Consider the following 60,948-nt stretch of genomic DNA (forward strand, 5'->3'; position numbering starts at 1 on the left):
AGGGCGACCCCGGGGTTCCAGGCGTTCCAGGATTCCCAGGTATTTCACGGGGTATTCCCAGGCATTTAACCAGCATTTCAAGTGAAAACCTCCAGACACAGTAACAGCCTGTTTAGGCCATTCCTGCAGCAGATTTTGTAAAACAGCATGTTCTTTCACTGAGTGACTGTGTGAATTTGATGTTTCAGGTATGAAGGGTCCCACTGGACCTGCAGGACCCGCTGGCCTCACGGGCAGCCAGGGACTGCCCGGCCCACCAGGTAGGAGTCCTGGGTAGTGACACTGTCACTTTTGCTCCCCATCAGTGGAATTTGTTACAGGGATGTAGGACTGAGTTGGTCTCAGCCAGAAGTCAAAGTAAAGTGAGCAAGCTCTTCAACACAATTCCAAGCTGTACTTTTTAGCCCCTACAAGTAATTTTAATATATTTTATACTATGTAGCTAGTCTACATAGATTAATTCCTGTGAAAGGGGTCCTTAGAGGGGGTCACCAAGAGCACTTTTTTGTCCTGTATATACATTTATTTTTTTGCAGTGATGGAGCTCTTGGCTTCTAATTTTGAAATAAAGAAACTGTTTCTAATGCTGTGTCCCACCTTGGTTTATCTAATACTAATCCTCTTTCTCTCAGGTCCACCAGGTTTACCAGGTACCATTGGACGAAGCATTGTTGTCAAAGGTGATCCTGGTCCCCCGGGTCCTCCAGGACAGCCTGGGTCCAAAGGGCCACCTGGATTGCCAGGGCCACAGGGATTGCCAGGTATGCTCCAAGGTGGCTGCAGAAGAAATGACCAGAAGTGTATCTGAGTGCAGGTGGCAGTGCCAGTGACATGGCACTGGCTGCAAAGATGAGTTACTGAGCTCAGCAAGAGGCAAGAGAGAAATTCAGGTTAATAGATAAATGCAGGCTTAATAGATAATAGAAAAGCACTGGATTCTACCATGTACATCTGGTTTAGTGGGCTGTTCTTGTCTCATGTATCAGAAAGAAGCAACAGCTGAGTCACTGACTACTTAAAGATTTCTGTAGTGAGATTTCAAGAGCTTTTATTTCAGTTACGCTATTCTGTGTTCTAGGTCCAATTGGTCTCCCTGGTGACCCAGGGAGAGATGGACTTCCTGGTTTTGATGGTCCAGCAGGACGTAAAGGAGAGAGAGGCCTTCCAGGCCAACCAGGTATGGTGTTTATCCTATGAGGATTCACTGGAAAAAGAGACTCCCATTTCTGTATGGAGGCTAATACTGGGAAGTAAGATCTTTGTTTCATGGGAATAATGATAAAATCATAATTTTAGGATTTTCTTAATGCAAAAATATTACAAACAGCTGAACATACTTTGATTTGGAACATTCTCAGCATCAACACATTGCTGGTCATTGCTGAATAACATCGTTAAGTGCTTTCTCTCAAGCTCAATGGCATCCTCTTTGCAGCACAGATGATGCAGAGGAGATAACGAAGATTGTAGGAAACCGAAGAGAGATTAGTAAAATAATTCCTATTTTGCATGGAAATTACGAATGGGGAAAAACAGACTTCATAAAAGAGTTTCACCAAAGTCAGAGATTGGGCTACCACGTAGCTATTGCTTAGAACCGCTGAACTAGGATTTGAGAAATCAGACTGGGCACTGGGACAGTTTTCTAAAGGTGATAGATATTAAGTAGCTCTCTAGTGCAACTTGTGAGAAAAAGTATTAGAATTTAAACAGTTCAAAAGAAACAAAAATCCACAACACCTCTTTTTCTTTTTTTCTCTGAGCAGCTCTATGAAATGTTAGCATTATCTTAGTGAAAAAATGTAAATAATTACTGCAGAGTAATACAGTCTAAATATCTGTAGTTATATTTCCTGATATTGCTGTTCAAGAACAGCCTTTTCTGATACATTTCTCAGTCATTTGACTCATTTTTGCTCACATTCAAGGCTGTTCTAGCTTATTTCCCCTTTTAGTAACCTATTCCAAAACTGGCAGCAACTTTTCTATTCATTTTGATGGGCTTTGGCTCAGGAGTTACCACAGCATGCCCTGGAGTGAGAATTGTCCCTGTTTCTGGCTCTGCCATTTATTTTGTGATCTTGAGCAAGATGTTTCAACATTATCTTAAGCTGCACATGCAGATATGTTTTGGAAGTGGAAAGCTGACTGAAGTCATTCCAGTGGCTGTCATGTCCTCTGCAGTTATCATAGTGCCTGACAGCTCTGAGAGTATTTAACTTCACAATACCCCTACAACACAGAGAAGTGCCACTGTTACAACCACCTAGGACAATCTCCCTGATTCAACCAAGCTTAAATGAAAAAAAAAAATTCAGGAAGACAGTGTTAGCAAATATCAGGTGCCCTAACTCACAAGCACTCCATCACAAGACCAACATGTTGGTCCTAAAAGAGGAAGCAATGGTGTTAATCAATACTGTTTGTTGTGTTTCTCTCATGTGAACAGGTTCACGAGGAATACAAGGACCTCCTGGTCCTGATGGCTTACAAGGCCCACCTGGTCCTCCTGGAACAGCTTCTGTTGCTCACGGATTCCTTATAACTCGGCACAGCCAGACCACGGATACACCCCTATGTCCACAGGGAACATCAAGAATATATGATGGATTCTCTCTTCTGTATGTGCAAGGAAATGAGAGAGCACATGGCCAGGATTTGGGTGAGATAGTCTGTGTGCTCTGTCTTTGAGAGGAAACATGTTGTAGCTGCTTCTTCAATGCTTGGGTTCTATGAAGACACAACAGTCTTGGAGATTTCTTAGATGAGGATGGGGATGGCATACTAAGATCTGCTGTCTCCAGAGGATGCACATTGTAATTCAGGATGAAAGAATGTAAACCAAAATAAAGAAGTGACATTTTTCCCCCCATGTGACAATCTGATATCACTTGCTGTGCACTCACAGGAGGAGAGGAAGGATCCAAAAGTACTGTTCTCAAAGAACTGCTATAAAAAGCAATGAAGTGAAAACTTTGATGTCTTGTATGTCTTACTCTGTAGGTACTGCTGGGAGCTGTCTTAGACGTTTCAGCACCATGCCCTTCATGTTCTGCAACATCAACAATGTTTGTAACTTTGCATCAAGGAATGACTATTCCTACTGGCTGTCGACACCGGAGCCGATGCCAATGAGCATGGAGCCACTGACTGGGCAAAGCATCCAGCCATTCATCAGCCGGTGAGGCACAGCAGGCTGTCAGGTCTCTTAATATCTGGATAAATAGCACAGCTTATCCATGTGTTTCCAACATGCAGGTTGGGTATTAAATGATGAATCTGTCATGTTTTATTCTGGGAGAGACTAGAAAAATAGCTTGTTTTAAAGTATTCAAAATAGCTTGTTTTAAAGTATTCATTGTCTTCAGAGGTTTGTCTCCCTGCAGCAGTGATAACAAGAGGCTGAAACGCTGTGCGAGCTGTCCTCAACCAAGCAAGCTCTGTAGTCACCATGGACAGGAAAAAGAACATGGGAGCCATGGCTTTAGGATTAAGGCGCTCACTTGGGGACTTTAAGCTTCCAGTTTTTGTTTCAGGAACTGCTTCAGTATTTTACCCAATGTAATAAAAATACAGAGAGATTTTGAGTTCCAAAATACTCTTACTGCAGTTACAAAATATGTGAGAAGTCTAGATTAATAGGAGAGCCTCTCACAGGCGAGTTTTGTTCCCTTTCTCAGTGTAAGAATTATTAAGAAAACATACTGCTATTGTATTTTAACATCACATGTTTCTCTGGTACTTCCCCTGTGTCCAGATGTGTTGTGTGTGAAGCTCCTGCTATGGTGATAGCTGTGCACAGTCAGACCATTCAGATCCCTTCATGTCCTGCAGGCTGGGACTCCCTCTGGATTGGTTACTCTTTCATGATGGTAAGAACTCCCTCCTAATCCAGAAGCAGGTACTGCCCACCTGTGTCCTCAGCTGCTTTAGGACACTGATAAGAACTGCAAGGGTTGTCATTTAAAAGCTTTTTACCTTCAGTCACTAGCCAAGGTAGCCAAGATTGACAGGGTTTTCCAGTACACAGATCCCAGTGTCACTGACATTTCTGGAGGTGTCTGACACCACACTATCTCTGCCAAGAATGAACTCTTCAGTAGTTGACTACTGTGCTATTCAATTTTTAACACCTAAGATCCGTGTTTGTGTCTTTCTTTCCTCCACTAGCACACCAGTGCTGGAGCAGAGGGCTCTGGACAGGCCTTGGCATCACCTGGATCCTGTCTGGAAGAATTCCGCTCAGCACCATTCATCGAATGCCATGGTCGGGGCACCTGTAATTATTATGCCAATTCATACAGTTTCTGGCTGGCAACTGTAGAGGTGTCAGAAATGTTCAGGTAAGAAAACCTGTTTCTTGTCTATTGCTTTATTCCAGAATGAACTCTTTGGCAACTGAATTTATTCCAAAGATCAAAAGAGATTTGTTTACAGGGGTATAGGGAAATAGTTTAGCTTGTTTCCCCCCTCGCAACCAGTTTTTCAAGTGTTTCTTTGGTAAGCCTTTAATATTATGTAAAAACTTGCTAGGGCACATTCTGTTTTGCAAGGAGTCAGATTCTTTCTGTGTCAATTTTATTCACATTTTGTTGTAGTACCTCCTCTGAAAGTAGTCCTACTGTGTTTACTATATTCGGAGCACAAAAGAACAATTTTGGGTTTTTTCTTGCCAAACCTTTCAATAAACTCAAATATGTGGAAAGGTAATTCACAGATATACAAGGGATAGGAGTGAAGGGCATGTGAAGGGCAAGATCAACTCTACTTAAACCTTTTAAGGCAGAGGTTCATATAACTTGTTTTTTAAAATCTTGTATGAAGAAGGTTTCCCACCCTCCATGGCCAGCATTTTTTTCCACACTTTGCAGAAGGAAACAGGATGACATTTTGGCTGCAAGGAAGCCAGTGGCTATTCTGTCCTCAGCTTCTCTGCAGTCAGCATTTCAGCTGGAGTCTCTTAACTCCTCCAACTTTTTCCCTTTCAAGTTGAGTACCAAAATAATTTCTTTTTTGAAAAATCATCTCCTTTCATAGAATAAATAGCTACTGCCCTGTTTGTGTGCTGATAAAAAACTTAGTATTCCCACTGCCACTTAATTGAAAAGTGTAGCTTTGTGGCACAGGGCTGGCACTATGCTCTGAGCAGTGTGGCCCCTAAGCTGTTTTTGTGCAACACCTACAATCAGGGTACTTGATGTGATAATTCGTCCCTCTTCAGTTTTCTGGGCAGTTGATTATTGGTAATTCACCTGTGAAAACTTCCTATTAGTAACTGCCATGTACCCTTGAGATTTGTCTCTACCATTTTCTCCCTCCCATAAAAATAACTTCCTTCTTCATTCTATTTTTTTAAAGAAACTTTTAAGCATTTGACTTGAGTACACACATATTACACTAATTATATTAATCTCCCATCTTGTTACCCTTTCAAAATAAAAAAGCTACCACTTAAATACAGCTCTGACTGTAGCAGTACTTTTTATGTGTTCTTAAAGTACTCTTCAACCAAGCAACCCAAAAGCCAGAAACAGACCCCAGAAATAGTCTCAAATGTACAAAATTCACCTTCCTCTGTTTGTGTTTGTGCTCCATCACCTGCCAGCCTGAAGCAGGTGCTTAGCATACCTTGGGGACACTGAGACACTGACACAACTGAACATCTGTCACCTGGGGACAGACAGAACCATCACTCTTAAGAAAAACCTCTCCAATTCAGGATTCATTCCCTGCTCACATACTTAAGTGTTACATGAAACTGTGAATTAAGTAGAAGTTGAAATGAACTGTAAACAAAGAAAAAGCTAATCCAACCTTTCCTTTGTGTCCTCCTTTCCAACCAGCAAACCTCAGTCAGAGACACTGAAAGCTGGAGACTTGAGGACGCGTATTAGTCGTTGTCAAGTTTGCATGAAGAAGACGTAACGTCTTGGAGAATGTTTTATAAAACAGTTGAAAATTCCTAAGATGCACTGTCTTCCAGCTGCAACAATGGTGCTACTGTGCAGAAAGAAAAGAAAAAACAAATCCAAACTGTTTTAACCATGCAAATTCAAGTGTACCTCACTCATGTGCCAAACTAAGAGTTGTTCAGTACATATTTGACAACAGGACTAAGATGAAAGAATTGACCTCTTGGAAACGGAAAAGAACACTCGAGGTTCACAAAGGATCGGAAGATGAAAAACTTTCATTTCTCTCCCTGTACCAAAATGGCACCTTTTTGATCAACCAAGAGAATAGAGAAGAACACAACACACTGAGTATGTTTAAAATAACAAGACTGCAGTTTTGAAAAACATTTTTCATGGTGCTACTAACCCTACTGTATCCCAGGTTTTTAATATTAAATTTTAAGCTTATTTCTCTTTGTAAGTAATGAAATGTGTATATTATGTAAACACCTTTTTAATCTAAACTTTCAGTCATTTAGAAACAAACCAGACTGATATAAAAATCCTTATGTCTAAAACTAAAAGATAAGACAGTATTTTATTATGAAACTTGGGGTACAGAGAGAATTTACCCCTTTTATGCCAACTTACTCATTTAATTTTCATTTCATTCCTCAGTTGCCAACCTGATCTATTTGGGGAATGCACAGTTATTCTGAAGTAATTTTGATCAGGGTTTTAAATGTTGTACACCATGCTATCAGTGGTTTTATTTGTGCTTAGAAATCCCAATCCACTTGAAAAGGGGTTTTTTATCTTGTGAAAATATGTGAAATTATTAGCCATATTCTATATCCTTCTTTTAAGAATACAAGTCACATTCACATTTTAGTAATCAGTTTGGTTTAACCAAACCTGTCCTTTGGGAATATCCAGTTACCAAAGCATTTAGGATGATGCTTACGTGAAACTTCAACTCTGAAGTGGTGTCATATGTTTTATCCAAAATAGTATAAATGCTAAGAAACCGGAATAAAATAAAGCATAAGCTGGTGGAAACCTTCCTATTTACAAATTAATCTTTTAATCTTATGTGAATTTATACACATCCACAATGTATTCACAGTATACAGCAACTCTTGTGTATGTATAGTTCACATAAGGCCTTGAAAGATGGTGCATGCAGTCTTTCTGATGTCAGTTTGTAAGAATCCTCCTGTGTATGTCTAAAGAGTGTCACTACTTGTGCAATAGCTGAAAAGTGATCACTTTTGTATGCATGACTGTTCAGCTTCTATGGTCAGAGCGTTTCATTTACCCTCGTGTATAAACAGCTCCCTGACAATGCAGGACTCTGTCAAGTGACAATACTTTAACATTTTTGTTGTATATTGCCACCTCGACTATCAATACAACCTAACTTGTGAATTACCGTACTGCTCTATACAGGTGATGTGTATTTGTTTATTGAATACTGTTAAGTAATTTATCTGCTAATGGCTGTTCGTTCTTACCTTCCAGTTATCCCTGTAAACACGGAGCGTCCGACATCTCCTTGTTTTATGCACATTTGACAAAAGACATAGGACTGGTGACTAAGCAGGTGGCAGAGATATACAATGAGACTGGTGCTGATTTCAAAAGCTTTCAACTAAGTATGAAACTGAAGTTCTTTAGTTTAAAGTGCAAAATATTAATAGCTTTGTCTTTTTTCCATTAGCTGCAGTTATATACGTTGGTAGAGAGTGGGCAATTCAGCAACGTGCATCTTTCAGCTCAGTTTAGTTTGGTTTGCTGATGCATATAGTAATAAACTGAACCTGCTGCTACCTCCAAGTCAGGAACTTGTTACCAAAGCAGAAATAAAATAGTAAGTCTCTTCATGTAAACACAAGCCCTTATCTTATTGCTGGCTCTGCAGAAGTCTAAAATGAACATAGCAGCCAATCCGTAGCCCCAAAAAAGCAGAAGAATGGATGCTAAGGCCAAGGAGCTCTCAAAGGAAAGGGCTCTCCCAGCCTTCCCTACCATGACCCCTTCTTGTGTTTACCAGCACAAAGTGTTCAGACGTGGGGACATGGGATAGATTGGACCATGTTTATTCTAGCATTCTTGTAAGATCTGGGCTTCTCTTGCAGCATGTAAAACCAAGACAAGGGATCCCATTCCAGGCTACAGTAGAGAGCACCCAGACCTGCTGGTCTTGTGGCAGCTTCAGGGCCCAAAGCTGTGAGATGACCACAGAAAAGTAAAGTGGAAAGCAGCTGCGCTTTTGAGAGTTCCATTCTGTTCTGGCCCTGACCTGGACAAGAGTCCTGAACCTTAATCAGCTTCAGGCTCAGAATTCCAAAGGAATTTTACTTAGAGAAAAGTTGTCTGGAGAGGAAGGAACATCTTTTAACTTGAGATCTGCAGCAGAGATTCAGGAGATGTTGGGTTAATTCCCACCACACCTTCTGTGCCTTAGAGCAGGTAAATCACTTGACCTGTGTTGGATCGGAGTTACTGATCTATAAAAGAAAATATGGTTATTATTCTCTCCTGCTTCCTGATGCTTAGACTGTAAGCTCCTTGGGGCAGAGACATTGAGGGGGGCTCAAATGTTGGTTGGGGCCTCTAGGTGCTATCCATCACTATATAAACATTAAACTACAGGTAAAAGTTTGTGTTTGCAGCTTTATTATTAAAAAAGGAAAACACTGTGTCCTGGGGTGATGCTATGAAGCCGCTTTATTCCTTAACCCTCCACTCAGTGCCCGAGGGGCAGTTGAACGGTTCAGCCCAAGGGCTCAGGGGGTCTTGGCAGGGCCCAGGAGGGAGTGTGCCGGGAGCACTGTGCTGCTTTTTGGTTTCCTTTGTGTTCCAGCTAGCTGGGAAAAGGTTCTGTTGGGGTTTTTTTCTTGTTCTTTTTTTCCCTTTCCTTCCCCTTGCCTCACTGCCTCCCTTCCTTTTGGTCCGGGGAGCCTGTGGGGGCAGCCCCAGTGGGCCCACGGGGTGGCCCCCGCTGGTCCGAGCCCACGTGTCTGTTCCCTCTCTGGGAATTTGCTGTACTTTGAGGGGGTTTTTTTAATCCTGTTCTACCCTATTTTGTTCCTGTGTTAATAAACAGTTTGGTTTCTTTTTCCCACTTTCACTCCCTGTGACCCATTTGTCTCATTGACGGAGGAAAAGGGGAGGAACACTCATTCTGGAGTGTTTCCTCCTTGAAGTTTTGTCTCGAAGACCAAGACAAATTCGGCGCCCAATGTGTGGCATGTGAAAGTGGAAAAAAACCAAAACATTTTGGTTTGAATTACTTTTGTATTGAGGTACAGCAGTAAGATCATGCTGTTTGATTTAATAATTCTTCTGTGGAACTTAGCTATGAGTACATGTCCACAGCTATGGGCAGTTAGGTCCCTGGCTTACACTTTTTATAAGTCAGGAATAAGAATCAGGACTGCCATTTTGATATGCCTGGTGTTGGTGATTTCTCAAAGTTTGATGAAGTAATGGAAACCATTGAGAATGTGTATGTCATACTGTTTTTCCATTCTGGCCTTGGTAGTTTCCTTTTGGAATGTATTAGTAATTACACTCAGTTTGTTAGGGGAAAAGCAGGGGATGATAATTCCCAGCCCTTCATCTCCCTCTTCCCCTTCAGATCTGGCATGTTACCTTTTGAAGGTGTCCAGTTTCCCCTGGCTGTCAAAGATGCCACCTTATTATTTTATCTAGCAGGGTTCCTCTATGTAGTCTCTAGCTTGTCTAAAATAAGGGCTGAGATTTCCAGAGGGGTTGCCCAGACACCTGCCCCAGTTGTGGAAAATCCTAAGTGGTGTGGGGTATGGGAGGACATAGGCTAGACCCTGAAGCACTTTTCTGACCCAGTAGCCTGGAACTTTCCCCCTGAACAAATTCAGAATCCAGCTGAGGTGGGGAAGTATCTGAAGGAAAACTGCAATAACAACAGTGATGAAAAGGAAAAGGCTCATTGCCATGTGCTGGGTCCTGGCTAAACGCTTACACCGCATGCTGCGAGATACTGTAGGGCAGCAGATACAGCCAGAGGAGCAGGAGAATAAGCCAGCAGACACCCCAATCACTCCAGCTGCAGCTAAAGCAGATGGGGAGCCTAAGCCACCACCACTTGCCCCTGTCCAGAGAAAGAAACACAAAGCCAAATCCATTTGCCCACTGGATGATGATGGGCAGCCAGGACCTTCACAGCCAGCAGAGGAATTGGAACCTGAAATCATCACCGAGTCCCTGTCCATAGAGAGCCTTCTTGTAATCGCTGAGGAAGGATTACACCCAACAGCCTGATGAAACTATATTGAGTTGGATGGTCTGAATCTGGGATCCTGCCGGTGATGGTACAATTCTGGATGGCACTGAAGCGAGGCATTTGGGGTCTCTGTCACGTGATTTAAGTATCAACCAAGGGATGACAAGGGGGGCCTGAAGCTCTCAGTCTCTGGACACGGCTCTTAAGAACTGTGAAGGAAAGATATCTGTGCCGGGAAGATCTCCAGCTGCAGCTAAACCCCTGGAAAACCATGGAACAAGGGATTCAATGCCTGAGAGAACTGGCAGTGATAGAGATCACATTCTCAGATAAAAGGTACACCAGTGATGTGGCTGAAACTTGCACGACATGCACCACCAGAACACACCCCTGCTTTGGCAATGATGACGTCGAATGACGGGGATGAGACAGTGAGTTCTAGTGGTGAGGAGGCTCCGGGCGTATGCACACACAGTGCATGGCCCAACACAAGCAAGAATTGCAGCTGTGGAAAAGAGTCTGTCAGAGACCATACAGAAGATGGAAGGTAGGATGGACAAGAGTCATCAGAAGCTCAGGAAGGAGCGGAAAGAGGGCCTTCTCCAAATCACATCAGTGCAGACCAGAGGCCCTGTTACCAGAAGCAGATGTCCCACGGCTAGGGAGAGAGGGTACACCCCAAGAGCTGAACTATGGTTCTTCCTGTGTGACAGTGGGGAAGACAAGAGGAGGAGGTGGGATGGAAAACCAACTTCTGTCCCAGCAGCACCGGTGCGTGAATTGAAGGATGGTAAGGCTGAGAGAGGGAGTTCCACCAGAAGGGAAGGAGCAAGAGTTTCGAATGATAACCAGGACTAGAGGGGCCCTGCCTCTAGCCAGGGAGAGACCAGGGAAAATCACGTCTTTTGGACAGTGTGGGCCCGATGGCCTGGCACATCAGAACCACAAAAATACGAAGCCTTGGTTGACCCGGGCACACAGTGCACCTTGATTCCATCAAGACACGTGGGGATAGAACCAGTTTCTATTTCTGGAGCGACAGGGGCATCGGAGCAGTTAACACTGCTTGAAGCCAATGGGAGCCTAACTGGAAAACAGTGGAAAAAACATCCTATTGTGACTGGCCATGGGGCCCCGTGTATTCTGGGCATAGATTTTCCTCAGAGTGGGTATTTCAAAGACCCGAAGGGACTCAGGTGGGCATTTGGGATTGCTGCTGTGGAGACAGAGGGCATTAGGCAATTGAACACCCTACCTGGGCTGACTGAGAATCCTTCTGCAGTTGGGCTTCTGAAGGGAGAAGAGCAACGAGTGCCAATTGCCACCTCGACAGTGCACCGCCGGCAGTATCGGACAAATCGAGATGCTGTGATCCCCATCCACAAGATGATCCGTGAGCTGGAGAGCCAAGGGGTGGTCAGCAAGACCCACTCACCCTTCAACAGCCCCATCTGGCCTGTGTGCAAGTCTGATGGGGAATGGAGATTGACTGTGGACTATCGTGCCTTGAATGAAGTGACTCCACCATTGAGCACTGCTGTGCCGGACATGTTGGAGCTCCAGTACGAGCTGGAGTCCAAAGCAGCGAAGTGGTACGCCACTATTGACATTGCCAATGCATTCTTCTCCATTCCTCTGGCAGCAGAGTGCAGGCCTCAGTTTGCCTTCACCTGGAGGAGCGTGCAGTACACCTGGAACAAACTGCACTGGCAAAGGGTGAGGCTCCAGAACATCTGCAGTACATTGATGACATCATTGTATGGGGGAACACAGCATCGGAGGTATTTGGGAAAGGAGTGAAGATCATCTAGACTCTCCAGGAAGCCTGCTTTGCCATCAAAAAGAACAAAAGTCAAGGGATCTGCCCGAGATCCAATTCCTGGGGGTGAAGTGGCAAGACGGATGACGTCAGATCCCCACCGAGGTCGTCAATAAAATCACCGCAATGTCTCCACAAACCAACAAAAAAGAAACACAAGCTTTCCCAGGTGCCATAGGCTTTTGGAGGATGCACATTCCTGAATATAGCCAAATTGTGAGCCCTCTCTATCTGGTTACCTGTAAGGAGAACAATTTCCACTGGGGCCCTGAACAGCAGCAAGCCTTTGCCCAGATCAAACAGGAAATTGCTCACGCCATAGCCCTTGGCCCAGTCAGGACAGGACCAGAGGTGAAGAACGTGCTCTGCTCTGCAGCCGGGAACAATGGTCTGTCCTGGAGCCTCTGGCAGAAGGTGCCTGGTGAGACTCGGGGCCGACCACTGGGATTCTGGAGCCGAAGCTACAGAGGGTCTGAAGCCAACTACACTCCCACAGAGAAAGAAATCTTGGCCGCCTGTGAAGGAATCGAAGCTGCCTCAGAGGTAATCGGCACAGAGGCACAACTCCTCCTGGCACCCCGACTACCGGTGCTGGGGTGGATGTTCAAAGGAAAGATTCCCTCTACCCACCATGCCACCGATGCCATATGGAGCAAGTGGATTGCCCTCATAACACAATGTGCCCATATTGGAAACCTGAATCACCCTGGGATCTTAGAAATAATCACAAATTGGCCTGAAGGTGAAAGCTTTGGTCTCACTGATGAAGAGGAACAAGAACAAGTGACACGTGCTGAGGAAGCTCCACCGTACAACCAACTGCCAGCAGATGAAACACGCTACGCTCTTCTCACCGATGGTTCTTGTCGCATCGTAGGGATGAACCAGAAGTGGAAAGAAGCTGTATGGAGTCCCACACGATGGGTTGCAGAAGCCACTGAGGGAGAAGGTGGATCAAGCCAACTTGCTGAACTCAAAGCCATCCAGTTGGCTCTTGACATTGCTGAGAGAGAAAAGTGGCCAAAGCTCTACCTTGACACTGGTTCATGGATGGTAGCCAATGCTCTCTGGGGGTGGCTGGAAAGGTGGAAAAAGGCCAGCTGGCAGCATAAGGGACAACCAATATGGGCTGCTGAGGAGTGGAAAGATATTCCCACTCAGGTAGAGAAGCTACCTGTGAAAGTCTGCTGTGTAGATGCCCATGTTGCCAAGAGTTGGGCTGATGAGGAACACCAAAACAATGAACAGGTAGATCAGGCTGCAAAGATAGAGGTGTCAAAGATAGATTTGGATTGGCAGCACAAGAGAGTTGTTCCTAGCTCAATGGGCCCATGATGCCTCAGGCCATCAAGACAGAGATGCCACCTGTAAGTGCCACCGAGGGGTGGATCTAACCATGGACAGTATCTCCCAGGTGATCCATGATTGTGAGACATGCGCTGCAATCAAGCAGGCCAAGCGGGTGAAGCCTCTGTGGTATGGCGGGCGATGGTCCAAATACAAGTATGGGGAGGCCTGGCAGATTGATTACATCACACTGCCTCAAACCCGCCAAGGCAAGCGCTATGTGCTCACAATGGTAGAAGCCACCACTGGATGGCTGGAGACCTACCCTGTGCCTCATGCTACTGCCTGGAACACCATCCTGGGCCTGGAAAAGCAAGTCCTGTGGAGGCATGGCACCCCTGAGAGAATCGAGTCCGACAATGGGACTCATTTCAAGAACAGCCTTATAAACACCTGGGCTAGAGAACATGGCATTGAGTGGGTGTACCACATCCCTTACTATGCACCAGCAGCTGGGAAAGTGGAATGGTGCAATGGCCTGCTCAAAACCACCTTGAAGGCACTGGGTGAACTTTTAAAAACTGGGAGATGTATTTAGCTAAGGCCACATGGCTGGTGAACACTCGAGGCTCCACCAACCGAGCAGGCCCTGCCCAATCCAAACCCCTGCATACAGTAGATGGAGACAAAGTCCCAGCAGTGCATATCTTGCGACTCTTGGGAAAAACCGTCTGGATTAGTTCTGCATCAAGCAAAGACAACCCCATGGATTGTCAACCTCAGTGGCCAGGTTGCACATGGTGGATAATGCAGAAGGATGGAGAAACACATTGTGTACCACAGGGAGATTTGATGTTGGGCGAGAACTGCTTGTAACATTGGAATGCCTATATCTGTTTGTTTAATGTCACTGCCACTGTTTGTATATAGTTATGTATATACGTATAAACGTGTTTAAAGTTGAAATATATTCATTTGGGCATTGAGCAGACGGTATGGAATAAGGAGTGGAATGTCCTGGGGTGATGCTATGAAGCCGCTTTATTCCTTAACCCTCCACTCAATGCCCGAGGGGCAGTTGAACGGTTCAGCCCAAGGGCTCAGGGGGTCTTGGCAGGGCCCAGGAGGGAGTGTGCCGGGAGCACTGTGCTGCTTTTTGGTTTCCTTTGTGTTCCAGCTAGCTGGGAAAAGGTTCTGTTGGGGTTTTTTTCTTGTTCTTTTTTCCCTTTCCTTCCCCTTGCCTCACTGCCTCCCTTCCTTTTGGTCCGGGGAGCCTGTGGGGGCAGCCCCAGTGGGCCCACGGGGTGGCCCCCGCTGGTCCGAGCCTGCGTGTCTGTTCCCTCTCTGGGAATTTGTTGTACTTTGAGGGGGTTTTTTTTATCCTGTTCTACCCTATTTTGTTCCTGTGTTAATAAACAGTTTGGTTTCTTTTTCCCACTTTCACTCCCTGTGACCCATTTGTCTCATTGACAGAGGAAAAGGGGAGGAACACTCATTCTGGAGTGTTTCCTCCTTGAAGTTTTGTCTCAAAAACCCAGACACACTGCTTTGAACATTGGAGCCTTAAAATAGTTTTCAACAACCCCTAAACATGATCCAGCTCTGGTCACCACTTGAGCTCCGGTTAAGGCTCTTCTCCTGATATCTGGTATGTTTTTGCAAAAGCTTTTATTCTCATAACTAATCACATAGAGTTGGGCTATTTTAGTTAATCTCAGCAGGCACCTGGCAGGTCTGAGCTGTTGGGGACATGCTGTAGCCACTCGAGGGCACCGTGTGGCTTTGGCAGGAGCTGTGACAGCAGCATCATCAGGTCTGGCCCTGCCGGGCGCAGGGAGGGCTGCAGGGAAGCTCACCAGGAGGGGGATCCTCACCCTTGCTTGCCCACTAACCAGGCCTAGTTCTTGTAAGTGCAGGTGGGGCACTGTCAATTGCAACCAGAATGATGAGTGAAAAAGTGCAATTTTTCTAAAGGAATACTAGTTTGAATCCTAAAACCAGGATTTAGCAATCTTGTGCCTAGGCTGGATTTACACTGTTCACGTGTTAAAAAAAAAGGTTCTGCTTAAGGCAGACTTTTCAGTATCTTTCTTCCTTCTAGAAATCCTATTACAAAGAGGAAAAAGCTTCCTTCAACATCATATTCACTTCTAAGGTGGGATTTAAACTTCTTAAGCACTTCTGCAGTCCAAGGACAACCTCTAACTGGAATGGGCACACAGGGCAGTGCAGCAGCACTTCTGTACCCTGAACTAGACGTCACACAAAAATGTTGTGCTGCAGAAGCTCCGAAGCCTGCAGCACTTTGTCCTCTGCTGTAAAAGTCAATTCCTCTCTAGTGACCATTTCCAACAGAGGGTGCAGGAAGGATCTATTTTTAAAAGTAGTTCTGGAACTTGAAAAAAACAGTATACTGATTTTGCAAGGAACAAATGCTCAAGTTCTAAAATCTGATGTTCTGCAATTATTTTCTATACCCAGCTGCTGTATTTTTGTAGTCAGTTTGCTGCCTGAACTGTGCTGCTGTGCCATCCTTGGGACATACCTGAGGGAGGGCTGTTGTGCCAGACTCAAGACTGTGCTGCTGGGAGCAGCATTACATATTTTTAACAGGTCCTTCCCAGAAAACTTATGCTTCAGACAACCCAGCACTGTTGGGCACACAATACTTCTGCTGCCACAGCTAGTCCTACTAGAAGCACAAGCTGAAAACTGCACAAGAGACTGGAATAATTTAGCCTTTCCAGGTTAGTCTAGTGACAAAAAGCAGGACACCTGCTAATGGGAAGACGGGGGCAGTGATGAGCTCAGGGGAGCAGTGAGTGTTCTACATTTAAAATTTAGGGGAAGTTTCTAGAACTCCAAGCTTTGGAAAGAAAGATTATTAACTCTACCCCTTTGCAGCAGACAGGTGAGCACTGCTTGAGGACAGCCTCGGCTGAGGTGGCAGTAACTGGTCAGTACCAGACACCTGCTGTCCCTACAAAGGGCTCTCTGCCTCTGGGTGTAGCATGGGATGAGGGCTGACTGCTCTGCTAACAGCAGCTTCGGTGCCTGCTGAGCTGTTGCCTCACACTCAGTCAGGCTGTAACCATAATACTGCTTTAAGAAGTTGTAAATTAACTCAGAAGGAAAGCAAAGAAACAGACTTGCTGTGTTTCTTTACCAAAAGGGCATGGGGGGGGAGAAGTTTCTACCTTCCAGACATGCACAGCAAGCTCAGAGCTCCTACTCTACCCAAGACGTGCTGCTCCACAGCTCTGCATGGACAAAGGAGGGGAGAAACTTCTTTATCTGTTTGAGGGAACACTAGTACTATACCCAGAAGAGGATACAGGGATAAAAAAAATGCAATACAGATTGCATTGATACCTGGTACCTCTAACAAGGTCTTTCCCTCCCTCCCCAGTATTTGGTTATTTCCAGAACCACAGAGCTCAGGGAGATGCACAGGCCATGAGAATTAGTCAGTGCATTTCCAAAGACTTTTAAGATGTATTCTAGTGCCTGTCTTCAGATTCAGTCAGGAAGTCTAACTTGCCTTCTGGCTTTAACTGCGGGGTTTCACCATCCTTCAGATACAAGAGAGCTCTGTCACCCCAAGGGCCTTGAAAAATCCGTGTAAAATTGTGCCCCCCCGCACAAAAAACCCACAACCCTCCAGCAGTTGGCCCATTTCAGATCCAGTCAGTCAAAGGTATTTTGAAGCACTTACCATGACACTGTCACAACAGTCTGGACAGAGTTTGGATAATTGTCACTGTTTGTACTGCTGGTAGGGCTCTTTCTGCTGTGGCTGATCAGTCCTGTTCTCTTTTCCCTCCCAACACAGGCTACACACTAGCAAAGGGGCCCTCAGAAAGGGGCTGGTTTATTTGAGGAAAACCCTATTCTTACAGCAAATTTGACCTTTCCAGGGAGTAACTTCAATGTACTGTTCTGAGTAACAGGCTAAGAATTAATTCAGGTAATTTTAAAGAAAGGTCTCATCCAACATACTTCACAGTAATCACCCACATTTATGGAGATCGTATATGTTCCCATCTGTGGGTAAAAGCCTCTTTCTATAGAAAATTATTGCTATATCCTTCATGTCAGTAAGAATCTGAAAAGATACTACCTTTTGTTGGTAGTTTCTGACTTCAGTTGTTTTTGCAGGTGGATGCATTACTTGAAATGATGAGATTATCTATTAGTGTTTGGGTTTCACATACTGAGACCTATTTAACATCTCTTTTACAGTGACACTTTAAAACCAAAGTGTCACTGCAAAAGATAAAACAGCAAAACACACTTGTTCCCTCCTACCCTGAAGTCAGGCCCCTATTTGATAATACACTGCTAAAAATTTCTTCCAGGACTAGTACTTTTTGATCATGAGACTTCCTTATCCAGTCATGGACAAAGTTATGAAAAAAAAAATTGCCAGAGTCTTCTACATTTAAAGCAGAAAATGTATTGGGCACTGATCCTTTTTTTCATTCCAAAGCTTAGTTGTTTACCGGCACTATGAATCCGTGGCAAAGAAAACTTCGGGGCTTTTTTCTGTATGTTACCTTCTAAACTAAGTGGAAAGGCAAACAAAACTGGAGAGATGGGGAATCACTGCCCTGAAACACTGCTAAAATTTCTTCAAATCTTCAGGGACACAGGGTGACAAAACCACTTTCAGGAGAAGCAGCTGCAGCAGGAGGAAATGCACTCTGACAGAAAAGCTCAAAAGTTTGTTTAAAAATAAAACCCAGACGCGGAGCTACATGAACACGTATTTACTGCAAGTAGCTCTATGGAAAGCCAAGTCAGATAAATATAAACACTATACAGAGCTTCAAGCCAGTCTCCCAAAACCGCAAACGCGATGTGTTTTACAAAGAAAACAACAGAACAATATTTACAATGGAAGACAAAGCCAGATCAATCAGCTCAACTTTAAAACAGATCTGTGAAGCAGAAATAGCAAATATAATGAACAGTTTCAACCATATATGTTTTAGTTTTTACAGACAATAACTGTCCAATATCAAATTAAATTTACAGGACAAACATTGTTCTATCATTGGTATTTTTGTACTATACAGCAGCATAAACGGGTAGCTGGAAGGTAGTATATATAGTGATATGTTTTACATCATCTGAAAATGTTCTTCCAGCACAATACTGAATAAATTAGTTGCTGTAAACTAAGAGATTCAAAAAGATTGCATATTTATTATGCCGTACCTATTAGTATTTGTACCACTATACTTGAGGTTACCCATTTACTTATTTATTCAGCATATATTAAATCAGTGCTGTATATTGTACAATGGCAGCCTCAGGGATCTAATATGAAATAAGTATGTAACAAATTTCTTCAAAACAACCTTTTCCTTTCACATTAAATGTTTAGAACTATCTTCATCCAAATTTTGATTTCTTAGAAAAGATGTAAAGCTTTATAAAAAGCTGTCTACATATTGCATTATTCATTTATGAGACCAACCAACAGCTATATGGCAAGACAGTATCATGGTCTGTAAGAGTGGTCATGTTTTTAATTCCTGTGTGTTTAGCAGCAAGTAATTGTACCAACTGAAACTTCTCTTCCAGAATCAAAAACAGGTCTGTGCTTTTAAACCCTGTAGCAATAGTTTTTCCTGTCACTAAACACTGCATAAACTGATTGGTACCGTGTTTCCTAAAAAAACCCCAAAACAATCACCTCATATTTTAGTGACATGTACATTTCAATACTACTGAGAAATAGATCCAGGTACACATCACTGAACAATCCAAGCTGACAGTGTCTGATTTGTTACACAAACTGTACCAGCAATCTAAAGGTTGTCTGTTGGAGGTGAGGCAGCCTGGCACATCCGTTGTACAATACACATGTGGAGGATTCCCAGCTGTGTGGTGCAGTACAGCATGAGGATTTGTGTACCACTTTGAAACCTTTTAGCAATTGTCAGTGCCTTTTATAATCCATTGCATGTACCAATGACTAGTGTCATGCTCTTTTAAGTTCATAGCAGTGTTAAAAAGCTAAACTTATTTCAACCAAAAAAAAATTCAGTACAAGAGTGAAGCATTTAAATTGTAGAAAAATCAGGGCTTATCTTAAAAATGTCAAATAGTCATTGTTCACATTTCTGTCAGTGGGATAAAGACAATTGATAAGCCAACATTTTACTTTTTTCCCCCCATTATGCCAGAAAGAACGAACAAAAATAGTCCCAAATTTAAAGCGGGACTTTGGTTGAAAGTAAGATCAATTAGGGTGGTTTCCCTTTAAAAAGCTACAGCTGACAAGTCTAATGCAGAAGTCACAAACATTGGATACGACTCCGCAGTTCTCCATTCGAATCCATGAACAAAAACCTCATTTCACACAATTCATATTTATAAACAAGAACAAAAACAATCTACAAGACAACCAGCCCATTAATCCTACTTTGTACATACCAAAATTCTGAGCAAAATAAATTTCTGTTTAAGCTCTGACAGACACTTGATTTAAAAGCCTCTAGCCTATGCTCAAGAAATACCTCTTGTACCATAAAAGCAAAACTTAAAAAAAAAAAAAGAAAAAAAGGAAAAAAGGCAGAAGAGGTCTCTTTTTCTCAGACCCATCCAGTCCCACAGGTTCACCCCTCAAGCTAATGTGCACCTCTCCCTCCCTCCTTCTGCCCAGTCACCTGGAAAAATCCTGAACTGCCAAAGTATTTCTAAACAATACATGTTTTAAGCTAACCACTTGTTAATGTACCAGAGAAGTAAATCCCACGTTAAACAGACAATCAGAAACCAGCTTTAACTTCTCAGAATATAATTTTTTTTTTTTAAATTAACGAGAGAGGCAGCAAGAAGAAAGGGACATACAGGGATCTCCTATTAGCGTTCACACTGCCTCCCAAACAGATATGACATGAAAGACCAAATTCCATCACCAAAGCACAGCTATGAAAAAATCTCAATTCAAATTAATTCAACTGTAGAGAGCTGATGTCTATGAAAAAAAAAAAATTAAAAGGATGTGTGTCTATGTCCGTGCTGGTGGAAATGAAAGTAGCCGGCTGGAGCTGAGCTTTGCTTCCAAAAGCACCACACAGTTTCTGGAGTTACCAGCAGAAAAGTCTTCTCTTCCAACAATGGTTTCCATGGCAATGCAGTCAGTCTAGAAAGGAGGGGGGGGAAAAAAAAGTCAGTGACATTTCAAGTGCAAGTTATATCGGAAAAAATTCTTTTCTAGGGAGGAGAATACACGGAGCTTATCCACTGCAGGAAAGAGAGCTGCTGAATGCAGAACGTGGGTCCTGGCAGAGGGAGGGGGCACTCCCAGATGCCAACCCTTCAGAGATCATGAGGGAAGGAAGAACGATGGAGTCTGAAGCAAGCACTGAAGAGACGCTGCAGCCAGAGTGACACGTGGACACGGGACAGGAACTGGGGCAGCAGCCAGCCCATCCTGCCAGCCCATGCTGGGGACAGACCAAGGCTCACAGCTGCCCGCTCCACTGTCCCCCACTCCCCTGCCGAGGCTGCGCAGCGCAGGGGACCCGAGCAGCGCCGCTCACCCGGGTGTGACGGAGGCTACGGCCAACACTCCCACTCACAGCAGGGCAGAGCTGCAACACCAACACTCCCCGCACCTCCAGCTCCAAACAAGGAGCAGCAAGTCATGACAGCTGCGTGCCCTGTCCTCAGCTTTTCAGGAAAAAGCTTTATTTAGTTGTAATTAGAAACACCTCGTAGTACACTCGTCCCCTTTTGAAGGAAGTGTCACTGAAAGGCAACACCCAAGTACAAAAGCACATAGCTACAGCCAGCTCCCTTCTTCAGGGGCTTCAAACTGACACGAAAAGGCAGAAGTCAAAGTGCTTGGTAAAATGAGGGGCAAAAAATATAATCTTGTATTGCAGAAGATACAGATGGGTGACAATGCAGAAATGAAAAAACGAGGGAGTCTGCCCTCAAAGCACAACAGCAGCTCTGCAATTAACCACTCACATGCCGAGGTGAGAGCAACTCAGGAGCTTCCTGATGTGGAAAAAAAATTGATGAAGGGCATGCAAATGCTTTCTGCAGTTGTGTGAACACAATTGAGGACCATATAAAAAGTCACTTTTCAGCTCTCTGCAAAATCCCTTCCGCTCCCAGCTGAGCCAACGTGAACACTGCTTTTCAGTCTGGAGGGCTTCTGCCAACCAAACCAGTGAATCGCACTGTCTCCCAGTTGAGACAGACCTTCTTCTACCAGTTTTGTCCTCTCAGTCAAGACTGTCCTCTGCCAGTCAGGTGGCTTTGCTCACCTTCTGTCCAAGATTTGAGGTACATACCTGCAGGATGTTTCCTTGTAGTACAGTGAAGAAGGAAACAGCCAGTTGCTCTCATTGAGAAACAACAAGTGCAAGAGATTTAGTCTTCAGAAAACAACAAATACAGAAACGGCAGCTACTTTTTCCCTCAAAGCCACACAGTGGCTCTCCCCCTGCTTTGGGAGCTGCCTGAGCTGCAGTATGGGAACACTTCATTACACAGCACAGCAATGGCAGACAGGCCCCTGGAACAGAGGAAGAGGTTTCAGAGCTTAATCCTGCCCATGCTCTTATGGTGGGTCACAAGGAAATCGGTTACACCTCACTGCTAAAGAACTCAGATCTTCCTTGCCTCTACCCCAGGGACATGCTAAAGAAAAGATGGCCACATAAAGAACAAGCATTATCTGTAATAATGCAAACCTGTGTATTTACTTACAAACCAATCATGAGGTATGCACAAACTCCACCCTGAGCTAAAGAACTTCTGATTTCTGTCCAGCTAGAAGTAGTGTCCCTTCAAAAGAAACAAGAAAAAAAAAAAAAAACAGAAAAAAGACTAAAGCTCAGCTGAGCAGCCCTGCCCCATCCCAGCACTCAGCAAAGGCTGCCCATGGCTCCAGAGACAGAGAAGCAAAGGCAATGGCAGGGCTGGCAGCAGTGTGGAAGCATAGAGGGGGTCCCATCCACTTCAGGAGAAACTCCCTTTTAACCCTACACAGCCTTCACCAAGGTCCAGGCTGCTGTGTTTCATTTTCCAAATATTTCAGTGATTTCAAAAATACAGTAACTTACTTTTCCTCAATTAAAGAAAGAAATGGCCAAAATACACCCACAACTTGAGAATCTCTATTTGTGTTATTTCACAGACATCATAAGATCACTACAAAAAGCTATTGCTTTGTAGACACAGACCATGATGTGGTCAGCAACGGCTTTGTTTTCACAAAAGCCAACTGAAGCTTTTATTTCTGAAATTATTTTCCTCTTTAGAAAAATATTGTTTTGTTTTAAGACCAAAGGATGAAAATATGCACCACTGCTTGCAATGAATCACACCTCAACAATGCATGGAAGTCAAACATTAAAACAGTTAAAGCTTCTATATTAAACTTATACTCAATAAAAATTAACTTTACCAGCACCCCCCCACCCTTTCCTTGCTGTGGACCTGTAAGCTCACATGAAAGGAACTTCAAAAACTGTCTCTGCTTTTGTCAGGACATTTTTCCTCCACGCCTTACACACAAGGCACACCTGAAAGCTGTTTGACAAGTTATTCTAATCTCTCCAAGCACATCCCCAAAACATTTTGAAGAGCAAAGGCCCAGGTGCTTGAATCAGACAATCCCATATGGCAGAACTCAGTATTTATACCTAAAATGTTTGGAAATTTTCATAAACTAATGCAAGTTACATTTAAGGTATTTGGAGGGGAAGGGGAAGGGCTTAAGAGCAAAAAAACCCCAAGCCTCTTTAAGTCCTAAATTTAATTCTCTGAAGCAGCCTGGTGTACTCAGGCAGCAGCATGGCAACCAATTCTAAAGCAAGAGCACCAGGTAACTGAGCAGAACCCAGAACAGCACAGATATATTTATAAGAAACCAGAAGAAAGCCTGGGACCCCCCTGCATCCCCCCTTCCCAAAACGCTGCCCTTTTTGAACAAGAGCTCATTAATTTGCTGCCCCCATGATTATAAATTACACTTCAACATGTTTCTTCTTCATTTTTCAGGTAAAACAAAATTGTGTGTACTGTAAATAAACATAAGGGAGTTTCACATAAACATTACCTACAAGTTGATGTCAGTCTCATAAAGCCTTGAGTCTTTCATACATGGAGCTATTGGTTGTCACCACTTCTCTAATCCCCTTATTAAAGCTGCAAACTGCAATACTGAAGTTGGAGTAGTACAGCTGGCTGGTGCCCTGAGTCATCAGCTTTTTTTTTTTGTATAAAAATATCAAGTATTTTATATATATATATATGTGGACACATATATCAGTCTCAGAAAGAAAAGGCAAAGATCACTCTCAGATAGAAAAGGCAAACAGCAACTTGTGAAATGTGACCACATAAAAGAAAAAAATTTCATCTGAAATCTAAGAGGAGACCGAAGTATTGCCAGATCCCTCCTGCAAAGTGCTGCAGTCACCAGCACTCCCGAGGGCTGTCCCTGGGAGCCCATTCATGCTGCAGGGCGACCGCAGCCAAAGGCCCGCAGGTCACCCAGCACCAACCTCCAGGCATCACAGAAATCCCATGTCATGACCAGTGGCGTCTGCACCCACGGGCGAGTGGGGTCTGTAGCCCAGCCCGAGGCAGCTGTGCAGTCACAGTCACAAGCCCTGACACAATTCCTGAATCACGGAGCTGCCAGAGCTTCCCCCCACACCCCTGGAGCTGCACTGGATCACACCAACCCCTCACTGAGTCTCACGGGTCAGTGCTGCCACTGCCCACAGGCAGCCAGCAGCACCTCGGGGTCACCTGGGCACCAGGGAGGTTTATCGAGAGGCTCCTACACAAGAGAAGTTGTTCATCAAAAGAGGTGTAAAATGAGTTTAATGTAAGTGAGAACAAGGCCAGTGCGTGTTGTGCTGCTGATACCTGGATTCCCACCTCTGCGGCCCCTACCAGAAGGATCCTTTTGAAGGGATGTGGCCTTATTTTGAGAGGTTGCAAGAGCACCTGCACATTAAGCTCCTTAGTGGCTCTTCTCTCCCTCACCTGATCTACTTCCATTTTTTCATTAACCAATTGGTGAAGGAAACCTAATGAGGCCATGCAATCCTTGAAGAAAAAAGCAGTGCTTCTGTGAAGCTGAATAATCTTATTTCAGTCTCACAATGTAAGATTCCTCACACATCGATTTTTTATGTTAATAGTACAGATATGAGAATTGCTGATCAACAATAAAAACCGGATTAGCACTTCATACCAGATCCCATATGAATGGATTTAACTCAGCACTGACTGAACAGTAAAGGAAGCTGTCAGAAAAAAAGGATGAAGAAACTCTTCTATAAGGTAAACAAATTATGAGATGTGAACTAGCAGAGTCAAGAGGTACAATGCTCACAACAATGCTCACAGAGTAACCCAGCATTCCCCTGAAGTTCTCAAACATAAGTGCTACCAAATAAAACTTAGTGGCCAGGCCAGACAGAACTTTCACTTGCAGTGTAAACACACAGCTGTTCCTGGACTGTCACAAGCTCTTCCAAGAAAATCTACTCAGTCTACAAAAAAAAAAAAAAAAAAAAAAAAAAAAAAAAAAAAAAAAAAAAAAAAAAAAAAAATCTGGTAACTGATCATAACAAACAAGCAGCAGAAAAACCTCTGCAAAAAACTTTTCCACGCAGCCCAGAAATATACTACTCCAAGTAGTTTTCATTGCATTGCACCATACACTGGGCTTTTCTATCCAAATTTCAGCTCTATTAACAGATTTTGCACAAAAGCCTCAGCCTTTATTCAAAATTGAGTTCTACTGCTTCAGGCTAGTGACAACAATACAAATTCATCTTCCTATCAATGTTTAATATGTAAAATGAGTCTACAAAGCATCCAAACATTTTCAAAGTTCATCTTACAAAATATATAAGCAAAGTTTGGAAAATTGAAGCAACACTCTCTTCATTACACAATTCCATTTCAATTCATCAGTTTAAGATGGGATCAGATTATAAAACTACATGCAGTTGTCTGAATTTTGCTGAAGAACAATCAGAGTAAAAAGGTCACAAGGCAGAAGAGAAACTAAGGGACAAATATTTAAAATAGGATGGCAGCATGCCATTGCTCAAAAATGTTTTATTTAAAATTAAGGAACACACTGAGAAAGCACCCTTCAAGTTTTCTATGCAAAAATCACATAGTTTTATAAAAATTAGGGGCAGAGATGTAAATGAGTTGTAATTCATTAGATGCAAACCCAGTGCGTTCCACTTGAAAATGTATCAGATGAGAATATACCTAATTTACACTTTATTTCCTGCATCTGAATTATCAAGGCCATACAAGTCAGGACACTTTGAAACATACTGAGAGGCTTTAAGAATACAGCAGACATACCCTAATACTCTCAAAGAAATCCATCCTATATAATACCTGTTTTCACAGGAAAGGCCTTTACTGACATAATTCTGCAACTGATTCCTAAAAAGCTAAAAGCTTTGCTTACAGAAGATATTAATTGAAGATAATTAAACTATTAAAATCTCCATGTCAAAGACTAAGACAGCTTAATGCTTTCTGGAGAACACTGCCGAAGTTCTCCATTTCCTGAACTTCAGGTTAGGGGGAAATCAGAATTAATCTGATTTACGCAGATCATAAGCAGCAGAGCAGCCTTAGACTTTTTTGTGCACATGGCCACACAATATTCCTGTTGTTCAGGAAAGCACTAAACCCAGCACAACCTCAGGACACAATATGGCATCTAAAGGCATTTTGTTCAGCAGCCGGGCCAGGGCAGGAGCAGGCAGCGAGTTCCACGTGGAGCCCTCCCCACGGCAGACGGGCCAGGGAGGGGTCATTTGCCCAAATACATTCTTCACAAATTAGTGAGAAATCTTTTTTTTGCCCCAAATCTTACCAAATACACAGTTACTATCCCATGTCATTGCCCTATTTCTTGGAGTTCTTATTTTAATGGCATCGCTTTAGACCTTGCTAGAGGCAAGCAGTGTTACTTGAGAAAAGCCAAATTTCTTCTTAATTTGCACCTGGCAGACACCTAGTCTAGAAATACAAATCAAAACCTGACACACTTGCTGCATCCCTCACATGTGCAGTTACAGTGCCTGGGTGACCCAAACAAGGCCCTCATACAGAGACATCCTAATTTGGCAAGGTGTTCAACTACCTGCTGACCACCAAGCACATACTCCATGTACTTTCTTCAGCCATCAACAGACTAATGATCCTCAAAATCAGCTAATTAATGTATGTTGTACCTATAATTTTACTGACTTTCCACAAGCAGAATTTGGTTAAAAAAACACCCTGTTGCATGACCCACTTTTCACTGGATAAACTACTTAAGCACAGCAACTGGTAACAATATTCCAGTGAATTAGACTTCTAAAATTTAGAAGGCAAAGTTACTCTTACAAATAAACTTTATGCACAATTGTTCATTCAAAACATGGTTTTGCTATTACTAGTGCTCAGCAATTTCATGAGCCAAAATCCTCTCCCATGCCTTAAGATAACTTCTATTCACTTTGCAAAAATGCCTTATCTTTTGCAACAATGGCTTTTTTTCCCTGTTTGAATAAACAGCAGGGTTGTTTCTAGGAAGGCCTTATGCGTACTCCCTAATGTCATCTCTTTTACTGATACTATTCCTAGAATTAGTAAACTTGCATGCAGTTTTGGCAGAGGTCTAATACGAAGTCAAATTGCACTGGACAGCTTGACAAGAAGTTGCTGGGGCTTTTTTTGAGTTTGTTTGGAGGTTTTAAACTAAATTTCTATTACAATATAACACAACAACACTAAAAATTAACTCTTCTCCACCTCAAAACATATAGTTCAAAGTTTCAGATTTTCATGTTGCATAAGAATTAAAAAAAAGTTCCGCTTTTGAGAAAGCATTCTCACAGCAAGTGTGTGAGTTACTGCACCTGACCTCCTGAACCACAGAAAATATGGGTAAATTTTAGCAAAAAAACCCCAAAATTGTTTGTGTGGGTTCTGGGAATACCACCTGCTGCAGTTCACTCTGCTCCCCTGACGAAGGTCAGGAGGGAGCCCTCAGTGCCAGTCAGGAGGAATATTTCCTGTCTGTGCTCTTGCTGCAAAGTGGGCATTATGAACTGTTTGGAAACAAATAGGAAAGAAAACAGCCACAGCAAAACACCTCTGCATACACAACCCTGCTTCCTGTATCCAGAAAGGACTTGGAATACTTGGAAAGTTTGAGTAGTGCAGAAAAACTCCTGCAAGGTGTGACGCAGCTTTACAGAGAGGAACAGACTGGTAACAAGAATCCTTCAGCTTGCAGAGAAGTATTGGGACATAACAGGAAATTTTAAGAGCCCAGATTATACCACAGGTCCACACTATGTGTGGTACAACACACTGAACAAGTGTATGGCAGAGGAGGGCACAGCATCTACACAATCCTAAGTGGCCTGGAGAAAAAAGATAAGATTGGTTATCTCTTCCACTACACAAACCAGGGGCTGCCAAACAAAGCTGGTACAGAGCAGGGTCCGAAACAGACAGAGGTCTGCATGCAGCACATCCTGACGGATTGCAGGCTGCTGTGGACACAAGTTTATACAGGATCAAAGAGAGGATGGAAAAGTACTTGGATTAAATATCCATAAAGGATTATAAAACAGACAAACTACATTAGGTTCAAGAAATCCCCCAAGCTGAAAAAAAAAAAAAAAAAGAAAATCAGAGGCTGGGTGTATGTTTGTGGGAAGTATTATACACACCTGCCCTGCTCTTCCTCTGCTGGGTGGTGTCTGCTTGCAGCCACAGGTCTGGGGCTTGAGTGAGCCAAACTATTGTTATAAACACAACCAAGAGAAAGGGCAGTATCACCCATGACTAATGAAATAGCTCCCCACCTTTCAAACCACCCTTCCCAAGACTTCCTTTCTACACGAAGTTTCACGTGTCATAATTCATCCCTTCCCTCTTCTCAACCACTTTAGACATCAACACCTGCAAGCATTCAGCACTACTTTTTTCTTTCACCTCTAGTGCCATAAATGACTGTCAAAGGCAGAATGTTACTACACAGCCACATACCCACATAGTTACACACCTTTTGCTCATGTGTGCTCACACAGAAAAAATAAATATATCTTCACTATCAGCCACTCTGCTATCACACACAGCAGTGGCATGCATCAATTTTTCACATTTCCTAATTATTACATTATTGACTCTCCATTAACATAAGGACACTCCATACCCTGGCTCATACAGGGGAGGAAGAAGAAGGGTTCAGATTGGACTGCATGTGTGAAGCAACAGCTTCTCAAACCACAGGACATGCCCAAGAGCCAAGGATTGCACCTTCAGCTTCTAGGAGCAGTTTGGGAGCTCACAAGGACAGAGTTAAACTGACTCTAAACACAGACAACGTTTAATCAACAGTGTGGAACTCTTGTTTAGTGTCTACCTTGAGGAATATGTCAACGTTAATATTTCAGTCACTCATACCCTCAACAGTGAATCAAGCCTCAATACTGCCACCACTTCCAGCCTTACCCACAATCACTGCAGCGTCTGTTCAACCTGATCTACAGACACAGAAATAAAGTAACTTTCTCCTGTGAAAGTGATTGTGCTGCACTCCAGCTTCCACAGACCTCATTCCTGCAGCTGACAGCACTGCAGCAGCAACGAGCAGGTCTCACACAGACCTCCCCATCTAGAGATGGGCTCCAAATGCTCTGGCGCATTGATTACAAATTCTAAAGGTGACTATCTCCCAAGCCCCACTGTGCCTCCTCTCCAATGCTAGAAGGCTGCCTGAAACTCAAGAGATGCCACCTAAAAACAACCGAGAATGAACCATAGTAACTCCAAGGCAGTTCCACCAGCTTGGCTGCTTCTGGAGCAAAGTCACCAAGAACAGAGGCCCCAGTCCCTGCAACATTAACTGCCATGGGATGCTGCACAGGGTGATCCTGTGCTTTGGTATGCATTCCTGCACACCCGCTCACACCAAATCTACCAGCCACATGTCTGCAGGAAAATTAACTTACAGAAAGGAAAAACAAATAAAACCAGAAAAAAATTATCACATTCCACATCTAAAAGGGAGAAGTAAACACTGGGACATGCTCCTAACTCAGAGATACATGCTGGCCCACATTCCTCTTACCAAGATTAATATCCTGGCCAGTGTTCTGACATTTACCTCAACCTTTTCAAGTCATTTAAACCATTACAGCTGCTGTATTTATAGCTCACTACCTTCCCTTGCTCCCTGCCATGTGCATACTCTTCCAAGTGCCTCCACCAGCTTCCTCTCCTATCTCAGCAGCCTTTTATCTCTTCCAGGCTCTTATCTCGACTCTGCCAATGGCAGCAGCCTTGATCTCTATCTTACTCTCCACCCCAGCGCATTAGGTTTCATCCATCCCTTTAGTTTCATCTTTAAATTGTAAGCTTCTTAGGAGATGGACCAACACATTTACATTTGCGGCACCACACAGGGACCTCCATCCTGTCTACCTGTTCAGGTTCCACAACAAGTAGAGATCATGTCTGGAGAGATCCTGTCTGGAGCTACAAGCTTCATTAACAGACTCTGTCGTAATAACATCTGAATGACCTCAAGATCAAATCTGTTCATTTTTTCATCTCATTTCTAACTGATTTCCTGTTCACCACAATCTGCAAGTTAAAAACATCTTGTTCTAAAAACACTTAAACACCCACCCCCAAAAAAATCACATGGTGAAATATAGACAAAAAAGGCCTCCCAAAGCATCTCACATAACAAAAAGCAAATGTTGTTAAGGAGCAAATGTATTACTAAAAAAGCAAAGAGCTTACAAATTGTTCTAACAGATTAACTTAAGATTCAAAATAATTCCATACAGGAAACAGAAACCCCAGTGCCTGTCAATAGCTTAAACAGGGGTTTCATACAAATGAGGTACCCCATGGCTCACAAGAAAAGCTCTGCTTGGGCTTGTATGCAATCAGTGTATATTTACCAATGATGCATCGGCTTCACTGTCACTAAGACCTTCCCAAACTCCTGCTAGCCTAAGAGATCTGGGTAAGAAGAAGTACTAGTTCCCAAAAAATGATTAAGGCTCAGGCTATCCAGAAGGAAAAAAAGTTACATGGCAAATTCATCTGGTCAGCAAGAACCATAAAGAATAAAGCAAAATGGGTCAGCATGAGTACAGGAACAGAATCACACTATTCCCTGTGGAAGGAAAGTATCCCTCATCAGTGCCTCAATAAATTCAGAAATCAATTTTAATAGGGTTTTTTTTCAGCCCTTTTGATATTATTTCCTATGATTTTCAGATGAAAAAAAAAGCATTTTGATATCCTCAGTCATTCCGCAAAAGTCTGTTCTACTAAAAAGGAAACCTTTCTCCAAGTAGGCAGCATATTTATCAGCCTTTTATACCCTAGCAAAAAGGAAGTACTATTCTTATCTATTTTATGTCCTAAATAATAATTCAGTTTGGTATTTATAGAAGTTCATAACATACATATGCTATGCAATGAATACAACCCCTATTTACTTTTAGTAGTAATTTAAAAGTTTTCAATTTTCCTAAGTCACATTAAGTTGTACCATCACCTTGGGATTACAGCCAAATCCTTACTATAGCAATTTCAGTATAAGCCACCTCTTTCAAAAACCCCCTCTTCTTGGAAGAATAAAAAAAGGTTAGACCTCACACTTAACTCACGAATCACTGGCACACAAAACACACGTATACACACACACAGGTGCAGTCTCAACGGTTGCATCCAACCATAGATCTAAATCAACAGAAAAATAATGTTTGGAAATAAGCAACCTCTGGCCCTGAAGATACAGCTCATGACTTCAAGAGGGCAGAAAATTCTTGCTAGCAGTCTACTAACACTGCTTCTCCTGGGGTAATGCTACTACACATGAAGCAAAATCCCCACAAATCCAAACACTTATATGTTCAAGATCATATAGATAAGATACTCGGTAACACCTCTAAAATGCCTTTGATGAGTTAGGCTTATTTACCTTTGTCTTCCCACTGCCCTCAAGTATGTCAGAAATCCCTTCCTGATCACGGTTCTGCCTCTCAAGTAAATCATAACCCGTCCCTAAGCTGAGTGACCTTCACAGAGTTGCAGGGCTTGATTAAAACTGGAACATACTTCTCTCTCACTTTTTCCCTTATAACTGCCTAAACCTGTAAGACAACAGTGCAACTTGATCACAGGATTGTTGTGAATATGTAGAACCTAAAGTGAAAAAAGTTAAACAGCCAATTTTCAGGGTGGACCATCGGACAGTTCTCCAGTCAAGTCATTACACACCATTTAGGATGTGTCGTAAGATAACAGGCCATTTTTAGGAGAAAACAGCAGTAGTAGTACATCCCCAGGCTCCAGAAAGCTTGGCTCTCTCACACCTGCCTTTCAGTTTTATCACTCCATTTTTCTTTGAGCTGAAGAATGCCACATTTGATCACAACAGTACCTAAAATAAAACTCTAGAGTTTGTTTCCTGCTTCAGCTCAGAAAAACAAACTTGTTAGCGCAATCAACAGAATTCAGCATGGTTTTGGGAGCACCACAGACCCACAAACAGAGCACACACACACCAAGGTACAACACAGTACTATAAGCTCTTTTTAGTACCACCCAAAACCTCAAGGTATAAATCCTCCCCCAAGCAATCAATATGAAGAAAATGTATTAAAGATCCTTTCATAAAAAAAGGACCATATGCAGAGAAAAGCAAACCCAAACTCTACCTACTGCTAACATACCACTGGACATACAAAAACCCCAAAGAAATACCTAGTGACAAACCACCCCAGTAATCACATGCTGGAATACAGCCTCTGGAAAGACCAACCAAGTGCTGCCCACCCTCTGCAACTCCAACCTGCTGCCCCAGCAACAAGGGAACAAGGGGCCCTAAGACATCAAGGGAGGAGGGGAAAATGTGAAGTTGTAGAGGGAAAAGTAAAAGCATAATAATGTATTTAAGATTTCAACAAAAGACTTTAAAATAAAAAACAAAGCAAATCCAAAAACAACCACAAAAAGCACTCTGAACCCATGCTGGATTAATCCCAGACCACCCTGCATCCTGCAGCCAATGCTTTAGCCTACTAGATAGCTACACGCAAAAGGTTTTAGACCTCCAAAAAGACAAATGTCACCATCAGCTGCAACTATGGATTTGAAGTCTGGAAAGCTGATTTCCAGAAGTATTTCAACACTGACTCCAAGTAAGCATTCTCTTTCAATGGCCAGGGAATATGCTTGTCTCAGACTTTCTCACCAAAGTATAAGTAAAACCAAACTGATTCTTGGTCAAATATGTCATAATTAACTCACTCCCACGCCACAAGGCAAAAATCTGTTCTGCCTTCAGCAGCTCATATACTACTTGAGAAAAAATTACCCTGGGTATTTTTAAGCATAGCTGTAAGTTACTCAAGGCTGTTAAAGTGGCATCTGTTACAGCAAGATTAAAACGGTTTGAGTTGTTTGGGTTTTTTTAAGAATTATTATCCCAGCACTACTTCAAAGATGTAGGATACACAGCAGCATTTGGATGTGCTGCAGTAGAGTTCTTCAAATTATTTTTAAATGGGCCCCTGCCTTAAGTATTCTGCCAACATAGAAAAGCCTCAGTTTGAAACAAACTTTAAAACCACTACTTTGAAACCCAAAAGGAGCAGTTATTTGCCTCATATCCCATAAACTGCCATTTACTATATTAGTAATAGCTAAAACTTCCAGCTTCTGAATTTCTCAAAGTGTATATTGTTCCTTATATTCTTCAAGATTTTGCATTTGAAATATGCAAGTTACCAGAAAGAATCTGGACAATTTGGAACATAAATTCTGCTTTACAGCTGTAGTTGTTTTCCTTCCTCTCAGCTTCCCGAAGTGTACACAGCACTCTCACCCAGCCTAGCACAGGAGGAGATTAAAAAGGTGAGGAACACCTAAATTATAATCCTGCACTTTAGAGAACACCTTAAATAATGTCTTAGCATAGTGTTAGAGTATCTGGTAAGTATCAGAGTAGCAGATAAGATTAAAGAGTGGGTGTAAAATAGCTGAGTTGCTATTAAGCTGAACATTACATTTACTCCAAACAGTTTTTTTGAGTCCAGGGTATCTTTGCAGGTATAACATTTCTAATTAAGACTGAAGAAACTTGTATTATACAGGACTCATTATGCATTTTATTACCGCCCATTCTCATTATCCTGCTCAGTTTCTACAAGGTCCAATAACAAGGTATACATTAGCTAAGCCCTGTTTGAAGTAGCTTTAGTGTTCTGTACTCCTAGCACAAAATGTCATGACTCAGATTCATGTAATCAAAACTGCAAACCGCTTGCTTCAATATTGTGTAACAATTTCATGACGAAATTGTTTTGCTAATGATCTCCTTAAACTGCAAGCACTGAAAATCAGGACCTTATATTCTTTTTATCATTATCAACAAAAAACCTGAGCTCAGCTTTGCCTAAACCCCCAAACAAAGTTTAGTAACAAGTCAGGCCTAGTTACCATTCCAAGTTTGTCCTTTCCCATTCCTCCATACACATCATGAATGGAGAAGGAGGAAAAAAAAGTTTGACTCACATCAGTGAACCTGAACCAGAAGTAGTTTGGGAATTACAATGAGGGAGCAGTGATGCATTGGAAATCACTACACCACCCTCGGCAGTTTGGAGAACACAGCTGAGTCACAGAACACAATATTCCATTTAAGCAAACAAAACAAAAAAGGAAACAATCCGAGGCTAGGAAATGTTTTCCTGCCAACAAAACTGTGGTTCAGGGAAAAGAGATAAAGTTCTCTACCTGACAGAATTTAATACAGACGGGATAGCTCCTTTCTAGGAAGTAAAGGGTAAATACATCTGCTAAGTATCTTCCTTCAGAATGGATATAGCCACAGAGCACTTTTTCAGGCAGAGAGACTGAAAAAGTGAGATGTAGTAGGAAAGACAGCACTCTGTTCTGCTAAGTCTCCAAAAGTATTAAAAATATCAATTACCCAAAGGCACACTACACCTCTTCAGGAGACAAGAGGTTTAAGAGTGAAGCTTCATTTTCACTACTTAAAATGGAATGTGAAAATATTTCTCTGGATTACAGAAAACTTTTTAAATATTAAAAAAAAAAAGCTTTATTGCAATAGAAACCAATAAGCTGTTTAAAGAATACAGACTTCTAAAACTGTGCTTGCTATATAGCTTAGAGACATGATTTTGTATGTGAAAGTAAACAGCTATCTTCATAATCAAGAATTTTAAGTCATTGCTGAGAAACAGATATACACCACCAATTTGAATACAGTACTGTATTCAAGTCTGGGAAGTTGCTTTTAGCCTGGACTATTCCAAAACCTGTTCACCCCTTCATGAGCCCCTGCAAGTGACTGGTGTCCACACCTCACCTACCTTCCTACTATACACCAGAAATACTTTACACTGCCTTTATAAAAAACCGTCAGGCCTTGCATAATTCTGTGTTTCTTTTTAGGACTAGAAAGATGCTTAATTTCCTGGCAAAGCCCATGTTTTTTGCACAGAGTTGTTTTTGCCTCCTTTTAATGCATTTCATTTCCAGAAAACTTCCAATTCCCAACAAAAGCGAGCAGCTGTTATGCCTCTCACTTCTCTGCAGCTTGTAATAGACAAGAGAAAAACCCCTAGCACAGGACTGTAGACACTTTGCTGTAGCAATAATAAGCATAAGCAAAATGCTTATGATAAATACAATTTCTAAACACAGTATCTCTTGTAAAGTATTTTTCAATGTAATATTTACAGTACAGCTGAAAGGAAAACATCTTTGTTCTTTTTTCATCTTTATTTTGTAAAAATATTTTTTGTTACTTTATAGCACAGAATTTAGTCATATGAGGGGAATAAGATCAAGTTAAAAATTCTGCTGGTTTTGGAGGTGCTGTAAAAAAAAAAAACACGAAAAAACAAACACAAATCAGCCGCAGCAATCACTGTGCTTCGGACTGCAGATTTAGCAGACAAATCTTTGAAGTGCTGAAAGACTAACTTTGGAAGAAAGCACTTCTTGGACTGGCAACTTTCAATGTCTTCTAAATTTGATTCCAACCAACAAAACAAAGCAGAGGAGAAAAAACCACTGAAGCAAACCACACATTTCTGAGCAGCCCCAAGCAGTGCTGCCAGACTCCGAATGGCATGCAAACTTAGTCAGGCTTGGACCTTCCACTAGTAAAGGCTATACAATTTTAAGCTCCTGCAATACCTTCTACCTTTAGAAACTTAGTTCTAAAGCAAAACTAGAAAAAAAAAAATCATTTCTGTGTTTAGGATTGTAATTAAAGATATTAAAAATATAAAAGTCAGCAGCAACCTGCCCCTTTACTGTTTTATCTGTGGACAGGGTAGACAAGTATCAATGTCCAACCATGATTAAATATTTCCTCTTAGTATCCAACAATTACTGACTACACATACATTTGCAAAGAGAGGAAAACATCATTTCCAATAGAATTGGTTTTCTACCAGGAGGGCGAATTACTATAAGGAGTTCAGTGGGTCACTGGCACCAAAGCAATGATTACTCTTTGAGAGTTCCAGCACAGCACTCACACACTGCTGCTCAGGCGGGGGATATGCACACCACCACTAATTACTGGCTTTGCTCCCACCATGAGAGCTTATCATATGAACAGGAGTGTCCCTCCTCTTTCCCATACTCTTCCTCCCCACCTGCAACACCTTTATTTTTACACATACTTCAAAAACTGTATTACCTGACACCTGGGTCAGACCACTGACAACTTGAAAGGCAGCAGCCTCCCCTCCCAAGTTTCAGACCTGGAAGACACTGCTTAGAGCCTGCTCTTCCTCAAGCACAGGCATTCCTCACCTGCTACACAAAAGGCAGATCCCAGGGAAAGGTTACAGCTCAGCTGAGCCCTAAGTGGTGAATGTGAAGGCCTTGGGCTGCCTCAGCCCCCTTCCCACTGGTCAGCCAGGTCCTCAGGCTTCTCCAGAGCACACAAGGATACTCTGGCGGCCAGAGCTCAAAAGGAGCCACCAAACCTCCAAAGGAAAAAAAACTGAGTTCTGTTTACATAAGATTCAGCTAAATAAATCTGGGCAGATTTGCACATTAAAAAACCCTGTAATAAGAATTTCAACTACATTACTTACAAGAAACATTTAAGCCTCAAATTTTGAGGTCTAAACCAAATTTAGCCATTTTGAGCTTTCAAATTACAAAAATTTCAGTTCAGGAAAAAAAAATGAAGAGTCATCTAGTTCTAAGGGAAGAAGAGGAAAACAGAACTGAAGGCAAGAGCTACCATAACCTCAGGAGAAGAATTCACAACATGAAATACCATTAATGCTTATGCTAGCAAAATTAATAAAAGAAAAAAAAAAAGGCAGATGACAGTTTGATAACCCCTCTGAGTGCCTAGAAGAGGCACATAAATCCTTTAGGCCAAGGACCACATCCCCTCTCGCTGCTGTTCAGTGGTTCAGATGCTGCACTACAACAAAACTGGTTGCACTAGAATAACACAGGAGATTATAAAAAGCATTTACCCCACTCTGAAGACAGCATTAAGCAGACAATCTAATTCCTACGGTTAAGCAAGCATGACAGGGAAGTGCTTTTAAAGTTACAAACCTTTTCTCGCAGCGTTACACTTCAGCCCATCTGATCTGCTGAAATCTATGCTTACGTAAGCTCCACTGTCCAAACCTGAAGTACCATTTTGGAGATGGCAAGCTGGCGCTGTAGTACTCGCCTCACAGCTTAGAGGGTCATTGCGTAAATTCAGAGCAATGTAGTTCAAGCCATTCTGAAATCCAGTTGAGGTGTCCCTGGACATTTTGCTTTCCTGACAATCAGAAATGTTTTCATCCGGTTTCAACCAAACGTTGTCAAATGAGGCAGAGCTGTGTCTTTTGCTACTGTCAGTAAAGAAGGAGGATGAAGTCGTCACAGTCCCAGCAGAAGAGAATGTTTCAGAACTGTGTCTCCTCCTGCCTTGAGGGTCAGCTCGAATCACTTTCGGCCCCATAGGAGGATCAGAGCTAGGGACAGAAAAGCTACTGCTACCAGCATATCGATCAACAATGCAGAGTCTATTAACGATGGAAGAAGGACTATCCATCTTTACACCATTATCAGATTCAGTGGCAAATGGCCTTGGTGGTGTTGCTGCCATGTTGAATGTCATCTCAGTGTAGTCATCAGTCCTGTTACTTGCTGTGCTAACACAAGCAGTACCAAATGAAAGCCTGGCATAGTCAGGGTTTGGTTGATTTCTAGGAATACTGGAACTTGCATAAATTGAAATATCTGTTAGAGAGTTCGACAGTTCCTTCACTGCTTTCGGTGACTGCACATCCAAGTCAACACTCATGTAATCAGAGAGCGGTGACTGTCTGTGGTCACTACTTGAGCCTAGAGATGATGGCGATCCTTCTGCAGATAAGGAATACGGTGTGTTACTCACCTTTTCATTAAAATCAATATTTATGTATTCACCAGGACTCGCTGGCTCAGGTGGAACTGTTCGATCATACATTCTGGGGATGGTATTACTCCCTCTCGTACCTAGGGGCAGTCGTGTGGGCCTGGTAGCCCTGTTCTGCACAAGTCCTTCATCTGAACCTTTCAGTGTCGGCAATTTAGAGATGCCATTAGCCAGAGTCTCACTGCTGACCCCCTTTACATTTTCTGGTCCACCATACAAGAGTTTTCCAGGTGAAGACATTGGAACATATTCACTGTGGTCACCATTTTGTCCTGATAATGCCTTAAAGCTTCGAGGCAAAGAGAAATATGAACTAAAACCTTTGGAAACAGAAGTGGTGTGAATATAATTTGAATCACTGGGGTGCTTTGGAGCTGAATTACCAGGTGACATATCCATATACTCGTTGTTTACGATCTTCTCGTTACTTCCTTTAGAAGCAAATCCAGTTAAAGGACTCCGTACAGGTGAAGAGCTGCCCTTTGGAAACATCATCATATAGCCTCGGGAGTCAACCTGAGATGGTGACCATGAATTGTTAATCTGTTTTGGAACAGACATGCTTTTAGGAGTCATTGGCAAATAATCACTGGTGCTGGATAAAGAAGATGCAACTCCTGGCATCATCGGCATGTACCCATCATCCCTGGCTTTACTCCTACTTTGGTTACACATGGAATCAAGGTTAGTGTCACTGTACTCCAATTCATGGTTATCTTTCAATTTTGGTGTTTCAGAGTAAAGTAATCGTCCGTGATTTCCTGCAGAATCTTCATCCAACAAAGCTGTAGTTTGTGTTGTCTTCTGCTGCACTGCTACAGAAGTTGGTTTTGTTAGAGAGTAAGTTCTTTTCCTGAAACACTTTTCAGCCTCCATATAATCATCTCTTGAGCCATCATCTCCCTGTTGCTTACTCATGGACATGTATTCATTCAGACAGTTCTCCTCTCTGATAGGTGGTGTGTTTCCCAGGGAATCTGGTGTATTACTCCTCACCCGAAAGTACCTGAAATCTCCAGGGCTGGAGCCGTATTCATCAGAAGAGATAAATCCCCCATCACTCGGGGAACCACAAACAGACGAGCTAGAAGGCCGGGTCAGCATGTCCGAAGCAGAACCATGGCCACTGCTGGAAGAAACACTGATGGGACTTGTGGTGGAGGGAAAATGAGAAACAGGCAGCGAAGCAGACCTGGTGTGGTAAGACGAACTGAAAGCAGCTCTCACATACCTTCCACTTCCTTCTTGCCGGCCCAAATTCATCCTTGCAGTATTCAGGTGGATCAGACTCCCAGTCACTGACCTAAAAGGTCTAGTCATGGTTCCTTCTCCTTCACTGGATGTTCTGAAGCGATAGGAGCTGTTGCTTTTGGTGGTAGGAGGAGTCCCTCCAGCAACACTCTCAGTTCTAGATCTTCTCTGCAAGCCTGTCTGGCTGGGGGGTAGGTTGCCCAAGTTCCTTCTGGTGGTGATGAAGGAGATGGGATTGGTACCGCTGCCACCACCAGAAGACTGGCTCTTGCTTCGGGGCCTGAACTCTGCAAAGGTCTTTAGAGCTTTCATGGTATCCAGAAAAGTCTCGTGCATATTTTGGGCAACAACCGAATCATCCACTTGCATCCAGAGTTCTCCAGGCCCAATAGAGGCAGATCTGCCCACTTCGATAAAGAAGAAGTTCTCTGAGTGTCCACAGCGGCGAATGTTCATAAGCTGCAAGTGAACAGAGGGCACCTCTGAGTTCAGCTTGACGAGGTGGATGGCCTTGCTGGAGAGGCACAACCTATACACTCCAGTGAGGTTTTTTGTTTGTCCCAAGCCTTTGGGCTTCACGTTGACCTGCCACACCTCCTTGAACACAGTGCCGGGCCTCAGGGCAGCCCCGTAGTGCTCATCATCTTCGTACACCTGCTGATCGGCATGGTCCTCCTGCTCCAGGAAGCCCCTCTTGCTCTGATTCATGAGCTCGCTGATGGCCTGGTACCAGGCCTCCTGCTCGGCTTCGTTCTCGGCCAGCATGGCGAAGTACTCGTCCTTGGTGTACAGGGCGATGATGTGCTTGTGCTTAGCGTCGGCCCGGCGGCTCACGGTGAAGCACTGGTACAGGGGAATGACCCGCTTGGGCGGGGGGCAGCACAGCGCGGCCGCCCCGCCGGCCCCGCCGCCCGCAGGCTGCTCTTGAACTTCTTCTCACTGTCATAGTACTCCAGACGGGCGGGGGCCAGGTGGCTCTCGGCCCGCAGGACGAAGTAGCGCTTGTGTCCGTGCTTCTGCTTCCGCAGGTACCCACACTTCCTCACGTCCTCGCCGGCGCCGCGGCCCGCCGGGGGGGCTGCCCGCCGCGGCCCGCCGAGGGAACGGCCCGGCCCGGCGCGGGGGCGGCCTCGGGCGCCGGGCACAGCGAGGCGCTGGCGAGCGCCGCAGCAGCAGCAGCAGGTGGGTGCGGCTGAGGGGACGGGGCAGCGCCCGCCCTCGCCCGCCGCCGGCTCCCCCTCGGCCGCCGCCGCGCCGAGCACGCGGGCTCCTGCTGGGGCGCGGCTCCGCCTCCCGTGTGCCGGGCGCCCGGCTCCTCTCGCCGTCGCCGCCACCACCGCGCCGCCGCCCCCGGGCCATTCCATCCCCGCTCGCCATCTTAGGGGTCACGCAGGGTCCGGTGCGGCCGGGAACGGGGCACAGGGCGGGCAGCGGGAATCCGCGCTCACCGGGGAAGCGCCCCCGCGCATGGGAAGCGGGCGGTGCCTCCGGCGCCCCTCGCCGGTCGCGCTCCCGCGGTCGCTCCGGCCACTCGCACTCACGGCGGCGGCGGCGGCACGCGGCGAAAACATCACGTGACTCCGCGGAGGGCGGGGCGCGGCCGGCGGCGGGCGGGGCACCCGGCGCGCGGGGAGAGGGGGCAGCGACGAGCCCGCCGGGCCGCGCCGCCAGAATGGCAGCGGCAGAGCCAATAGGAAACGGCGGTCCTTCGCCAGCGAGCCAATCAGCGGGCGGAACACGGAGGAGGGGGCGGGCTTCGCAGCGCCCTGCCGGGGAGGCGGGCTACGTTGGATGGGCAGCGCGGCGGACCAATGGGAGGCGGCAGCCGCCCCGGGCTGGCCGCGATCTGGAGGGGTGTTTCCTGTGCTGGGGAAAGAGGCGGGGCCGACCATGATTGGCAGGAGTGTTGAGCGGCCGGTGCGACAAGCCAATCCGCGCCTCACACACATAGACGGGGGAGGCAGGGCCGAGGAGCGCTGTGTATTCGGCGGCGAGAGTAAAGGGGAAGGCGGGGCCTTGAGGAGATGGACACGCTCTTTGGCCAATCAGCGCAAAGCCCCGCCTGACGAGCACTACCGGTTGACGTTGCGTTCGCCAGGTTCCTTGTGGGCGGGGCCCACCCCTTGCGCGCGGGGCTGGCGGCGGCTCCCATTGGCCAGCGGGGAGGGCGCGCAGCGGGGGCGGAGCGCCAGCGCGGAGGGGCGGAGCGCGCGCCGCGGAGGAAGTAAACAACCCGGCAGCGCGCGAGCGGCCGCTGGGGTCGGGTGCGGAGGCGTGCGCGCGCGCGCGCGCGGGGGCTGTGGCGGCAGCGGGGCTGCGCGTGACCCCCCCCCACAGGGCGCCATGTCTAACCCCGGGGCTCCTCCTCTCTCGCCGTCACAGACCCCAAACATCTTCTCAGCCTTTAGAGCTCTTAACAGTACCCACAGACTCTTTCATAGCTTCCAGAGCCCCTCAAAGTCCTCACAGCCCCCACAGATTCTGTCATAGCGTCTTCAGAACCCTCACAGCCCCCAGAGACACCTTCACTGCCCCCTCATCCCCCACTTCCTGTGCTGGCAGAGGCAGCGCGATGATGTTGACATGCAGTGGGTTGTTTATTTTCGATACACTGCTGTGTCACTGCACCCTTGTCACGGGTTCGGGATGGCCCGGTGCCAGTCGCAGTGGGGTTTGGTGGGGTGACCGTCCACGTTACTCCTGTGACTGCTGTGCAATCCTTTGCCTGTGGGATCCGAGCAGGCCACTGACACAATTCGTAGGTTTTAGATCAAAATACGATGAGTGAAGAGCAAATTCGTTCTGTTTCACAGTTGATAAGCACTTGTGTGCCATAAAAATCTCCGCTCCATCTAGATTAATTGTATTGATAGACTACAGCGCTGGATGTTACCACATGTACGGCTGCCCCACCATTTCAGAGGCAATGTTGGAGGGCGTGGAGCCACTTTCAGGCCTCTACCCACCTCCCCAACACTTTCTTCCTCTTGTAATTAATTCCTCCTTCTGCCAGCTCACCCATGTCCTCACAGAGGACACTGTCCAAGTTGGTGGTGGCAGCCGAGAACCCAAGGCATGTTCCTGTGCTCCTGTGGGGGTGCTTGAACTGCAGGGCAGGGCAGGGTGTTGGCCACTGATGCTGTTCCTGGTGCCTTCTCATTCTTAATAAAAGTGTCCCTGGCAAAGTTATGTTTTATTTGAGTTAGGAGTTTGTGTGTACCAGTCATGTCAAGTGTAAAAATAATCCTTTTCCCGTAATACAACTGCAAAGATCATTTCCCTAGCCAGTAATTTTGACCACACGTCTCTTTACTTTCTGTCTTGATTTGCTTTCAAGGTCATTCTTGGACTACCTCACCTATGATTCATTATGAGATGACAACTCTCAACAATCCCTGACACCAACTTCCACCACCCACTTGTTTTGGTTTTGGATAAATAGCTCTATGTTTTCTTTCATTCTGCCTCTCAGGTGTGGGAAAAGATATTTTTTGAAGTCTCCAGTAACTCGGCTTGGAAGCTGGCGTGCCAAACCTTGTACTTGCCATGTTGATTGTTAATGTCACTTTTTTTTCATACTTCTCTATTCTCTGTTTGTTCACTGCTTGCTCACAACATGTTTAAGCTGCACTCTTTTTGGTTTATGTTTTTAGAGCATCTAACACAGTATATTCTTGTACATGATTAGAGCTCCTAAGTGTTATGGCAATACAGTAAATAAGTTGTAACTGCAGAAATGTAATTATTCCCAAAACAAGAATCATAAACACTAGAAAACTGAGATTAAATTTAGTTTTTAAAGCCATTCAGACATGTTGGCACAAAAATACACAACTGAAATCCCCATTAGTTAATGATGTCATGAATTAGCTATACAATTATATTGTTGCATTATATTGTTGATAGCCCTTAGTAGAATTAAACTGGTTTCTGAAGATTAATTCCTTTTATTTTTCATTATTTTCTACCTGGTCCATCAGTTGGGTGAGGCTGAGATTTCCATAATTGTTTGGATTTCATTCTATACTCTTACATGAAAATTTAGAGTGGTTTTAAATGTATAGAGCAAGGTGAACTTTGTTCATTGCATGCTTATTCTGGCTGATTGCTGAAGGATATATGTGGGAGGAAGAAAGGAAAACTTTTGAAAGAAAGGGCTTGGATTCTCTTTTTTGTTAATGTTTTTTTTTAGTCATCAACCCCTGGGCTTGCTTGACAGTAACTATGAATAAGCTGTCCCTGTAAGAAGAAATGTATCACAGTTTTCTGGTCTCTTTTAAAGTCCTTTGCTCTTACATTGCACTTACAGTGTTTTTGCTAGGGAGCTGGTGGTGGACACCTGTGATCAGACCAGCAGGGACCTGCAAAAACAAAACTAATAGAACTGGATTTTTCCACTGGGCTCTCTCTGGCTTAAAAGGAGTGCTTATCATTCCTGAAAACTTAATTTGTTCATGTTTTTCTATGTGACTATTAAAAAAATACTTCCCGAAAGTACAAGCTAATCTATAATTTGCATACTCTTTCTCAACTTTCATTAGTAGGAAGAACAACTATTTGTTTTCTCTCTCTTTGAATAAGTATTGTTTAGAGTCTTTTGTGCAGTTGTGGAATCAAAATTACTGATTTCCTGTAGTAATGATTTTTAATTTTTGTAGCTTATATAAAACATTTAAGTATACCTGTTAGTGTATGATACCCTTCATTACTGAAATAATTGTCTGGCTGTGGGGATGGATCTGATTTTACTGTCTTTTTTGTCACAAATGATTATAACTTTCACACACTTTTGTAGGTTTTTGTCTTACCATTTCTCTGGCTACTTGTCTGGCGCATAGCCATAATTTGCTCTGTAAAGTCAGTGCCCCAGTTTTTATATAGAATCAGCTTTATATTCTTCATTTTTACTTACAGAAACCAACATAACCTGTGTATGAAATGTTTCCTTGACTGTGGGTGCATTGTCTTTCAGAAACTAAAGAGAAGTCAAGATCCCCTCCACATGTCTCTTGATCTTCACCAGACTTGAAGAACCTGTAGTTCTTAGAGCTGGAGGTATGTTTGCTTTGTGTTTCATGTATTTGCTCTTTCTGCTCTACCAAGTGTCTGCATGAGGCAGGCACTGTAAAAGGCCAGAAATGTGAACCATTTCTTTCATTATCGTTTCCACAAGTGGCTATAATGTCGGTAATATAAAGCAATTAAGCTATTGGTAATCATATTGTTGAGCCAAATGGAGGGCCAAATATGTCATCTATGGCTGAAGTACTGAGGAACAAGGAATGAGTTCCTGTAAGTATCTCTGAAATTCCACAAGGAGTGATATTGTTAATTTAGTTAAGATATAAGAGGTAAATGGTTTTGGATGTGATGTTGTATGACTTAGTGCTCATTTCTTCTAGTTAGAATAGCCTATATTATGCCCATCCTCAGTTACATCTACAGGAGTAACTACCCAATAAAAACCAGAAAGGAAGTCAGTTTTGTTGAGTAGTAAAACACAATCCTGGCTCAGTCTTACTTGTGACATGTTCATAAAAGAAAAGGAACTGGAGAAATTATGTCTGTAGAAGTTTAGAATAAAAATTTCCCATAAGTATTTAGCAACCAAAGGATGTTAAGTGAAAGGTAAGAATCACAGGTTTTAATTGTATGTGTTACATTTTCACTAATCATATATTTTTATACATTTATTCAAAATAAATTAATGTAATTGTTCAGAATGTGTATTTATGGCCGAAACTCTTCCCTCATTTTAACTTTACATCTCCAAAGTAGCCTGCTCTCATTAACTTTTTAGCAGTTCTGTTTTCATAGTAGGTCTTACTGTGATTTTTACAAGAGGCAAAGTTAGCTCACAAAATCAAATAGAACAGTGGTTTTAAATTAACCAGTTAGACTGGGTTATTCTGCAGATGGGGAAACTTCCCTGTCCATTGTATGTCAGTGGAATAAGAAAATGAAATTTTTGTGACATTTCTTAACCAAGACCCAGAGGACAGTAATACCCTCTGTTTAAGGTACAGATAGGGAATTCTAAGTTGTCACTTCAGTTTGTAGCAGGCTTGCCCTACTTCCTTAGGCAAATCTCTCCCTCTACCTTTTTTTCAATCCCTTGGTCATTTAATGGAAATAAGAATTCTTCCCTTTCTCAAAAGAGTGTTTTTAGAGATAAAATCTGTTAATGACAAGGAACCTCACACATTTTGGTATCGAGGGTTATATAAAATTATTTTAAAGCCAACCTGAGGGCTTCCTTCATCCCTACAGTTGTGTAAAACCCACTGTGTGCCAAGAGTCCTCTACGTGTGCATTTCCAGGCAGGAGCTTCATGGGGCCTTATTTCTCTCATCCAGGCCTTCCTTGCTGTGTTGAAATAAGATGCCAGAACCTTCACAGCAATTGTGATGATGCTCACTTATGAAAATGTTTAGATTTGAAATTAAGATTTTCAGGCACAAAGATTAAAGGCAGACATATTAAAAGAGTTCCCAGTTTAATTAAAAGGGAGCTTCGGGTGCTCAGCACCTCTCTGATAATGAGGATTCGGTTGTTTACTTGTTCCATTATACTCCTTTCACCATCTATCTAATTCTATCACATAATTGTCTACAGAAATACCCAGACGCTTGGTTTCTTTACTGTTTTGTGTAATTGGGGATGGTGTCACCATGCAGTGAAAAGAGCCACAGAATGCTGTTTTTCAAAGGCATACGCTCACATTTGCACAACGTTTTCTCACTGGATCGTGAATGAATAGTAAGATTATTCTGCCTGTTTGTTTTCCTATTGATGCATAGTTGCTGTCTGGGTTATATAGATTTAGGATTATGTGAGATATTATGCAGCTCTGCTAGTGGAAGAAACATAAATGTGCCCTTTTGTGATACACAGTTTTGGCTGTATGCCCAGGTCATTAAGATAGGGAAACTACTAAAGCAACCAGACTCTTATTCACTATTTTCACAGATTGTCTTGGGAGAATGGCAGAGTGGAACAGAAATTGAAGATACCCATTTATGTAACTGGAAATAAAAATGGTATAATTAATATCAGTTTTTAACTATTCATGGTAATGAGCAGACAGGACTGTTTTCATAAATTAAGAACTTTTTTTTTCCAAACTGATTGCAAATGAACGTTTCCTGTTACCTTCTTTGCAGTACATAATATCTACCAAAAGGTGTTTTATATCAATTAGCCTGTATGTGTTTAATTCTTTGATTTTGAAAACTTATTAGTGGAAGTAAATGCCCTCTAGACAGTTTATAAATGAGAACATTCAGCCTTATGCACAGGTTTGATGAATCCTAGAATCCATCCTCACTGCTTGAGTAAGAAAAATCTGGGACTGTGTTCAGAGAAAGATTGGATATGGCTTGGAGAAGTGAGTCTGTGCTAGGTGCTGATTGCCCGGTGGTTGGTTGGTGATGGAGTCAGATTTCCAGGCAATGCCGCTGCAGGTGCCACAGGCAGAGATGAGGGTCACTGCTCTGACTGGAACTGATCCGGTTGTGGCGGTGCGGCACTGTGCCGGTCACTGCTACAAAAGACTGGGCCGACACACTGTGTCAACAGGCTTTATAGTACTTGTAGCAATCTGTAGCAACACCAGGCAGTGGGTTAATTTCGTCTTCCCCCACCAAAAAAAAAAGGCCTTTTTGATGCCCAAACGGGGGACATGAGGAATTTGAGATAAGGACAGAGGAAAAGTTAATGGGCAAAATATGGATGAACAATGCTAGAGAGGGAAAAGCGCAATGATTGTGGAGCATTTTGGTGGTCGTAATTGTGGTGAAGGAATGAGGGAAGTACTGTGGGTAACTTTTGTTGATGTTATTTTGATTTTGGTGCGGGGAATTCTTTTGGTTGGTGTAAGTGAAGTTTGTGATGAATGTGTATTTTAATGATAATTCTTAAATATATGGTACCCAGAGGTGAGGGATGGCATATGTTGGCTTTGGGTGGCAAGGTTTGGGTAGCTGGTTGTCGGGGCTACATGGGTGGCTTCTGTGAGGAGCTTCCAGAAGTTTCCCCCATGTCCAGTATAGCCAATGCCAGCCTACGCGGTGCTAGCCCCTCAGGGATAATGTATTTAAGAAGGAAGGAAAAGCGTGATTATGGGTTTTCTCTGGTGGTCGTCCCTGTTTCCATCTCAGGGAGGGCAAAGCTTGGTTCCATCAGTCTCTTTCTGGAACTCCCTGACGCTCCTTAACCTTTCTCCCTCCGCTCACGGCGCTGCCACCAGTGTGAGCGGATCGTTCTCCTCGGCCGCCGCTCGCTCCGCTGTCCCCGCTCTGCCCCCCGCTCCCTGGGACAGGCTCTGGCACCTGGGCGGCGGCGTGTTCCCATGGCAGCTCTCTCCGAGGGGCCACGCCCGTTCTGGCGAGTGCCGAGGACGTAGCTTTGTGCCCATGCCGTTGGGAGGGCGATGGCGGGAGCGCCTCCGGACCCACGGGGGAACGGACGGACGGACGGACGGACGGCGCGCCCCGCTTGGCTCTCCCGGAGTGAGCTCCAGGGAGTGCCCCTGGCTGTGAGAATGCAGTGAGCTCCAGAGAATCTGCAGTTTCCGCTTCCCAAAGGTGCGGTGAAAAAACCTCTATCGGTCTTAAATGTGTAGCATGACAGTACAGACATCTCGGACAACACACATACGAAATGCTCTGCTTTACTGTTTGACATCATTAGCAGAGTGGTTGCCTTTTTGTTAGTATGTATGAGTCTAGTTTAATTATTGCAAAGGGAATTGGTGCCCAGTGTTTTGGTGCCCCTCACAAAGTCAGTGCTTGCTGACACACCTGAGAACACAGGGTGAGCCAGATCTGTTCCAGGACAGGACAAAATGTGGCCATGCCCATTCAGAGCAGCTCAGTGAGAAGCTGTGACTCAGAGGCAGCCTCTGAATCATATTTCCCCTGAGCTGTAGCATTGCACAAACGGGGAGTGTGCCATCAGACCCTGCCAGATGGAGCACGTTCCTTTCTTCATGTCCAGCCAGCTCCCTGTGCTGACACAAAAGGGAGTAGAATGACGATTATGTTTGCTTCTGACCCAAATTCCCCCCACTTCTCCACTTGTTCATGGAAGGAAATAATGTCTCTTCGAGGCTGGCTCATTAATGTAGTGCCCTTAGCACAGCTTTCAGGAAGGGTGGCGTAGAATGCAGGAATGCTTTACTACTTCCATGCTTCCTCTGCACCCATCAGATGTCTGGAGTATTGTTTCTCTGCTCATGTGTAGGTAGATGAGACATTCTACCCACCTGTCAGCTCTGAAACTAATGCTTGATCCATGGGCACTCACTTTTCATCCTATGGGAAGCAAATCTGTCACAATGAGAGAAGATATCAGCAACACATACGTGACTTGCAAAGGACTGTTCAAGTTTGATTGCAGGCAGACTTGGCGATAATCACCAAACAGAATATGATTAGACAAATCTGAGTTCTTATGCATTTTTTAAAGCAAATGAGTTGCACTCACATGCAAACCAACAAAAATACACTTTCTGTCAGATAAATTTAAGAATTTAGGAGTAGCATAATCAAATAATCAGCCAACCAGCTGCAATGACTTCTAGCAGATTCAGGCAGCAGATTTTGCAGATGAACAGTGATTTACCTGTAAATACAATTGAGATTAAAGTACTCATTTGTTAATATTAGATCAGCTAGCAATGCAAAGGTCCATTGTTCTTGATGTCGAAAGAGGTTAATGATTTTGGTAGCCAACTGGCAATCAAGCACTGAGAATTCCTAATTTGGTAGCAAGAGTAATTCTTTTTGGAGCCTGGCAGTGAATAGCATTTTTTTTCTTTCTTGATTTATGAAGAAGGAGAATCTATAGTAGATAGGATAGTGTGTGTTGAAATAGGTTCAGTGTTAAACATCTATACTTTTATTGTGAAAATTTCAGAGGATTTTACCTGAACCATTTACTTAAAGGCCAAATTATGGCCCTGTCAATACAGGAGGAAATGCACGAGGAAATACCAATTTGCTCAGTTTAGCCTGTAGGACAGCTTGGGTGAGTAGGTGCTCACCAGCACAGATATAGATTGTGCAATCTGATTTTAAGTATGTAACTTGAAATTCCATTCTTGATGATCCTTGCACCTACATTTGTTCTTCAGAAAGAGCTTTCGCAGATTCACAAGTAGTTTTCACAGCAACTAAAGCTTTTTATGAAAGAAACTAATTTATAGTAAAGCCAGGAGAAAAATCATATTACAATAAATTTAAAGGACAGGAGATTATTGCTGACTGTTTGCTGTCTCCTGATACTCAATTGTCATTCTTGCTAATCTTTTATGCTTGGCAAACTTTACTTTCCATCACTTTTTCACAAAATTAAGAATAGATTGATTAATGAGTTATCATAATTGTAAAAATTATAATGTGCCAGTATTTTTTAGGAAGCCAACATTCACTCTATAAGATACACCCTTATGGTGTAGAAGTAAGACTGATGAATCTGATCTCATCTATCCTTATGACTAGCATAGAATGAGACCAGTGAACAAAGGTTTGTCTGCTTCCATGGGATTAATCACAGTTTTGTGGAGCCCTGGGAAAAGACATTATCTATACTGCCTTTCTAAGTAGCTGTGACATCATTTATATTATTTATTTTAGATTATACTTTTTCTAAATATGTCAGTATAGACTAAATCAATGCTTCTTGGTACTCATGCGTCTTGGACAATGGGGTAATTTTCCCCTATAACTGTGGCTCGATGGGAGTGAGTAGGGGAAAGAGTGTGTGTGAATATGTTGTATCAGGGCAGAATCAATCACTTAATGTTTTTCAGGACTTCCCTTACTACTGTGTTTTCAGTAATAGAATGTTCTGTTACTTAGAACTGTTGTCAGTTCAGTGTTATTCCTGTGTATTTGTACAATATGCAACATAATGACCTTAATATTTAGCATATTTAGCATAATACTTAGCATAATTACCAGACATAAAAAATAAATAATAATAATACAGGAACAGTGAGTCTCTAAATTATATTTCATAGTAGATTAGAACAGGCTTACATCTCTATTTTTCATTTGATAGGACATTTGATACATTTTGAAATAAAGTACCTTTTCATTAATTTTAATAAAAATCTTTCCAAAACTATCTTAAGACTCCTGAAGATAAAATGTGCAGGGTATGCACTTGTATCACTTCATTTCATAGCAATGCGTTCTCATCTGCAGGCAGTGTATAAAGGAACAGTGTGCAGAACATTTCAAAATCCTTACTAACATCCTACTAGTGCTTTCTTAATTATATTCTAAAGTGTTCATGTTCCAAACCTCAATTATTTTTGAATCTTGCAAAGAGGACATGACATTGGATGCTAATCCCTTCAATAGAAAAGCATGGTATGATATAATCAAGCTGTCTTTCATACTGTTTAACAAACAAATTACATTCCAAAACAGTTTATAGAATTCATTACTATTTGTATGAGTACTTACAGAACAAAATCAAGGGTATATATGTAAATGACATAAATAACTTTAAAGAATGAATGAGTGCAACAGATAATACTCGTATGTTTATTCTTATTTGCATATTTAAATACCTATTGTTAGTTTAATAATAAGTAGATGGCAGGTTTTAAATAAGTCAGACTCAAAGCAGGTGGTGAGTAAGTGTGCAGGAAAAGTTGTATTTGATGGGATTCCTCCATACAGTGATTGCTCATTTGAGGAGCACTGGCCATAGTACTTTCTCTAGAAAATAAATGAAATAAAAGTAAATAACACAACATTTCTCCTGAAAATCTTTTAGTGACATTATTATTTTAGTTTGAATCAAGATGGGAGCATTTGCTTGTTCTTTACTGCACAATGAATAGAAGGTGTGCTAGGGCCTTCTGAATGCCAAGTAAAAGAGCAGCATGAGTCAAATGGTTTGAAGAAAAGAAAAACTAGTAAGGACAGCCTTTATGGGAAGGTAACTATGCTGTCAGGAGAGGGGAACAAATGCAGGCCTCATACAGGTGGAGATAACTCAAAATGTCCTTAATGCAACACTAATTTGTCATAACTGACAAGTAGATTGGGTCATCCTCCTTCTCAAAAAGTTCACCACTCCTAGCCTTCACATTATTTTTACATCCTTCTCTTCGGACCCATGTGAAAACATTAATAGAGTTGAGTGGTTCAGAGAAATATTACAGTTTCTTCTATGATGTCTCTTGTGGGTTTTTTCTCCAAAAAGCATCAGGATTGTATTCCTGTCTAGGGAGACACTTTGGGTTAGTGTATTTATTAAGTTTATAGTTTACATTTATAGATTAAGACCAAAAAAAGTAAACCTTTTGATGTCTAGATTTTTAATCTCTGACATATTTAATGAATTAAGAGCACAGCTCAACTGATTGTTTCGTATACTCGGAGTTTAGTAAACTCAGCCTGCTAACCCTGAAATTTCTCCTTGGCTAAGGGAAAAAATGTAAATCAATATTCTCACAGTTCTAATTTCTTTCATTGTAAAACCCAGTTCTATATTGGAGAAGGTAGACCTAGTCAATCATTTGCTCAGGTACAGAGAGACTGCTTTTCTTTCAGGAATTTGCACTGAAGTTAACTGTACCATTTGAAGTTGTACCCAGGTACTCGATGTGCAACAATTTACAGCTGACTCAGAGCAGCTCAGTGCAAAAAAACAAAGTGACTAATCTCTTTGTAGAACTGAGACTTTGCAGCTTTGCTCTGAGTCATCATGACAGCTCAAAGTGCCTTGACTTAGTGCACAAATAAACAGATTTAAACAGAGCACTCAGTTTCAAAACAAACATTACTTCTGGTCCTGTCAAAATGACCTTGTTAACCCTACTTAGCAGCAAAGTGTCACTGATACACAGGGTAGTTTAAAATCTCTGGAAGACTATCAAAGTGGAACCTGAGAAGTTAAGGGAAAATAAGGATGAAAGAAGGAAGGCAAAAATATTTTCTTACCAATTAAGAGTGCCACACAAAGAGAGTGGGAGCAGTCAGTCATTTGCCTAGTAGAAAGAATGGAACTGAAAGAATTAAATGGGAATTGGTGGCATTAGAATGTGTAGGGAAGAGGTAAGGGAGATCTTTAGTAGTTTGCCTGTTCCAAACATATTTTAGCCACCATTAATTATTCCTTCGCATTCTAAGATCAAATAAATAAATAACTAAACTAAACAGTAACATTAATCCTATGTTATTTGACAATTCTCTTTGTGTTACAAATTGATGGTCCTCTTATCTTTATGCTGCTATCTTAAGGGTAAGTATTAGTACAAGTGGAGCCAGAATCTCTTCTGAAATGGATGAGTGGTTTGTGACTTTGTTTTCCAGAGCTGCTTTACCTCAGTCTAACAGGAGTTCAGCTCTGCCGGTGGGTCTGTGTAGTAATGCCCAATATCCATGCACAAGGCACCTTCACTAGAGAGCGAGTATTTCAGAATGCAAAAGAGCATTCATATACAACTTATAAACATAAATTATGGATATCTAAATTAATAGATTTAGTCATTAGATAATCAGTGGTAGCATTGAGTATATTATAGGGCTTGAGGTAATAATTTGGTTTCTTACGCGTATACTACTACATCTCTGTAATTAATATACATATAGGTATTGAAAAAGATTCGTATAGTAGTAGTCTCATTTAGTGTCTCATTTCATACCAGCTGCAATTGCTGCAACGGTGGAAAAAGTACACAAATCTAACAAAACTTCAGAAATGAGCAATGTCTTGTTCTTTGAATCACAAAATTAGCAAGAGGTAACATGTTCAACACTTTAATATTAAGAAAGGATGTTAGTTTAAATGCTTTTTTTGCTTGAGGAAGGATCATGTAATATCTCAGAGACTGAGCAGAGTTGGGCCTAGTCTGTACTTGAATGGAAGATGTGTAACAAAAATTCATCTTATTATGAGAAAGGATGTCCGTGGTTGGGTAGGTTTGATGATTATCGCTGAGTCAGTCCTGCAGTCGTGCCTGCTCTGGTGTTAAGGAAACATTTTGCTGTTGGAATTGGATCCTAGATTCACTTGGTGGTTAGGTTAAATTTGGATCTATGGTCTGTGGCTTTTCATTTAGGAAAGCTTTTTGTCTTGAATTTTTGTCTGTCTTCCCATAACAACAATAGGAAATGTGCAAAGTTTGACAGTGGGATACAGTATTAAAGTAATGTAAATATACCTTAGGTTTTATTAATGGCTTGATACCTTTCCTTTCATCTTCAGCATAAGTCAGTAGGAGAATATGGTCATCATCACAGTTTCCCTGTCTGCTGATCTCTTTGTTGCTCATAGACTTTTTTACTTGTAAAAAAAACATTTAGAGGAAAATTTATAAAATTTTTTTTAAATAAGTAAACGTTCACTGTATCACATCTACAATGCAAATATAAACCCCCAAAATTATGCTTCAAATGAGCTGCAAATAAGGAATTATAGAAAACTGAGATGGGAAGATAAGGATAAAAAGACAGTAATGGCAGTGTTGACAAAAATTTGATAGCACTTGTACAAAATCAATCAAAAAATTATTTAAAGTCTGTTAGTCCATTAGTCAATACTAATACAAGAAAGACAGACCTTTACAAGGAGAGTATAATCACTGCACTTATGAAATTGCATATTTCTGAATTAAAATTTCTTCCAAATCTGACAACTAGGGTGTGATGTAAAATTCACCTTTGTTGATGCACACTTTAAGAACCACATTGTAGTCCCAAAATTATAATTGCTTTTATTAGATTGAATTTGATTTTTCTTGTTTTTCCAAAGCTTCTTTGGAATCCACAAGATTTCATTTCTGTTGATGGTTCACTCTGTCATTGATGTAGCTATCAACGTAATCTTTCACACCCAAAAAAACAGAGAGATTAATTTAACATTGACATTGCTGAAGATAAAAGGGAAAGTTAATTTCTGAAACTTGGGAAAATAAAAATTGCATGGAAATTTTCGATACAAAATCTTTTCCTCCATTCCTGTTTGTTTTGCTGTTATTAAATCAAAACCCTTTTATCTTCATCCAGAAATCCTACTCAGCTGAGAAACACATCCTCTGCCGTTTCATTGCATTTCTCTGTCTTAAAAACACCTTTTCAGTCGTTGTCGAGTAAATGCCGTTTTATTGGGTCCACAAGACTTTCGGCCATGCCAGTGTGTCTAGGTCAGAAAAGCACTCACTTGGGAGGAATTTGTCTTTTAGTTACACGAGACTCCAAATGCTGTGAAAGCATCCAGAAAGCTGCTGTCTCTGGAAATTACCCCATTTATGAACCAGTGATGCGCTTCTTTTTAGATTAGGAGCCAAAAGAGACTGTAATGGATAGTTACAAGGTCTGCAAAGTAGTTTGCCTGTTTGTGGCAATAAGATTTTAAATGTCATTAATGAGGTTCACATGATTATCATAAATCTGAAGATTTAAAAAACAGATCAGTGTTTCATAATATCTTTGGGGAATAGTATGACAAATATATTTGCAATTACAGATCACTTCCTGATGGCTTTGGTGTTTTCTGGAATGGTCGTGTAATATAATGTTGATAATGAGTGGCTGGATTCTATTCATGCTTAAATCACTTAAACTATCTTTGCCTCTTGTGTGGAAAAAGAAATAAGGTATTTTTAGAGAGGTTTTAAAGTGGTCCCAAATTTTTGGAGTGAAGCAACTTGCTATATAGTAGAAGAAATGTTACTTTGGGTGGGGTTTATTCATAGAAAGTCTTATTTCTTCTATTTCATGGGAGAGCTGACAGAGATTCATTTTCAATGAATACCAGATAATATTCTGCAACAACATCATGTCATTGTGATATTTTTAAAATAATTACATGTTGGAGTAATGAATAAGTACAGAAAACAAAGACAACTGCTGAAGGCTGCTCATATTTGCATGGGCAAGCTAAAATATGTGTTTAATTGTATTCATTCTCAAAGTTCTTGTAAACAACTATTACATTTCTTAGGTAAACATGCTTGATTTTTTAAAATCCAATTATAAATATAAATATTTTTGCTACTCACAGAGTTATTAAAGTTCTCTGCTTGTGTCTACAGTCCTCCACTAGAGCTGCTGGGAGTGAACTGCTGCATGGCAAACAAGCACTGCTGTTTTGGGAGTGGGTACAGTCTGAACTGGAGGCTAGGGTGGAGTCATGTCCTTCTGCATGCTCATTTTCTGTCTGCAAGGATTGGAAAGAGAATTCTGTCTTACACTTTTAGAGCAAAAAGGGAGGGAAAGTTGTGCTTTCATTGCAAAGAATTTACTTCTAGTATGAATAACTTCCTTCTGACACTCATTCTTAGCTGCATAATAAATCTAGAGCAGCTTTGTGGAAAGTAAGATCACTTAATAGAAACAGGAAATACTTTGCAATTTATATTGCATTAAAAGTTTTGTATCTTGAAACTGGGTGTTTCTGTCAGTTTGTCACCTGCCTTATCTCTGAACTTTGGTGCCTTCACTCAAATATGATAGTGTGTGCTTTTTGTAGGATCGTATTTGTGAAATGATTTCTTGATTAATGTTACAGGAAATATTTCTAAAAGTTTGACAAGCTCCAACTGGTTAGGATATCAAAGCACTGAAAGCTGGTGATGTCTAAAGCTGCTTTGCTGAAAGTCAGATATCAATTTATTCCAAAACTGAAGAATAGGTGACAAAGACTAACTTTTTGATTCCAATATAGTAGGAAAACCTACCCTGTTAAATCTCTGATAAGAACTGTATGTTTCACAAGCATCTTCTAAAACTTTTTACACCCATGGATGTTTGCTTATATGAAGTCTGAACTTGCTTGTCTAAAGTCTTATGCAAAAGTTGGTGCACTTTATTTCCATAGCAGTTGGTACATTTTGGGGTTTGCTGTTGAATCTATAGAATGCTAAAACAATTAGTTATGATCTGTCTGTACAAATTGGAATGTTTGTGCATATGTAACGATCATGAAAAGATTAAGATGAAATGACGCTTAGATATTAGACTTAGATATTTAGAATTGTAAAAAGGAAAGGTACATGTTTTGGTAAGTGGCTTTCATTTATGTGTGATCCCATGCATTTAGGATTTCATTTGAAGGGGATAAAGGGTGTTAGAGCCTGCCTGTGCAAGCAGAAGCAAGTAAGAGTGCCGAAGATTTATGTGTTTCTCTAAATTTTTAAGCATCTAACAGAGCTGTCCTTCTGGCTTGCCAGAAAGGGCAAGAATTTGACCCTTTGGCAGTGTCTTTTTCACGAGAGACTCCCCTTATGAGCATTACCTGACCGAAAGGTGCTGACACTGTTGAGTCAACGCAACTGTCCTGGCTTGTTTTTTAAATATTGTAGGGAGTTCACAGTTGATAAGCTGACAACCAAGAACAAGACTCTAGAAATGTATTGTTTGAGAGAACCCTAAGCTTTGTCTCACACGCAACAACAAGGTTTTATAAGAATTACAGAGGGCACTGAGTTCATGATTTGATAGATTGGGTGGGAGTGCAGCCAGATGTAGGCACAGGACAGCAGCAGTGCACTCCAGAAGTCAACTGCTTTCTGTGGCTTTGTAAAATATTTCAGAATTTTACTGAATTAAGTAAACTGAGTAACTGAATCCAGAAGCACAATTTCTTTAAAAACTAGAAAAAAGTCTCTTTTTCATTGACTAAAAACTGGACACTTACACCAAGGGAGCTTTGGTGCAACAATAAATGTATCTACTGTGGCCCGTTTCCATTGGCTGTATAGCAACAATAAAGTCGTGAGAAACATGCTAGGTCAAGGTCCATAGAACCCAGTCTGGTGTTAGTGATGCATATACTCCCAAACATAAATAATTATATAAAACATGGGCAAAAGTCTTAATTGTGAAAATATGTTAACAGCACGTAAGAATGTCATTGTAAATTTTCTGGGACAGTTTTTAGTCTTTTAGGCAAAACTGCAGCTGAATGATTTTCTAATCTTCTATAGACAATAAATAGAAACTGCTAATAGAGCTACTAAAATTAATATAAACTAAACTAAGGTCAATATAAATAATTAAAATCAACAGATAGAGATCCTTCATTTTAAATTTCCTTTTAGGTTCTATGTAAAGATGGACAAATCTGATTTTGAGAGGATCCTGTTAGGGAGATCCCATCTCACATTCTGTGGATGTCTAGAGAACCTAGCACTTACACCTTATAAAGTGAACTTAAACACATCTTATCTGGTCAAAAAAAAAAAATTGTATTTGTAAAGCAAGGCTTGCCTTTGGTTTCACAGACTTGGTGGCCAGAAGGTTCTCTGTTGGTATAGCAGCAGAGATAGAGCAAGGCTTTCTACTTTGTAAGTATTGGAGTTGTAAGACATAAGCAAACGGTTCAATTTCTATGGCAGGAATTCAGACAGAGGATGTCAAAATCTTTAGGCTAGTCCATGACACAAAGAGATTTGGAATGTGGGGGTAGGAGCTGACAGGCAAGAACACTGACATTTTTTGGCCCAAGCTAACAGTAAGTTTAACCATCATTAGGCTGCCATTCAGCTGATACACATCACAGCTTGGCTTTTCTTAAAAATGTAGTTGGTAGTCTAAGTGGAGAAGCCTAATACTGTGGGATTTAAAGCCTTGGTCTGCCTTCTTGCCTACAGAAATACATCGTCTGAAGGACCTTAGAGTAAATGAGACAGGTGATGTGAGCAGCCCACACAGTGCTTAAGCCATGCCTGAGCTGAGAATAAACAGAGGGTCTCAAGGACACTGACATGGTGCTGTGCAGAGAGAGCTCAGGTCCTGAAAGCAGCAGAGCTACATTAACACAGCCCTCTGCTCAGACTTACCAGGTCAACAGCCTTAGCAACACAGATGTACAGCTGCTTTGCCCAACATTTGCTGGATAAACATTCCCTATAACATCCAGTTCAGGTATAGTACAGGTATTTCTTCAGTGCCCTACATTGTACTGTGGGCAAATATCAGGTTTCAGAAAATCTTAATTAGGTATTAATATGTCGTTATTAGATAAAATCCCACAATAGTTCCATTGTAAACTGCCCTGCATTCCTGAGTTATCGTTATAGTGGAAGACCTGAGTCATCTTAAGAAAGGGGAAGGGTTCTAATTGATAGAATAAATTGCCCAACTGAATTCCCTGACACCTAGGTAGTGCTTTTGACACCTGAACTAACCCTGTAAGATAGGTTTGAATGTTTCTATGGTGCGTTTTGGCCTGCAGGTCAGAGACACCCTGTCCTTTTAATACCCCTCTGATTTTATTAAACTACATGCCATGCAAGTGAGCAAAATAGGATAATAAAAAAAATAGAAAATATTCTAATTTACTTATGCATGTTATGTTAAGCTTTCTCTAATTCTCTTACCTTGAGTGATTTCCTGCATTCTGTCTTCAGTAGCTAGAATTGTTTTTTGTTAACTAGTGCAGCATTTTGGAAGCTCTTTAATCAGCCACCTAACATTCAAGTGCAGTGTAATGGGTTATGCAAGATCCCAGCTGGTAATTGATGTGCAATAGTCGTGGCTAAATCAAAGTCTGTCTCAGAAATCCCTTTTTGTGATAATCAAGAGAAAGTTTGCATAATGTTTCCTTCTCTTAGGGTAATAATTCTACTATGTTGAAAACCGTACCAGGCAAACTAATAGAAACTACCTAGAGTGGAGTAAGTTCATGCAATTATAAATATTATATATTCAGGAAATGTCAACTCACCTTTTGTCACAAATCTATTGGAATCTTTAAAGAAGTCAGTGAGCAGGTGGATGAGAGGAGAACAGTTTATACAGTCTACTTTTATTTGTAAAAGCCAGTTAAAAAAATCACATGTCAAATGCTCCCATCGAAGTTAAACTGGCAAAAGTTAAGAGGGAAGATCCTCACTTGGGTGAGTACGTGGTTAAAGGATAGAGAAGAATCAACGATCAGTTTTCACACTGGGTTTTGTAGCTGTCAGAATATGTAGCTCAGTGCAGTGTAGCCTTCTGACTGTTTATTCAGTTTTTTGTGCAAGTTTCACATATTTGTGAAAGACAAAGCCTTTCTGAAATTTCATTTTCTTGGACTGGGGGGGTTAGTCTAGAATTTGGAAAAGAAGTACTGCTCAACTTTCCATCCTTTAAATCCACAGAGAAAAACTGGCTCAAACTGTTGCAGTAATAGTAATTAAAATACTGTCCTGGGTTGCAGTGTATTCTATTACCATCCTCATGAGCTGTTGAAACCAGGTGGGACAGTGTTTCCTTGCCTCCTCCCTCCTATCTTCTGTTAATGAGCTCATCAATGCCTGGCCTCATGACTCATCATCCCATTGTGAGATGCTCCACCCAGAAGGAGGAACCAAGCATTCTATCCTGGATATAATCTGAGATTCCGAACACCAGAGACACCTTTTCCACTGGATTCCCAGAGGACAGGAGCTACACAGCCACCACTGGACCTTCTGAGGAAGAGCAGACCCTTTCTACAGGATCACTGCTTCAACAGAACCACAGCCACCGCTTCAGGAGGACTGCAGCCACCATCTTATCGGACTGCTACCACCACCCTGACTACCAGGGTGTCAGGTTGTATCCTGACTCTGACAGTTTGAACCAGTGTTTTCTGCCTTTTTTTTTTTTCAATTTCCCTATTAAATTGTTATCTAACTTGGTGCCTCCCACTGGTTTGTTTTCAAACTAGTACGAGTACAATAAATTAGAGAACTTCTGTTGCTTTCTTCATTTTCAATGTCTCATGTCTATGAAACACATTAGGTCAGACCAGTGTAGCAGGAGATGCAAACATTCAGCAATAAACCAGCATCTGAGATTCAAATCTTAGCCTTACTGTAACTGTGATTTAAGAATATACATAAATGCGAATATAATTTTTAATTGTTAAGTGAATCAGTGTACTAGACCAGTTTTTCACACAAACGGGATGAAGAACTGCAAACACAGGAAGAGATTGTATCTTCTTTATTTGTACTGCTATGATAATAGTCTTAATGAATAGTATATAGTATCAAAAGAATACACATTAACAATATCTTAACAATTAATATCTTAACATTAGTAATTGTCTTCATTTGAAAAAATAGGAAAGCCAGAAGATTTTTAAGACCAACATTCCACTAAAAATAGCTGATACAGGGCTCTATTACTGTTTCTAAAATAAAAATTATATGTTGTGATTACATATTGATTGATTTGATTGATTTGGAATCCCACAATAGGCAAAATTTTTACTAACTAAATTACTAAATTTACTACAAGGATTTAAAAACAGACTCTAGATTGATTTTAATATTCAATTGCCCTAGAGCTTCAGAAAATGTATGAAAATAGAAGAGATAATCCATGGAGTTATGGAGCTTGGTAAGCAGCCAGCTCCAGTACTAACACAGGTGAGTACAGCTAAAGCCATACAAGGAGTAAGTGGTGAGCCAGTTATGCTATGCCATACAACTGAATGACAGAAGCATGACATAAATGAAATTTAAAAAAATCTGAAAACCTGGCTGGTGGACAGATGCACCAGCAGTGTTTTTTATGTCTCCTGTGTTTTCTAACATCTTTTCACAGTTCATTTACTCATTAAGGTAAAAGTAACGAGATATGGGGAGAATGGTACATGACTAAAATATTAGCATTCATATAGTGGTGGTTTTTACGAAATGGCCTACCAAGGCTTTTGCTGTTTCCAGAGTCTGTTTAGGAAGCAAAACCATCCTGATTTAAATTGTTATTCTTCCCTGAATACTGTGGGTTTTACCTGCCATTGTGTGAATTGATCTAGTTCTCGTGATTTCTTTCAAGAATTTACTCTCCTTGGTATGAACACAGCACAGCTTTGGGAAATTAATCCAGATAGCTGTAAGCCAGCTAGAGTTGAATCAATAGTCCCCCTGTGTATTTTGACATATCGTCTTCTGAAGGGT

General features: G+C 42.2%; 2 protein-coding genes and 1 long non-coding RNA gene across 8 annotated transcripts in view; 2 read left to right on the forward strand and 1 right to left on the reverse strand.

The window, feature by feature from the left end:
* The window catches only part of COL4A5 (collagen type IV alpha 5 chain), an 81,986-nt gene extending 73,388 nt beyond the window's left edge, over positions 1–8,598 (forward strand). For all 6 annotated transcript variants that reach the window (XM_039571982.1, XM_019290836.1, XM_019290837.1 and 3 more), the window contains 9 exons: positions 1–39; positions 189–260; positions 633–761; positions 1,079–1,177; positions 2,450–2,662; positions 3,004–3,181; positions 3,758–3,872; positions 4,171–4,343; positions 5,844–8,598. The exon at positions 1–39 is cut by the window's left edge and continues 34 nt beyond it. In XM_039571982.1, the coding sequence (XP_039427916.1) occupies positions 1–39; positions 189–260; positions 633–761; positions 1,079–1,177; positions 2,450–2,662; positions 3,004–3,181; positions 3,758–3,872; positions 4,171–4,343; positions 5,844–5,925 (1,100 nt within the window). In that variant the 3' untranslated portion in view covers positions 5,926–8,598. The remainder of the gene's footprint in view (positions 40–188; positions 261–632; positions 762–1,078; positions 1,178–2,449; positions 2,663–3,003; positions 3,182–3,757; positions 3,873–4,170; positions 4,344–5,843) is intronic.
* A 9,423-nt stretch (positions 8,599–18,021) lies between these two features.
* Positions 18,022–40,621, reverse strand: IRS4 (insulin receptor substrate 4). The gene is given in 3 exon segments (XM_010407718.3): positions 18,022–20,423; positions 36,944–39,955; positions 39,958–40,621. Coding segments are annotated over 3 exon segments (3,474 nt in total). The 5' UTR covers positions 40,415–40,621; the 3' UTR covers positions 18,022–20,418.
* Positions 40,622–40,954: 333 nt separating this feature from the next.
* On the forward strand, positions 40,955–59,268 carry LOC120412025. The gene is made up of 3 exons (XR_005604682.1): positions 40,955–41,148; positions 44,023–44,105; positions 59,158–59,268. It is a non-coding gene; the product is annotated as an uncharacterized LOC120412025 (long non-coding RNA).
* Positions 59,269–60,948: the final 1,680 nt, after the last annotated feature.

The sequence above is a fragment of the Corvus cornix genome, chromosome 4A (genome assembly GCF_000738735.6).
Source record: "Corvus cornix cornix isolate S_Up_H32 chromosome 4A, ASM73873v5, whole genome shotgun sequence".
NCBI lineage: Eukaryota > Metazoa > Chordata > Aves > Passeriformes > Corvidae > Corvus > Corvus cornix.